General features: G+C 38.8%; 2 protein-coding genes, 1 long non-coding RNA gene, 1 other non-coding gene and 1 pseudogene across 4 annotated transcripts in view; all 5 read right to left on the reverse strand.

Annotated features, from left to right (window-relative positions):
• Positions 1–326, reverse strand: part of LOC149022712 (uncharacterized) — a 1,340-nt gene extending 1,014 nt beyond the window's left edge. Inside the window, exon 1 of the mRNA XM_089147338.1 lies at positions 1–326. This exon is cut by the window's left edge and continues 173 nt beyond it. Within this exon, the coding sequence (XP_089003464.1) occupies positions 1–276 (276 nt within the window). The 5' untranslated portion in view covers positions 277–326.
• Positions 327–3,827: 3,501 nt separating this feature from the next.
• Positions 3,828–34,560, reverse strand: LOC149022713 (glutamyl-tRNA(Gln) amidotransferase subunit B, chloroplastic/mitochondrial-like). The gene is made up of 8 exons (XM_089150677.1): positions 33,825–34,560; positions 33,300–33,509; positions 30,146–30,286; positions 29,854–30,057; positions 29,554–29,751; positions 17,597–17,665; positions 4,635–4,751; positions 3,828–4,505 (listed from the first exon to the last, which is right to left on the reverse strand). The coding sequence occupies exons 1-8, from the start codon at positions 34,446–34,448 to the stop codon at positions 4,425–4,427; spliced, it is 1,644 nt and encodes a 547-aa protein (XP_089006803.1). The 5' UTR covers positions 34,449–34,560; the 3' UTR covers positions 3,828–4,424.
• LOC149022714 (small nucleolar RNA R71) lies at positions 7,662–7,764 on the reverse strand. The gene has a single exon (XR_016172598.1). It is a non-coding gene; the product is annotated as a small nucleolar RNA R71 (small nucleolar RNA).
• An 18,802-nt stretch (positions 34,561–53,362) lies between the features above and the next one.
• On the reverse strand, positions 53,363–55,654 carry LOC149022715 (uncharacterized). The gene is made up of 3 exons (XR_016172037.1): positions 55,349–55,654; positions 54,315–55,246; positions 53,363–54,205 (listed from the first exon to the last, which is right to left on the reverse strand). It is a non-coding gene; the product is annotated as an uncharacterized LOC149022715 (long non-coding RNA).
• Positions 55,655–59,323: 3,669 nt separating this feature from the next.
• Positions 59,324–60,554, reverse strand: LOC149022716 (uncharacterized; annotated as a pseudogene).
• Between the last annotated feature and the right edge of the window lie 3,805 nt (positions 60,555–64,359).

Here is a 64,359-nt window from a genome sequence, read left to right on the forward strand (position 1 = left end):
AAAATCAGAATTATCTCCACCACCACCACCTAATCCTTCCAGTGAAGAAGAAGAAGGAGATAAAGAATTGGAAGTAGGAAAACCCTGAGAGGAAGGTTTTCTAAGAAAGGTAGAGAATGAGTTGCGCCATGAAATGGGTTGATCTACATGTAAGAGAAAGAGCTCATCGTTCTCTACTACTGCATGAGAAAGAGCCCATTGGAGTGCTCCAGCCGACTCTCTTGTTGGGTCAGTAATCACCATCACCTTCTTTGGTGCACCGGTTGACACATCCATCACAAAAGAAAGGTGATCTGAGCCACACCCTGACCCACATCGACGCTACCAGCAACACCACCTCTGCCACTAGAAACATCAACCCCCGCAGCCAAGGGGGGTTGGTTTCTTGGGATTGTGACTGAGGGGGAAAAAAATTTGCACCGAAACATATAAATTTAAGGCAGTTAGTTTCTCCAGTTTCTGATGATCATAAGAATGGAAGATGGCAACAAACAATGAAACAACAAGACAGCTCCCATCTCATCTTGAGATCAAGACTTCCCCCAACTACATGCTAAATGTAGGCACCTGTTTGCGTTTTAGAGTAGATCCCTTCCTTAGGACCCGTTCAAAACCCAATTCCAGCAAGAGAAATAGGAAAGAGGATTCTCCGGAGGATGTTTGGTTCGAAAAAGAGGAATCATCTCCAACTACCTTTTTTGTATTCCCCTAGATTCAAATCCTCTACATCTGGGCAAGGTGTCTCTCAAGGCATCCAGCCAGTAAATGCCCTGCCCGTGATACCTGCATTCGAGCAAAGTGTCCGTCCAAGTGTCCAGAGTTGGATGCCCTACCTGTGGTACAAGAGTTGGTTCCTGAATATCACGGGCCAGGCATTCAATGACTTGACACACGAACAGACTCCTATCCGAATGCGGGGAACTCAATTCTATTCTGCCCTTCTATTTTACATAGTTTTTAACTTTTTTTACCAAAAAAAAAAAATGTAACAATATTTATTAGAATCCCCAAAACATGATTGTGCTTCAACAAGAAATAAATTAAACGTGATTGTTATGCGTGATTTGCATTCATATAGGTAATCAAATTGTCTCTCACACTTTTGTCTCTGTAACACCCGCAACTAAAACATAGGGGTAGTCTTGGCATTTTGTATTGATATTCAAATAATTACCGTTAAAAGCCGAACTAGTATGGGATTAACATAGTTACTAGGATTTATTTGCTAAATTCAATCATAGGTTGTGAATTAGCTAGACGGTTAAAAAGTTCCTTGAATAAAGAAAGAGGTCCCAAGATTTCATGCGTGGAAGTCAAAAACATTGCATAAATAAAAGAATGATTAAATGATAAAGAAAATATTGCATAAATAGGGAGATATGCATAAATAGGGAATAAAAGACAAATCAAATACTGCATGAGAGACAAAATATGTAATCAAATAAAAAGAGGAATCCAATATTGAGGGAATCAAGTATTTAGAGAAACTAAGTATGGGAAAATAAGGAAAACGTGGGAATTCAGGAGGAGATGGTTGATGGAATCGTGGAGGTTAGGAGGAGGGAATATTGAGGAGAGAGAAATGGATGGTAAGAGGAGGGAATATTGAGAGGAGAGAAAAATTGATGGTGAAAGAAACGTGGAGTTTAGGAGGATTTAGGTGTAGTTTAGGAAGAGACAATATTGAGGAATCTTGAGGAATATTGAGGGGAGAGAAGAAAGATGATGAGAACGTGTGGTATATTAAAGAAGAGAATTGAGAGCCTATATTGGTTAAGCAAGAATAGAAAAGAAAGACAAGGGTGCAGAGAAAAGAAGAAGATAATTCCAAGCGTTGAAGGCCCTCTATCGAAGGGTGATATTCTTTTTGTGATTTCTCCACAGTAAGTATAATCTTCACACTTTCAATATGTTATTGTCTTCTTTTTCTATGATCTAATTTATAGTTTTACGTGACTTCTTAGTGATTTATTCTTTTATTGAATTTATAACTTATCTTGATTATTGATACGTTTTATATGATATTTGATTTACATAGTTTATTGGTATATGATTTATTTATTTGATTTAATAATTTGATTTTGAGTATGAATACGTTTTAGATTTTGTCTATCTTGATTTATTAGTATCTTGTCTTTGAGTATATAAATATGTATTCTTTTAGATTATATTTTATGAGATTATTATGATCTATCAATAACTAATCTCTCCCTTTAATTTATTAATCTTTTCTATAAGCATGAATGTATCTTTATATTTGTGTTTTATTGGGTTATTTATTATTGTATTATGCATTGATTTTATAATGGACTATATCCAAAATTCATCATTTTCATATGATCTTGCATTGTTTGCATATGATTCATCAAGACATGTCATGATCATATTAGCATTATGTGTGATGTTGAGTTAGTAGATGTTTTGGATGAGAATGTATGTTAAGGCTGTGTAACGCGCGCAGGCCATGTAACGGCATGGAACATACATTGATTCTAAAACATTTGGTTAAGGTAGATGGATGTTGGGCTGTGTAACACGCGCAGGCCATGTAACGGCATGGGGACATCCGATCTACCTTCGACCATGTATGCATGTGAGATGGTAGTTGTGTTTTTGGATGAGAATGTATGTTAAGGCTGTGTAACGCGCGCAGGCCATGTAACGGCATGGAACATACATTGAGTTTGGAAACATTTGGGTTAGGGTAGATGGATGTTGGGCTGTGTAACGCGCGCAGGCCATGTAACGGCATGAAACATCCTATCGACCCTAGACCAGTGAGGGTGTGATTTATTTCTATCTTTTTGGCATCATTGAGTCTCATTTATATCATGAGCATGTCATGTCTTTATTTTCTCATTTATACATGTTAGTTAATTTTATTTGTATAAGATTCTATTTAATTAAATATTAAAAATTAAAAGAAAGGAAACTGTTGATATGTGTTAGGTTGTACTTGCTAAGTTTCTTCCCGAAACTTACCCCTTACTTCTACAGATGATGGACTTGATCAGAGAGATAATGGATATTCAGAGGATGAAGATCAAGATCATGTCTACTACATCTCTTAGGATAGATAAATATTGAAATTTCCTATTAGTTGTTAATCTTGGATTCTAAACCTTTATTTGGATTTCATTAAAATTATGAGACAATTCATGGAAGCATTTTGATTTATATTTGAATATTTTCCGCAGCGATCATTTGTAGTTTTGGTAGATTTTATTATTCACATTGTCTATGGAAACCCTCTTAGTGTATTTTGGTTCACTACCTAAGTAACGTCGATCCTTGATCAATGACGATTTTCTCCTTACATGGAGATTGGGGCGTTACAGACTCACAATAGGGAATGGGTCCTCTACTTCCAGAAATTTAACTAGGTTGTATCCTGTGCACACGATTATCACATTTAAAGAGGCCTAAGGAAGGCTAATACATGTAATTTTCCCCTGCTTCCAGAGAGAATGTTTTCAGCAATGTAAAGGAATGAAATTTATACAGGACCTCACTATTTATTTCCTGTAATTTTTCCTTCAAGAGTATACAAGACTCATACGTGAACATACAAAACTGAAAATTCAGAAACCATAAGACACAACAGAAAACCATGGCCTGTGCAGAAAGGCAGGAAAAAGATTGTCTACTTTCAGGTGAAATAACCCAATTCGGATATGGACCTTCTTTGTAAGTTATCACCAATGTCTAGTTGAAGGAGTAATATTAAAAACTGCTCTAAGTATGATTAGATAATTTGATCACAGATCCAGGCCAAACCAACAGATTTCTACCTATTCAAGCAAACACCCAAGCCTAAAAGAAAGGGAAAAGTATTTCTACCTTTAATGTTAGAACAATTACATGAGAATTAACCAGAATGATATGCTGCTGATTAAATTCTACAACTACAGCAGTTGAAATGTAGATTAATTTTCAAACACATTACTCTGGGATCATAGGATCACCAAAGTTTAAGGGGGTACACATCAAGCACAGGCTACCAAAACCATGTCTGACCAGCTGGATTTAAATAAAAAATCATTGAATCAATAAATGAAGGTTATAATTAGACATGAAAATAGATAATTTGAAACCGATCTGATACAAAAGACTCACAAGAGATGCTAAGAGCACTTGGGTAATAATAATTCCTGTTGTTCATTTCCTTGCAGCATATGGTAGCAGTTCCAATTCCAATGAACTCTTTCTCTTCATATCCCTAATGCTTTCTTGAAACAGGTGCGACAACAGTAGCTGACACACAAATCCAGCTTTTACTGACTCCCACAAACTGGAAGATAGTTTGCAGCCACCAAATTTTGACCTAAAAGTTTGATATGACTAAAGCCAATATCCCACAACAGCTAGAACCTTGGGGAAAATGGTAGGCAAGATATAGATCATGCAGTAATCCCACACTGCAATCAGCTTGTGCTGTTTAGTTTCTCTGATAGGATCTTGTTTAGAAGCTGTGGATTGGCTTTACCTTTTGATTCCTTCATCACCTGAATGTAATTTGTTTGAATCAGAATCATCCAAAACGAATATGAAACAGTTATAACCAAACTGAATCTGGGTATTATCTGCATATTTAACACCTTACTTTACAGCAGGAAGGGGGAAGAGACTTGTACCTGACCAGCAAAATATCCTTGTAGGTTGGTTTTCCCTCCACGATATTGTTGAAGCTGCTTTGGATTGTCCGCAAGCACTTTATCCACCATTTTTTCGATCTCAGAAGAATCCGATATCTGTTACTTCCATATCCCCATAAAAAACACTCAATGGAAGAAAATATACCTTAAACCATCACAACGGCACATTTGAAGACCCAAGTAACAAAGGGAAAATGAGAAGAAAAAGAAGCAAGGAAGAGAAAATGACCTTGAAGACTTACTGAATAAGATAAGTAGTAAAACCAGGGAGATTGGTAGAGAAAATGGAACAGGTCACTTGACCAATGACCACACTGAGCAGCATCAAATTTCAACTTTCATATTCTGCATCTTCTCTGAAGTCTTACAAGCATGTAAATAAAACAAGGGAAATTTACAAGCAGTTCCCCTGAGTATGGTGTAATTTATTTTTATTTTCACTCATCAACTTCCACTATTTACGTGTATCACCCTTGCTTTCCAAAGTAACTGGTACAAAGATCCAAGCTGTTAACTATCATCGTTAATTGCTAACTGATTGTGTTTTGATGTTTACCAAAATACCCTTAGATCCATCAATTAAGGTTTGATGGGCCTAAATTTGCATATCCACATTTCTTCTTCTTTCCATTTTATTTTTTGTTTTAAATTTATTTGACATTATGTTAATTCTTATACCAAATCTAAAAATTTCTCAACCACTCAAGCCTCAATCTCACAATCCTCAGATTCAAATTTTCAATAGAAAACTACTGGAAACTGTAAATAAAGGCAATGGGTTATATTCCAAAGAAGATGCACTCCAAGACAGTTAATCCATTTCGTAATAGCAGCCTCTTCCTCAATGTATATGGAATTCATTAGACCATCTAGATTTTGTTGAATGTCACAATATCACTTGATAAGTTGATTTCATACATATTATTTTATATGATTAATTTATTATATTTCCATGTATTTACAATTGTTTTATATCAATTTACCCTAATATGATATGAAAATGAATATGTTGCACCATTTCCTTTAATTTCTATAATTTTGGTGATTTTATATATTTCCTAACAAATTTTAATAAAGATTTATTACTTTTACATGTAGGAAATTATCAATCAAATCTGGGTATTATTGCATGAGTCCTATCTCAAGTCAAAAACATAAAGAGAATGAGTCCTTGCATGCTTCTATGTTTTATTTCCTATTTAGGATTTGATCAAAGAAGGGAAAAGAGGAAGAAGAATCCAATTCAAATAAGAAGGATAGAAGAATCCCGATTTTGAGTGTCTCTGTCCAGTTTTGATCAAGATCTTCATCGGATGGTCATATGGTGTCCGATCGAGCTGATTTTTGGAGGAGAGCTTCACGACTTCTTGGTCTTCAAATCCAACGGTGGGATTATGCATTGGAGATCTCTAAGTTAGTCCGATTCATACGTCAAAACACTCCTTGGTTAAGTCAGATAAGAACTCTGAGTTTGATTCAAACTCTGAGTTTAATTAATCTATAAAAGGAGATCAAACTCCAGGAAGAGGGAGGACGTTTTTGGGAGCTTTGGAAGAGCGTGGAGGTTGAAACCAGAAGACGTTGGATGGCTTTGGAGATCTGAAGCTTGGGAATAAGTTTTTCTTCATCTTCTTTCAATGTTCTTGAACTCTTCTGTAATGTTTTTAGTTTCTAGTATGAACTAATTTAGTTTTTCTAGGGATCAGATGTAGCCTATCTTTGAATTCCCACTCTTGACTTCATCAATATAGTTTTGAATATTGTTTCCCTTGATTGAGTTTTTACTTCTATTCTTCATGCTTTTGATTAATTGGCCACTAATCAACTGATTTGTTAATCATAATGAACTGAGAGGGGATTTATGTGTTTAGTTCATTGGAGTAAAAGCCATGAATTACATGTAGGATAGAGATATACTTACATGGTTTGTGTAGTTGTTACATGGGAATCCACAGAATTTAATGATTTCTCAGTTGTTGTAACCCACATAGAAATATAGTGGGTTAGCAATTGAGGGAATTTCTATTAGTACTCGAGAGAGACTAATAGATAGGAAAGGAATCTCGACTATCAATCGGAAAATATTTCTCAAATTATAACGAGGAGAAAAGGTGGGAATGCTTAGTTATGGTGAAATCTGACCCCTAGGTCTTTAGCAATTAATAAGCTCAATTTAACTTTCAATTTGCAATATAGTCTAGAATAATTATCTTCCTTATTATTTGTTCAAATAAAATTGGTATAATTAATTTGGTACTTAATCTATAGTCTTCGAGGGATCGATCTTTTATCATTATATTACTTGTTACGACAGCGTACACTTGCGTTGTACTTTTTCACAAGTTTTTGGCGCCGTTGCTTGTCTATTAGATTAATATCAATATCAATTACTGCTAGTTTTAATTTGAATTCTTTTATTTTTATTTTTATTTGTTTTCTATTATTTTATTTGTAGTTTGTGAATTTGAGTTTTTCAAGTCCTACTGATTTTGCATGAGAAGAAGAGGAAACGATACTTTATTTCCTTTTGATCCCGATATTGAAGCAACTTGTCGAAGGAACTCAAAAGCAAAGAAAGACATAACAAATTCATCTTCCACTTCTAGAACAATGGATCTTGAAGTTGAAGCACAAGGCGCAAGACTTTAGGAGAGTATGTTGCACCAACTGTGAGAGACAATAGGACAGCTATAAGGCGTCCACCTATAGCAGCTAACAATTTTGAAATCAAGCCTGCTATCATTACAATGGTGCAAAATAATCAATTTTCTGGATTGCCTAGCGAAGACCCAAATCTTCACATTGATGGGTTCTTGGACATTTGCGACACATTCAAGAGCAATGGCGTTCCTGATGATGCCATAAGATTGAGATTGTTCCCTTTCTCATTAAGGGACAACGCTAAGAGTTGGTTGCATTCTCTACAACCAGGATCCATCACTACTTGGGATCAAATGGCTCAAAAAATTTTGGTAAAATTCTTTCCACCATCTAAAACGCTAGTTTATTAACGAGATATTTCTATTTTTTTGCAGTATGATTCGGAAACACTATTTGAGGCATGGGAAAGATTTAAGGACTTGCTAAGGAAATGTCCACACCACGGAATAGAACAATGGAGGCAAATTCAGATTTTTTATAATGGTCTATCTAATTCCACAAGAACATTAGTAGATCTGCGGCGGGAGGATCAATCATGAACAAGGATCCAACATAAATTTTTGATCTTTTGGATGTTATGGCCTCAAATGCATATCAAAGGCCAAGGGATAGAGTTGCGCCAAGAAGAGTTTTGCAGAGGAATGAAACGATCCCATGACAGCCATGGCCATCCAACTTGAAGCATTAACAAAGCAAGTAGGGTTGTTAGCAACTCAAGGCACCAAACCTCCAAGTGATATGCAACTATTGTGAGGGAACACATTATAGCAATGAATGTCAAATGGCTAATCCTTTTGAGCAAAATCAGTTAGAGCAAGCAAAATATGTGGGGAACTTTAATCGACGAGCAATCCATATTCCAACACATACAATCCAGGTGGAGAAACCATCCAAATTTTGGATGGAAAAACAATCAAGATCTTGAAAGACAACCTGAAAATCAACAAGCTCAATCATTTCAGAAGAACTCCATGGGAAGATGCTATTGAGAAATGCTACGGTTTCTTCACAATTTATGCAGAATCAAGAGACCACCAATCAGAATCTTTTTGCATCCATTAAAAATTTGGAAGTACAAATGGGGCAAATCGCCCATGGGATGAATCAAAGGCAAAAAGGATCACTACCTAGCAATACTGAGACAAATCCTAGAGAGTATGCAAATGCTATTGAGCTTCAAGTGGAAAAGTATTAGAAGAACCTTTCAAGAAAGCCATAGTAACTGAACCCTCTTCGAGGCGGTTCATGATGACAAAAAGATGCGAGGAATACGTTAAGGAGGAGGAGAAGCCAAAATCCAAATTGTTTCAGACAATCCACCCCTTTAATCCACCCATTCCATATCCTCGGCGGTTCGGAAGCGAGAAACTAGATAAGCAATTTTCTAAATTTCTTGATGTATTTAAAAATTGCATATTAATATTCCTTTTGCAGATGCTTTGGAACAAATGCCGAGTTATGTCAAGTTTATGAGAGACATTCTTGCTAACAAGAGGAAACTTGAAGATTATGAGACGTGGCATTGACAGAGGAATGCGGTGCTATTTTGCAATCAGCTTCCACCTAAGCTAAAAGATCCAGGGAGTTTCACAATACCATGCACTATAGGAAATTTTCATTTTAATAAGGCTTTATGTGATATTGGTGCTAGTATTAATTTAATGCCTCTATCTATTTTCAGGAAACTAGGCCTTGGAGAAGCTAAACCTACCACAGTGTCACTTCAAATGGCGGATAGGTCGATTAAATATCCGAGGGGAATCATTGAAGACGTCTTGGTTAAAGTGGATAAGTTTATATTTCCAGCAAATTTCTTAGTATTGGATATAGAAGAAGATCAAGACATACCCATTATTCTTGGTAGGCCATTCTTGGCGACTGGGAGGACTCTGATTGATCTTCAAACAGGTGAACTTACTATGAGAGTACAAGATGAAAAGATCACATTCAATGTATTCAAGGCCATCAAGTTTCCAAATGAAGCAAATAACTGCTTCAGAATTGACTCTATTGAGAGGTGCACAAAGGAGGTATTTCAAATAAGCTATCCAGTTGATCCAGTTGAGGCTTATTTGGTAGGTGTGACAAATGCAGAAAATAAAGGAATTTCCGAATGTGAGATGCAGTTAGAAGCTTTATCACCTATATCTGTTGACAAATTTCCTACTGAGGACCATGGCTAGTAACTTAATCACTACTTTGGAAGTGGCTTCGACCCCCAGAAGTCACTCTTATCTTTGACCTAAAGTTGGGGGTAGTTCGGCTGCGAACTATGATGCAAGCGCTGTTTGGGAGGCAACCCAAAGTTTTTCCTTACTACTACTTTGATTTTTCAATTGTTAATTTTTTTTAGATTCGATGTTTTTTGTTTCTTTTTCCATAATTTTTTTTTAGGAGGATGCAAAGAAGAGCGCGGATTTGGACTACATCACTCTTAAGGCTATGAATCAAGGGAGTCTCCTTCACCTTACTTCACATCTGATTACTTTTCTTTCCCATTGCAAGCATTTAATATTTTGATTTTTTTTGTTGCATTGAGGACAATGCCCTTTATAAAGTTGGGGGTGGATGTTAAGATTCCGTTCTATGGGTTGAGACTCACTATGCTGAAATTTCTTTTCAAAAGCAAAATTTTTCAATTCATTTCAAAACTTTTTATCAGTGGTTGAAGTTTACTTGTCTAGTTAGTAGAGTAAAATAGAAGAAAGTTATGACATGTAAATCTCTAATCTTATTTAGTATTTCCTATTTTAGTTGTGTTCCTCTATAATTCTTTGAATATGTTGACTTCGCTAAATATCAGATGAGTATGTGAATCACATTAACCTTGATTATGCAACCCACCCTTTGAGCACTAAACCTTGCTATTGAGTTATTGCATTTAGGGATTTTCAAATGAGACTACAATTTTCTTGTTCAGTCAACATATTAGAATCCACCAAGATTTCTTCTTGAGGCAAAATTCATGAGTGCCACTTGTTTAGGGATATGATAGAGGCCATTCTTCTTTCATTAAAATTTTTGAAAATATATATATTCTCTTCTAATCTGTTCCACTTCTACTATACCATGTTTCACTTCGTGGAGATGTATATGGTTTATATGTTAGATCTCATTGGTGACTCTCCCAAGTCGTGTGATCCCTTGAATAGACCGAAGGTGATATGGATTGTTAAAAGCATGGTGAGGGTTAAAAGCATTGTGAGTAGATCTTCTTTGTAGTTGTGGGTCTCCGTAGTTAATACCACTGAGTGAGCCTTTTGGATTCTCACCTGGGTTAACATTGCACAATTGGGGCTTAGGGACAAAGGCCACCGCAACGCTTAGATAGATAGTTATTTGAGAGCCATGTTACGGGTGTAGGATATGTCTTGGACTGCTTCTTGGGAGATGTGTTATCACCTTGAAGAAAGAAAAAAAAACGAGTATGAAATTGCTAATTTTTTGCAAAAGGAAGAAAAGAAAAGAAAATTGGTACTTCAATGTTATCATCTTCATATATGTATTTCAGCTCTAGTCTACATTTCTTCCACCTTCACAAGTCCTCTTGACCTTGGATAAGTGATTGCTCTTCATTAGTGGAGAGAGGGATGATAGGTTGGACATATAAGAATTGACCTTGAAACTAGGGAGTTGTCGGTTGAATTTGGGATCTCAAACATGCATGCACTTGATTGGTTAAGGTATACACACACACGGGTCAAAGTTTTGATTTTGTGATCTATCTACTCATCTCTTATTTAGCTTATTTTATACATTCTTTGAATTATGGTTGAACTTGACTAAGATTGAATATTTAATCAAAATGAGAGTTTGTCTGATCCTGATATTTGCTCGAGGACTAGCAAATGTTAAAGTTGGGGGTAATTTGATAAGTTGATTTCATACATATTATTTTATATGATTAATTTATTATATTTCCATGTATTTACAATTGTTTTATATCAATTTACCCTAATATGATATGAAAATGAATATGTTGCACCCTTTCCTTTAATTTCTATAATTTTGGTGATTTTATATATTTCCTAACAAATTCTAATAAAGATTTATTACTTTTACATGTAGGAAATTATCAATCAAATCTGGGTATTATTGCAAGAGTCCTACCTCAAGTCAAAAACATAAAGAGAATGAGTCCTTGCATGCTTCTACGTTTTATTTCCTATTTAGGATTTGATCAAAGAAGGGAAAAGAGGAAGAAGAATCCAATTCAAATAAGAAGGATAGAAGAATCCCGATTTTGAGTGTCTCTGTCCAGTTTTGATCAAGATCTTCATCGGATGGTCATATGGTGTCCGATCGAGCTGATTTTTGGAGGAGAGCTTCACGACTTCTTGGTCTTCAAATCCAACGGTGGGATTATGCATTGGAGATCTCTAAGTTAGTCCGATTCATACGTCAAAACACTCCTTGGTTAAGTCAGATAAGAACTCCGAGTTTGATTCAAACTCTGAGTTTAATTAATCTATAAAAGGAGATCAAACTCCAGGAAGAGGGAGGACGTTTTTGGGAGCTTTGGAAGAGCGTGGAGGTTGAACCAGAAGACGTTGGATGGCTTTGGAGATCTGAAGCTTGGGAATAAGTTTTTCTTCATCTTCTTTCAATGTTCTTGAACTCTCTGGTAATGTTTTTAGTTTCTAGTATGAACTAATTTAGTTTTTCTAGGGATCAGATGTAGCCTATCTTTGAATTCCCACTCTTGACTTCATCAATATAGTTTTGAATATTGTTTCCCTTGATTGAGTTTTTACTTCTATTCTTCATGCTTTTGATTAATTGGCCACTAATCAACCGATTTGTTAATCATAATGACCGAGAGGGGATTTATGTGTTTAGTTCATTGGAGTAAAAGCCATGAATTACATGTAGGATAGAGATATACTTACATGGTTTGTGTAGTTGTTACATGGGAATCCACAGAATTTAATGATTTCTCAGTTGTTGTAACCCACATAGAAATATAGTGGGTTAGCAATTGAGGGAATTTCTATTAGTACTCGAGAGAGACTAATAGATAGGAAAGGGAATCTCGACTATCAATCAGAAAAATATTTCTCAAATTATAAAGAGGGAGAAAAGGGTGGGAATGCTTAGTTATGGTGAAATCTGACCCCTAGGTCTTTAGCAATTAATAATCTCAATTTAACTTTCAATTTGCAATATAGCCTAGAATAATTATCTTCCTTATTATTTGTTCAAATAAAATTGGTATAATTAATTTGGTACTTAATCTATAGTCTTCGAGGGATCGATCTTTTATCATTATATTACTTGTTACGACAGCGTACACTTGCGTTGTACTTTTTCACAACATCACAGCTCTAAATCCATTTTGTCTGTTGGCTCAACAGAAAGCTTTTCCTCAATAAGAGTATCAACAGACAACAAAATTTTCCACAATGGTTATCATAATTTGCAACTTCTTTATGTCATATCCAACAGGTACAGGCTTGGATGCTCGCATTGTAAGCCTTCAATATCAGCACTTCTAACTTCAAGCCTTTTCTTGTTAGCTTCATCATCCTAGAGTTTTATGCCCAATAGTCACAACCTGCAATTCTTCTTCCCTGCACAAAAGCACTTGTAACATTTGGTAGCTTACCTCTTTTAATGCAACCCATTTGGAGATATACCCTCTTCCACAAACCGTGCAAACCATAAACCCAAAATCTTTGAGCTTTTCAGTGGCCATTAAATTTGGTTCTCATCTAGTGTCTCTGTCAAATGGGTCATCCATGGATCAGCTTTTTTTAATTTATTTATTATTGTTAGTTGTTTAATATATGGTACTGTCCAGGTGGAAACTGAGAAATCAAAGTGGAAGTAGAGGAAAGGTTGAAACACCTATTAAAGGGCAAGATCACTGAAGAAAGCAAGAAGAAAACCAAGCACGGAGGAATTGCATTTAAGCTCTTGAGGGGCATTTTGGACAATAATTGAGCACCCTTAAATTAACTATTTTGGGTTTCAGGACAAATTAGTTCTGCAAAGCAGGGGAGGTACACGTAAATAAACAAACTTGTTGGGTGAAAATAAAATTGCACCTTATGTCAGGGCAGTTACCTGTAAATTTCCGTAGAATGAAGACTCCTCTAGAACTAAAATAGGACTATGACTAGGAAATTAGTAAATCAATGCTCCTACAGTGTCTAGCCCAAACAACATAAACTAAAATAGAAAGTACAAGATTAAGATCAACAACAATAAATCCTTATCAACCCTCTTTACACCTGAGCTGGTTTAGCCTCAATCTGGAACTCTAGAAGGAATGATGCAAATCGAACCATCACAGCGCCACTGCATCTCTTCTTGTGTATATAATAAAAAAGGAAGAGTTTCTGTTGACTGCTTTAAGATCTAACCATAGCTTATGTAGATCCCACTAACAGAAATATCGGAAATAAGACTACCACTAGCATAGCCTACAGTCAAATTCAGCATTCTAGTATCGAGGTAGATGATCAACTGTAACTTGAGCAATTGGGTATTTTACCCAATAACTGAATCAATGCCAAAGTTCAAGCAGGAACAGAGTGATGCATAGCTACATGTGAAAGCCATGCAATATTTCGAGGGTTTAATTTAAATCAACTAATATGAACACAAGGACCCCCCCATCCGAAACCTTAAGTGGGGCCCCCATGAAGGATCTAAGATGCCTCCATGAAGTAGCCGATTTACTCCTGAATTTTATTTCAGAATTTGGTTAAGTCAGTCTGAGTCTAATTTGGATTTGTTTTGAATCTTCTATTGTGAGTCCAGCTTGATGTTAAGTTGGTTGCTTTGGTCTTAAGTTATCTAATTGGCATGCGCTTAAATAGATAACTTAATGTAATGAGATTCCAATATAAGGGCTGAAATCTCGGTATAATTTAATTCTTTTTAAGTTTAGATAAGAGTCCAGTTGAGTTGTAATTGGATCTCATCAGTTAAGGAGATCCCAGTTTAAATCAAAGTCTTCGATGTTAGGCTATAAATAGCCTTTTCCTTGTAAGCTACTTTGAGATTTGATGAACTGAAACTTTGAGCGTTTACTTGCTTTTGTGTGGCAAGGTTCCTAAGAGGGGGACCTTGTGGTTGTCATTGTGAGAGCTCTTAAGCCATGCATTCAAGTTCAAAAGCATCAAACAGCAAGTCCAGCAATCATTTTCAAGTTTCCAAGCCATCCCAAGTAAGTCGCAGCCCTTCCACCTCCCTCTCACCCACACAAGCCTGCCTTCCACCTTCCCTATCTCATGCACCCTTCCCTCACTTGTCAGACCTAGGCCATCACCCCAACCCCATCGCAACTCCTTGTTTTCCCTTCCCCTTCAAGTCCCTGCAACCCCAGTCCCTCCCGCAAACCCTAGAGACCCTCCCTCTTCCCCATGGTTCCCAAACCCCAACCACATTAGGATTCCCCCATTCCCTGATCAGTTTTACACCATTCAACCCCCATTAGAATCGCAGAAGCATATAGAACCTAGTCCTAACTCTATTTTTCCCAAAGCAGGCCCTAAATTCTGGTTTTCAGAATTTCTGCACTTCATCTTCTTCAAGTGGAAAATGCAGAATTTTGAGAAGTCCAGAAAAAACCCTAAACCCTCTTACCAGCAAACCTCTACCTTCTCTAAAACAGTTTCTAAACTGCAGAACAGTAACAACCTTAGTTCTGAACCTCAGGACAGCAGCCATTCCCTAAACCCTAACCCTAGCCAAAACAACCCTAACCCTTACTCTGAGATTGAGACCAAAATTCAAGTCTGAGCTTCATTCTCCAAAAAGTTCAGATCTAAAATTCATCTCCAGCAGGCCTGAATTGTTGAACAAACCCTAGAAAACCCCACTAAGCCATGCTGGAAATTCCTGAGCAGTCACATTTTAGGGAAATAACAACTTTACCCCTAACCCTGGATTTGTGGTTTCATCATTGACATAAAGAGGGATGAATAGGTTGACCCAGTTGAAACTGCCTGGTTAAAAAAAATTAAGTCAAAGTAAAGTCAAAGAAAGCAATAAGCAAAAGACAAAGGCAACACACAAGATCTATAATGGTTCTTCATCCACTCCTCTCTAACCTTACAAAGAATTCCTCTAGTGACCAATAGGTGGCCAAACAACACCTTTTACGATCTTCTCGAGGACACAAGATCTATTACACAACCTTGATTCCGGATAAGAGAATCCAATCTCTCAAAGATGAGAGAGTCCTTGTACCATACGCCAAGTCCAGTCTAGCATTTTAGTGCAATCAACGACTACAAAAGAAAAGAGTGAGAAATGTTACCTATCAAATGGTGTGACACAATACCCTTTTGAGTGATTGGTGATGATGCTCAATGGTGTGAGTTATGTTGCAATGCACCAAAGCTCCATGAGGATGATTGAGGAAGGATGCATTGAGTTCTTCACACCAAGCTCTTCAATTGAGAGCAATTGAACTCAATGGAATTTTGGACTTCTAAAGGAGACAAGCAAGAATAAGAGACTAATTAATGTCTTCCTAATTGTGTTTAAGAGGGTCATTAAGATCTCTAATTATACCCAAAATGAGCAAGTGATTTGAATCACAACAGATACAGACGATTATATTTTTAGCCTAATGGTTGCCTGTACACTGAGTCAATCGACCTACACAACTAGCTATTTGACAAACAGGCTGCCAGAAGCTCAGCAGGCCAGATGGTTGCCTAAGATCACGACCATCAGGCTACTAACTCCAACGGTTAACACAGCCATTTTGCCAAATGATCGACCTGCACATCGACTGTCACTTATTTTAGGTGATATAGTGCATATTTTATAATATGGTTAACTATTCCAAGGTATGACCTAATAGTTGAAAGTACATTCTTATGTAACTACAACATGCCATGTCTCCTAGACTAGATGCATGGTCTTGAAGTCTTGCATAACCTTGAGTGCTACACTCTGGAAGTTCTCTAGTGTAAATGAACCTTTGAATTAATCCTCCCAATTTTTTAAATTAATTGAAGTGCAACCAGATTCCATTCACTGCACGCTCTTAGGATTGGTTTGTCCTCGTACGTTTAAGTGCATCAAAACTTCCTTAACTCTCATATAGGTAGATTATTAGTGCACTCTTATGTGTTTGTTATCATCAAAACTAGTGGAGGGTAAAGGGCCATTCGGCAACAATTAATGATTGATCTAAGGATGGATCTAAGGATGGTAGTACAACTATAAATACATGAGAGATTCTGGCCCATCCCACCCTTCCCCTCCCTCAACTTGTCTCCCTTGCTCCTCCCCCCTCCGCCTAGCCGTCTCCTATCTCCCAGCCTGCTTCTTTAAACCTCCCCCCCCCCTTCTTTGGCCCACTCTCCTCTCCACTCTTCCCCTCCTATTCTCAGCCCCCCCTTGCCCTTCCTCTTCCCTCCCCCCCCGGCTGGACCCTTCCCACCCCCCATTGGTTGTGCTCGAGCCTTCATTGGAGGCCGCAGCTGAACCTGGTCAGGAGCCTGGGGACTCTTCTGGCACTGAAACCCCTCTCCTCCACTTTGGGACCACAGGAGAAGTATTCGTTCCACAAGAGGCCAACATCCCCTTGAAGCAGACTTTGTCGTTGGGCTGCTGGCTTCTAGGAGAAAGAAGAAAAAAATAGGAAAAAAAGTAGTCTTTGGCCTTGTGTTCTGTTTGCTTACTTTAGTGCCCTGTTGGCTTGGTAGGGCTTGGCCCTTTATCCTATTGCCTCTCCCCACTTTCTTTCTCTTCTGGACTAATAAATTCTTTATCCATCTAAAAAACATGGCAAGCATAAAATATGCTCTCTATACCAAGTCTAAATATCATAATCTTTAAGTGACAACATTAACATCCAATGTCCTGAAATACAAAAAATTATTACCCATTACAACAAGAAGAACAAATTCAGCCTTATTCCAACTTAGAGTGTTGGATATATGGATCCAAACGAACAAAGTAGGGAAAACTGCGATACAAAAAGGAGAAAAGCCAATGTGATGAGAAATGAAAAATGAAAAACGGGATAAGAAAAGAGAAAAAAAGAAAGATGAAGATAAATAGAAAAATGAAAGACAGCAGGTCAGGAAAATTTCAGCAAAGAAAATGCAATTAACTCATTAGCTACAAGAACATCCCATATGACCATTTTTTCATAAGCAACATTGATTGCTTATTCCATCTCATGATTGTAAGTCTTTAGAAACAAATAGAAGACATTAAGCCTATGACATGCATGATGCATCAACAATCAGACGTGGCCTTTATCCATCTAACTGAAGTATTTTCAACATTTAACTAAGTGAAAGACAGACCTGAACTAAATCTTTGTCTTCTATCAGTGCCTTGACAGTGCCTCCTTTAGATATTAATTCAAAAAGTATCTGCCAGTATAAATAACAGAGCATTGAATATAAGTATAAAGTTCATCTTTATACATGATATAACCAAGCTATCTAGAGTAGTAGTAGCAGTCAAGTAGATGTAAAACCAAGAAAAAAACTTTCACATTAATAAACCAAAGTAAAATCATGGCACTTGAAGTTAGTATTTAGTGCAACTGTTTGCTGGGATGACCAGTATGCTAGCCATGAGATTTGTGATATAGACAGCAGTAAATGCAATTCATGGATGAGAAATCTCGCAACCCCTTTCTCTAATCACAACCCCCCCCCCTCTTTATCTATTTAATTCTTTAATTGATTATTATTGGGAGAAAAAATTGCTTACAACAAGAACAACCATAACGTTGTCCCAACTCAATGAGGCGGGCTACATGGATTCTTAAGGGTTAAATAAAAGAGACGAGAAGTGACGGTAGTAAAATTTTAAGCATAAACTAGGATAAGTAGGAGATAAAGTCAAAGTAGAATTCTATGAACATCTCTTTACATGGGATCAGCAGCACAGGTCCTCATCCTCCATACAGCTCTATTAGCACTCATAGCATGGGCATCTAGTCCTAAGTCCTAACACATGCATATCCTTTCTTATTATTTCAATAGTCAATTTAGCCTACCCCTAACTCTTTTTGCTCCATCCCGTAGGATCTGATCACTCTTTCTTATAGGTGCTTCTTACTGCCTTTGTTGGAAATAGCCATACTACCTCAAGCAGCACTCTCTTAGCTTATCTAATTTGGAGTAATACCCAAATTGGATCTAATATAATCATTCCTTACTCTATCTCCTAGTACTGCCACACATCTCTGCTACATTTATTTTGTTTATATGGCTCCCCTTGGTTGCCCAACATTCTGCCCCACAGATCCTAGCCAGTCTGATAAATGCCTTACAGAACTTTCTGTTGATCTTAATAGGCATACACCTATCACATAACACACCTGAAACACCTCTCCACTTTAACCATCCTACCTTAATTCTCTATGAAACGCCATCTTCTACATCACCCTTTGTGAAATCCCACCTAACCCTAACATGGACACCCTGTTTGTTTTGGATGAAGAAGTGACTTGAATGATGTTTGACCTTGAAGTTGGACCTTGAGTATAGTGTTGATATCTTTGGAAGGTCCTAGGAAGTTAGGTCAGACTTTTCCCTAAGTTGGTTGAAGGCCTAAGTGTTGGTTTTGACCCTAGAGATCCAAAATTCAGCAAGTTGACAAAGGGAGACCCTTTGGTCGATCCTCCCTTGGTTGATACCATCGACCAAAGGAACTCCAGAAAACAGAATTGGATATTTTTGGAAGTTTTGGATTTTGGATCCCCTATATAATGTAACCTCGGTCTAAATCTAATTGTTTTGCCTCTTAACTGTTGGAGAACGTGGGAAGAACCCTAGACCCTCCTCCTCAAGCCAAGGAAGATCCCCAAGCATTCAACCAAAGTTTTTCTTTCATTTCTCTTCTACAAGGTTGGTATTCTACCTCTTTCTTCTCTGATCTACTCTCTCTACTGTTCTCTCTTGCTGTTTTGATTGTGAGGAAGGTCTTACACTGCTGTAATGATCTAACCTCTGATCTCCTTGTCTTAGAGTGAATCCCCATTCACTCTATGTTCTCCTTGAAGCCATATGGTGATTCTCCATGGATTTGATTTAGTTTTATTGACATGATCTTCTCTTACTGTAGTTTTCAATTCTAATCTGTGTTAGACCTTCTCCTTAGTTTGTTTTCTATGCATGATCTACTGTTCTTATTCCTTTTGAATGAGTCCCCTTTCATTCTAGCCTTTTCGTGATGATCCGCGGTTTTAGCCTAAAAGGGTGTTTTATTAGAATTCTTTTCCATTGACCTTTTTAGATGTTTAAACCTTCATAGATAATCTTAGTATGATGTTTTAGAATTTTCCTGTTAATTAAGGAATGTTCCGATGTGTTTCGGCGAGTTTTCGATAAAAAAATTGGAGATTCTGTCCATACACTGTCTGCTTGGTCGATCATGCTTGGTCGATGCCATAGACCAAAGGAGCATTGACCAAACAAGTTGCTGACAGCAGAATTCCCTGTTTTGACTCCGTTTCGACTCCGATCTTTTGGATTTGTTTCTTATGACCTAGACATGTTTGTTTAAGATTGTTTAGGTGATTTTGGTCTTGTTCTCTGATCTCTCATTTGAAGGTTATAAATTCGGAATTCGAGGTGAGTACTCCACTCACAATATGCATATTTACATGCTTGATGTGTTACAATTCAAATGCATGAGTTAGCTATTGTTGTTTTACTTTCTTAACATTGTATTACTTTTGTAATTACAGTAGCATGTTCATATTGTGATTTACATATTGAAATTGATTATTGAATGATGTGAATGTGATTTGGACTATAATGTAATATGTGCGGAATCATTATATGATGTGAATGTCTAGGTTGTAGTTGTGGAATGGGGAATGCCCTTTTGGCGTTTCAGTCTTTGGACACCAATGGAGGTGGTATGAGACGCTTTCCTATGGTGCCCTTTGGCGCTTTCCCTGACTACTAGTTAACATACCTAGGATTGGTCTAGAAGTGCTTGGCTAGGGAAACCCCTGTCATATCTGACCCTATCGGAAGGGAATTGAGACCGAGTGACCCGTAGCAGCAATGGGGATTTGTGGGCACTCAAGACCAGTAACCAACCCGTGAGAGGACATGAATCATATTGTGGGGGTCATTCATTGGTAGGGTTGCATGTGGTAAACTTGGGCTCATGGGCACTCAAGACCGGTAATCAACCCGTGAGAGGACATGAGAGCTTCCCGTTTACTATTTGGAGATGACCAATAGGGTTAAGAGTCTATGTAGCCAAGAAGGAGACGGTGGCTATAGCAGGACAAGTACTGGAAAGGATCGCGGGAAGCGAGGAATGGACATATCTAACCCTAGTAGATGTGATTCAGTAGAAGACTTGCATTGGGCAAAGATTAACCCTGAACATGCGTCAATACTCAAACCAATGGTGATGTGAGAGTGGTGACCTAAACCCCAGCCATGGAATGTCCAGGAAGGGTGCAGGATCCAATTACCAACGGAGAACCCAAGATACCGGGAAGGTTGAGGGAGAGTGATTTAAGACCTACCTAGAGGAGTATGGTGCTATGACTTAAGCGTGTTTGCCAATAGAGACCAGCATATATAGAGTTAGAAGCATACTTGCATTCATTGTTTCATGACATTGCATTTATATTGCTTTAGATTGTGTGTGAAAATGTTTATTGTGATTGGACTACTTGCTAAGTTCTTTTTGAGCTTACCCTTCGGGGACATGTTTTTAGATGCTTTTGCAGGATCAGAAGAGAACCCGTGCTTCGGTATAGAGGACCCTTCCTTATATGGTTCAACTACGGAAATCATTGAAGAAGGTCATGACCAATGTTGTGACTAGTACACAGGTTTGGACTACATTGACGGCTCCTATTGATGGTAACCGACATCGTCTTACTTGCCGATGGGATCGTGAGCTAGATGCTGACCTGAAGTTATAAGAGCACAATCCTAAGGTGAAGAAGATGAAGACTGAAGAAGAAGAAGAGCCGATGGAAGATGTTGATTAGTTTTCTCTTATTTATTCTAGACTTTTATTTTAATTATAATAGCTTTAGTCTTTGCTTTAGATTTTAGATCTACCTTCCGCATTTGTTGTGGGGTATATTTCCACTATACTCTACAATTATCTTTTGTTTGGTATCTTGTTACTCCGCACTCTGATATTCTTTGTGATCCTTTTGTGATCCTTACTTGATTATTATTCTTCATTCACTTGAATACAACGATTTGTTCTTGCTTTTGATTATGTTATTGTGTTAAGTGGATATGATTGTTCCTAAACTTGATCTTCGAGGGTGTGGATCACACACTCGGGTATTCCAGATAGGGTACCGGCTGGGTGGATGTGACACCCTTATTGTTAATGGTAGAGCCTAAGTACCTAAAGCATTTATTTTATGGAATCTCTTGATCCTCAAGCTCACTACTTCATTGCTTATCACAATTTAATTGAAGTTACACATCATATATTCTGTCTTGGTTCTACTTATCATAAAACCTATTGATTCCAAAGTTGACCTCCATAACCCCAACTTTGCATGAATTCTTTATGTTGTCTCATTGACCACAAAAATATCATCAGCAAATAGTATACACCAAGGTACCTCATCTCATACGTGGCTAGTAAGATCACCAACTACGAGTGCAAACAAATAGGGGCTTAGCTGGTGTAGCTTAATTGTGATTGGAAAACCATTATTTGCCCTTTTGCACTTCTAACATTCGTCACTATATCCTCATACATGTCCTTAACTATATCAGCGTAATTACTTAAGCTCCCTCTCTTCCTTAGAGTCTGCCAATGAGTTCTCTAGGGACTTTATTATATGACCTTTCTAGATCAATAAAGATCCTATGAAGGTCCTTTTCATGGACCCTAAAGATTTCCATAAGCCTCCTTAGCTGGTAAATAGCTACAATCGTTCATTTTCCTGGCATAAATCTGAATTGGCTCCTTGATATAGCTATTTCCCTTATTAGGTGAGCTTCAATGACTTTCTCCCATAATTTCATGGTATGGCTCATAATTTTAATGCCTCTATAGTTACTGCCCCTCTAGATGTCACCTTTATTCCTAAAAATCGGCACTAAGGTACTTCTCCACTCATCTGACATTTTCTTTGTACTCCAAATCTTGTTAAACAACCTTGTTACCCAAGATACATCACATGCAAGAGTCCGGATCAGCAACCCCGACGGAGAGCACTTTGTGCTCCCCAGACACCTCCCTGCTCAACACGTGTCTCTGGGGAAAAAAATTAATTTATGTTTTCAACTTCCGTTTTCCGTTCCGTTTTCTACGATTTTTAAACTTCAAAATTCTTTCTCATTTTGAAACTTATTTTACCATTTACTAATTTGGTTTCCGCTAAAACGTAAACTTTTAGTTTCAGCTTCTTCTTCTCCGTCTCTCCTTCTCTCTTCATCTCTCATGGCTGAAAACCAAACCCAGCAGTGAAGGAACCCATATTTTTGTCTCCATCTACTACTTCTTTGTCTCTCTTCTCATGGCTGAGAACCGAAGCACCAGCGAAAAACCCATCTTCTAGTCTTCGTCTCCAGCTCCTTCTCTCTTCATGACTGAAAATCAAACCATCAGTGACAGAATCGTGTTTTCATCTCCATCTACTTCTTCTCTGTCTTCTATTTTCATGGCTAAGAACCAAAGCAACAGCAAAAAATCCATCTTTCCGTCTCCATCTCCTTCTCTCTTCATGCTTGAAAACCAACATCTCCATCTACTTCTTCTCTGTCTTTTCTTTTCATGGTTGAGAACCGAAACAGCAGTGAAGAACTGGCCAGGAAGGAAATGACCACTCTCTCTTCTGCTGTGCCTTTTCCCTGGGCTGATGCTCAGCTGACCCTCTCTCTATTGGATGAAAATCACCCTATTGCTCATTTGGGAAGGTAAGGTCTCTCTGTTTCAATATAATGAATGTCTTTGCAGAAATAAAAGCTTTGGTTTGGCTAACAAATGAACAGCTCCATGGTCAGGGTAAGACAAAACTTAAAACTGATTTTCTAACCCTGTACAAGTAGAATTAAAGTATGCAAATATAAAGGATTCTATATACTACTATTAACAATGGTTTAACGCAGAAAATAAATAGAAGTAACAGAAACAGGACAGAAGAAGAAGAAAAAAAAAAGAAAATAAACAAATCTTTCTGGGAGAAAATTTCCAGAAATGAAACTAAAATAATGCAGTAGGGAAACTGCGTTTGTTAGTTTCTACTACATTGCTGATTTGGTTTTCAGCCATGAAGAGAGAAGGAGACGGAGATGAAAATATGAGATTTTCACTGCTGGTTTGGCTTTCAACAAAGAGATGAAGAGAGGAGAGACGGAGGAGAAGAAGCTGAAACGAATGTGGGAAACCAAATTAGAAAATGGTAAAATAAGTTTCAAAATAAGTTTCCTTCACTGCTGGGTTTGGTTTTCAGCCAAGAAGAAGAAGCTGAAACTAAAAGTTTACATTTTAGCGGAAACCAAATTAGTAAATGGTAAAATAAGTTTCAAAATGAGAAAGAATTTTGAAGTTTTAAAATTGTAGAAAACAAAACGGAAAACGAAGTTGAAAACATAAATTAATTAATTTTTTCAAAGACACGTGTTGACCAGGGAGGTGTCCGGGGTTGCTGATCCGGATTCCACATGCGATATAGCAGTTTCTCTTATTAGGTGAGCTTCAATGACTTTTTTGCATAATTTAATAGTATGGCTCATAAGTTCAATACCTCTATAATTACTAGCCATCTGGATATCACCTTTATTCTTCAACATCAGCACTGCGGTACTTCTCTGCTCATCTGGCATTTTCTTTGTACGCGAAATCTTGTTAAACAACCTTGTTATCCAAGATACACCACATGCCCCTAGCTCTACCATATTCAATTGGGATCTCATCCAAACGTGGGGTTTTACCTCCCTTCATCAATCACAGGGCCTCCTCGACTTCCATTCGTCACATTGTTATAGGTGTCCATAACAAGTTGATGTAACCCGGCTTCACGATTAGTCTTCGAGATCTTTCTTTACTTAGGACCAGCTAATAAATGGGCTATCTATAAGGATTGGGTTATCTATGGGATGGTCTAGGTATGGTCTTGGGATGATTTTGGAGAAAGATTTAGATAATTGTGATAACAAAGACCCCAAAGTGAGATGGATTTGCTTGAAATTATACCTTGGGTATGGAGAGGGTTAGGGAGGTTTAGGGCTTTAACAAACTTTAAGATGGGCTGATGGATTAAGATAGATTAGGGTTTTAACAAACCCAAATGGGTGAGAACTTTGGAGGGGAAACAATTCAACGTATGGGATCGATTCAAATGGGATGGTATAAGGGTTTAACAATTAGGGAAAGGGGGATAGGCAAGCTTGTGGTTAGGAGGGAAGATTTTTGGGAATACTTTCAAGAATCTTGAGCTTGACTCCTTTCTTTTCTTTGCTTTGCTTTCTTCTTCTCTTTCTTTTCTTTTCTTTTCCTTTCTTTCTCTTCTGGTTTTCTTTCTTCTCTAGTGCTGCCGCAAGATCAAGAAAGGGCAAGAAGAGGGTGGAACAGAGAAGAGGGGCTGGGGAGGGGTTGCCGCAGGGGTTTGGGAAGGGTGGGGGAGGGTTTCTTGTGATGCTGCCAGGTAGGGAGGGGGGCTGTAAGGTCTGCGATAGAAGGGGAGGGCTGAGGGAGTCCTTGCGTGGGCTAGGGAAGAAGAGAGAGGGGCTGGAAGGGGAGGGGAGGAGCTGGGATGTGCTTACTGGTTTACGATGCTGCTCTTTGCACTTTAGTTGAAGAAGGAGATCACCAAGATGAAGAACAATGCTGGAATTTCAGAAAACTTCTCAGCTCAAGTCATCTGGTAGCTTCGCACAACTCCTACCCTTGAATTTTTATTAATCTTCAATTGAACTCTTTACAAGGAGGTAGGGGCTATAAATAGACTTACACTGAAGAAATTAGACATGGACTCAATCTTGAAAACCTAATTGGACTCAACTACTTGTAACCACCAAAAAAAAACATCTTAAAAAACACTTGCAAAACTAATAACCAATTGCCAACTAAGTGACAACTAAGACAACAAGATAACAAAATAAAATAAGAATTTCTAGAATGAATCCTGCAAATAGATTCCAACTATGACTCCCAATAATCTTGACTATCACATACTCAATAAGAGAAAATAAAATAGTTCCGGACTCCTCAAAAAACCTAATTGGACTTAGAAAACACTAAGGGGCATGAAAAATGACCCAAAAACCCCCCTAGGGCATCCAGCCAACCCTGGGCAGGTGCCAATTTAGGCCTACTGACCCTGGTGGCCTAGTTACATTACAAGTATTTTTACCCCACCTTTAAAATCTATCCTATCATCAGGTTTGGTCTATTTTGAAGATTATAAATAGTCTCTCAATCTCTCTAAAATGCCTTCATCTCGGGTTAGTACTCTACCATCCTCGCTCTTGATGCATTTAAAATGATCCGAATCTCAATTCTTCCTTTCTCTTATCCTAGCGATTCTATAGATTGCATTTTCTCCAACTGATAGGTTCATTTTATGAATATTATTTTGAATAATTATTGGCCACATTCCTATGCATTTCATATCCATTTTGTGCCATTTTTACCCTAACAGTGCATGTAAAGGAAATTAGATACTCTCTTTGAATTTCTACCATTGTGGTAGTTCTATAGTTTTTCTAATCCTATTTTGATTTGGACTGATTGTTTATGCTCCTTGATAAGTCAATTATGGAAGAGATGCGAGTCCTACTCCAAATAGGAACTACCTAGAGCATTCAAGACATATGATAAGGCCAAGCCAGGGAGAACCAGCCAAGACGCATAGAGGAGTACCAGGCTAGTTCGTCCAAGCCAGGAGACGTCCCACTAGCCCAATAACCCTGTGCTACTAGGGTTTGATGCCAGTCAAAGACAAGATTGAGTTTGATTTATCTAAGGGAAGATTCTACCAAGCTTCCATGTGCTACAAGGTTTCTTGCTAACCAAGTATTTCCATAGTTGAGTTAGATTAGGAAAGTTTGTAACACCAATTTGTATCCTGTCAGCTAAAGGAATCCTTTCCAATTTAATCTACGAAACCAAGGTAGTCTGTATATAAAGGGGATATATTCCACCAGAGGGGGACGATTTTTAGAGAAAGAATTGGATGACAAATTTTGGAGCTGCTGCTGGATCATGGAGAGGAAGGAAACACAAGCTGCTGGGGAGCTTCTCTTCGTCACCTAATCAAGAGTGATGTTCCCCTATTTGACTTCTCTTCTTCTTCTTCTTCCATTATGTTCTAATTTCTTTTACTAGAGTGTAGATGGATCCATTCATAGTCTGATTTTATTGATCTTCTCCTTTATGCAATTCAAACCTCTATTTTTTTGTTTTCTTCAATTTTGTGCTTAAAGTCTGAATGCTTGATCACCATTCATGAATTTGTGGTATGTTTTCATACATGTATCAATGAAGAATGCATACTAGACTTAGGGATTGAAGAATGGTCAATTACATCTAATGCGTAATAGGTTAAGTGTTTTATTTGATATTATTATTGGATTCCATTAATCGATTTCATGCAACATATTAGATTGATCTTCTATGCATAAAAGGTAGAAGGGATTTGATGTGTTAGGGAGTAGGGACCCTCATGCGTAAATGTTGAGGTGAACTAATTTTGGGAATCCTATCAACAAAGGTAGAGAGTAAATTGACTGTGTGAAGTGGGGAATCAATAATTCATGACATGTTTGGTGAAGTCGAGGCTCTAGTATTTTTCATTAATTAATTTGATTCATGTTTCGTTAGCATAATCAGTAGATTGATTAAACTTAATTTTCAGTAATTTAATTGACTAGATAATTATAAGTGTTAAGGAAGTTAGTACGTAATTGGCTCATGTGATCCTCGTGGGAACAATATCCCTCTTATCATTATATTACTTAGGCGACATCGTGCACTTGCGAGTACAACGCAACAGCAGCCTTAGTGTTAAGTTTTTCAATACAGCTTATTGTATGTTTTTGCTCTTGCTTTTCCCACACACTTTCTTGCTTCGTTTCTAATTATAAAATATCTTCTTTTATCCTCAACATCTCACGTTATTTGCCGTATCCTAAAATGTTCCTTCTTATCCTTAATTATTGCTTGAACATCAATCCACTACCATGTCTCTGGGGAAATACTTATACTTTTTAAGCCCCAAGGACTTCCTTAGCAATCCTGCAATCCTTCTTATGCAAGTTGTTAACTATGTCCAAATTTCATTGAGATCTCCTTCCATATTCCACTTTCAGTGTAGAGCCATCTTATCAATAAAAGATTCTAGAAAAGCTCCTTGTCGTCGCCCCCATCTTATCTTAGGGATAGCCTAATTCACCTTCCTGTTCTTCCTTGTCCCATGGGCATATCCAAGGCTACTACTACTCCATGCTGCTTAGATAAGCTCTCCCCTGGTATAACTTTGCAGTCCTTACATAAAATCTGTGAGACCTTCTAGTTAGGATGAAGTCTATTCAGCTCGCATGCTCCCACTTTTAAATGTAATGAGATGTTCAATCCTCTTTTTAAAGAAAATATTTGCAATGCACAGGTCAAAAGCTACAGCAAATCTAATATCGAGGTCCCCTCTTCAATCCTCTCACTAAATTCCATACCCTCCATGCACCTCCTCAATGCCTGTGTTCTCTGCCCATATGTCCTTAAGGTCACTTCCTACTATACTGAAGCCTTGGGCTAAATCATCCATCCATTCCCAAAAATGTATTTCAATACTCTCCTCCAATCCTGACTGCAGTGCATATGTACTAACAATGTTGATAACCTCAATGCCTAAGACAAGTCTAAAAAGAGATGATCTTATCACCAATCTTTAACATTTACTACTTCACTCTCAAGGCCTTAGTCCACAACTATTCCTACTCCCCTTCTCCCACTTTCATTTCCCAAGTACCAATGTTTTAAGTCATCTAGAGCCTTGGCATTCTGACCCTTCCATCTTGTTTCTTGAATGCAAACAACACTAATCTTTCTTGAGTTTCTTCTACACATAATATCAATCAACTCCATGCCCTTACCATCAAAGATCTGATGTTCCAAGATGCAAATCTAATCTTATGTCTACAAACAAGATCAGTATTAAAAGACATGTAAGAAAAGGTAAATGAAAGTCAAAAAGTTAGAGGGTCTAGCCAAAGGAGATTGGCCGGATATAGTATACTGCCAGCTGCCTACCTGACGCACCACAATAAACCAATTGAGAAGGAAGTTAATTTAACTAATGAGTGGAAACTCCCTTAATTGGTGCTCAGTCTCGAACTGAACAAGGGCTATGCCATTGAGTGCTTTCGTCCCCAGTCATTCATCTCCCTGAGATGAGGTATGGTTTGACTGCTGACGGTACTCCTTTGGGCGGATGTCAGGGAGAAGCTCTTAAATATTCCAAATTAATGCACAGCTCTTCCCCGTCACAAAGGCTCCCTGCTGTCTTATTGTCCCTTGTACGCATGTCACACATGGGGGCATTGGATGCTGGCAAAGATGCCTTAAAAGACCCAGAAATGGTCATATGTTCTGTCTACCTATGGGCCTTCATAGATATATTAGCAGGATACACAACAAGGTGATTAGGACCATAGTTGTCAAGGCGACAAGGTGAGATGAGTCGAGGTGATAGAGGGCAACAAAATAAAGGCAGCACCAAGCAAAGCGACAGGACAACACCAAAACCCCTTTGACCAAAACAAGGGCCAGGACGCCTAGGCGACGCCTTGACAACTTGAATCAGGACAGGGTTCTAAGGTATGGAATCAGTTTGTAACCGAAAGAAAATGGGGATTTGTAATTCAGGTCAATAGGTAAGTTGTTACAGGAAAAATGAGGTTTATGACAACTAGGTCACTGAAGGCATCAGCTAAAAAAAATGTAATAATAGAGCAGCATGGATTTGGTAACGGAGGTAGAGAGATGGCTTAATGGGGTGGGCTTTGTAAGATAATAGAGTTAGTCCATTTGTGGAAGTATAGAGTTAATGCGGGTTAATGGAGAAAGAGAGAGCCGTAGAATGAATGGATGTCATGCAAGGCCAACTAAATCGTGGACTTTTCAGAGTCTATAGCCTATAATGATGTTGTTGATGCATGTTTTCCAAATTTAATAAAATGGGACAAGAAAAAGATTGTCCATAATGGTAGAAGGGTACTGCACACAGAAAAGACCTGAACATAGTCCACAAGTTGGTTTTTAGTTTCAAAATGCAAACTAAGAAACAAAGATAGAGATTCACCTCTTTCCCTATCTTTCCACTTATGGTCCCGCCTTTAATGGAAGATATTAGTTCAGCCAGCTCCTCAGGTGTAAGTTTTATCTCATTTATCGACAACTTTTCATTGTTCAGATAGGCAGCAATGTCGCCCATTATCCAGTTGGCAGCCAGCTTCACATCAGCACCCTTTTCAATAGCTGCATCAAAAAAATCTGCCACCTGAACCATTTCCTTAAAGAAGTTAAAGTAGGAACACATTTTAAATAGAAGTAAATACATCTCCTGCTTTTAATACTTGACACCTTTTAATAAAGGACTTACAAGTTTGTCATTAGCAAGAAAAAGTACATCCTGCATGCTGAGACCCATTTTTTCATATCGTCTGCGCTTCATTTCTGGCAGTTCAGGTAAAGACGCAGAAATTGAGTTGATGTATTCTTCACTGAGAATAACTTCTGGAAGATCCGGCTCAGGAAAATATCGATAATCAGAAAGCCCTTCCTTTTTCCTCATTGAAATTGTTCTCTAAATAAAGCAAAAGTCCATGAACAAAACTATTCACGAAACTAGAAAGATTTATTTGTCCTTTGAATGATCAAATAAGCAATCAAACCTGAGTCCCCTCCTCCCATAGTCGAGTTTCCTGAATAATTTGATCTCCATCTCCTTGACCATGAAGGACTACCTGCCTGGAGATCTCAAAATCAATTGCTCGATTTATTGACGAAAATGAATTTATGTTCTTTATCTCAACCTGCCAGAACCAAAAATATATGTAACAGATCAACTAACTAATAAGAATGCTACAAATTCACAAGAAGGTAAGCACCTATCAGAAAAGATATGGATACCCTCAATTATAATAAATAAAATAAGTTGGAAAGCATTCAAAGCATTCCTTGTCAACCACAAGAACTTAACCCTGCTTTCATCTAGCCCATTTACTAACCAACTTATAATTCTTGTCAGATAAATCAAATAACCAGATTATGTAAAGCTAAGATCAAGGATAACTTGCCCCAGATAACCCACAAATCAGGGAACTAGAAACATAGACGAAAAATAGAAGTTACTGTCTGAACCAAACCAGCCACCAAATTTCTGATCTACCTTGGTTCATATGAAGCTTGTATGGTAAAGAACCACAGCTGCAAGTTTCATTTGATTACACCAGTTGGATTGGAAGATATGGCACAAATAACCAAAACAGAAACCAGTTCATGTTGTAGCACAAGCCAACCAACTGAATGGTTCCAAACTTGTATTGGTTGGAGGTCTATAAGACTATGCTGCAAATTAGATATCGAAGTGATGGTCAGATGCTTATTTGGTGAGCTGATTGAAAAGAGAAAGTAGTGTGTGTTGGTCACATAATTGAAAGATGAAATAGAGAAACAGATAGACTGCAAGTAAGTGGAATGTAGAAGAGGCCCTCAGAACCCAACAGGGTTTCTGCATGGAGAGGAAGAGAAGATGGTTTCAACTAAAACTCAGTTACCAACCTGGTTTGAGTAGAACGAGCAGCAGCAACTCAACACAAGTAGCTTGAAGGTGCAGTGGGTTCAACTTGACAGTCCAGCAACAACAGCAGATCAAGAGCAACTCCAATGAACTTCAGACAAGGGAATAGGAGATATAAAGATAATTAAGCCCTCTCAATAGTCTTAAGACTCTGCAGTTGACAGCAAGGTTATTTAGGTAATATTCTCAACCATCAATGCCTTCAACCAATCCCTAAGTTAAATGGCTATGAGCTTCAATCAAACACCAGCTCTTGGCAGCAACATTCAGCCACACACATAACCCCAATCTTAATGAACTCACTCCAACTCACACATACAGCAACCGAATAGCATACGAAGGTTGAAGATAAAATGTAAAGGACCAATGCATTTAACTCAAAGCAAAACTCCATTACAATGACCTTACCCACACCTGGATATACCCTTCAATATGCCCCAACCAAGGGTCTTTCACCCCCCACAGGCAAGCTTGCCCCAAAAGACATTAATTCAATCCCCCCTTTCCCTTTACCTCCTACTCCCTAATATAGCCCCATGAATCCTAACAAACCCCCTTTCCACATAGGCCAACATGAGAGTGGCTGCTCCCCAATAGGCACTGGCCGCACTGCCACTTGTCCTTGTCCTTTTTGTCCCCCCCCCTGTTATTTTGACACCGTACGGCTCCTGTTCCCTACACCCTCAACGTTAGAATGTTAACAGCCAACAATCAGTGCTACTTCGAATTGTAAAGCACAAATCTAAACAACCCACCAGACAACCTTTTCCCTGTAAAATAAATTGACCATGAGAAAAGAAAGTGATGTATCCTGCCCCCAGGCAGCCCCAAAAGAGCCTAGAAGGGGTCCAAGCCCATCCAAAATAAGGCCCAAACAAAAGGGGGACGAATCTGACCAAGGGGCAAAATGTTCATTTTCTCCCCTAGAATCAAGTCTATTTAGTAGGGTTAGTTCAGAATTAATTCTGATTTTTTATTTTTGTTTTATTTTCTAAATTGGAGTCTTAGTGATTAAGTAAGTGGTGTTTCCTTCTATTAAGAGTCTTTGAGTTGTAAATTAGGAAAGAGTTATTTCCTAATAAGTAGTCCTAATTTATAGGTGCTAGTCTAGTAAGTTTGGGTTGCTTAGCAACCATGTTTCCTTATTAGAGTCCAAGTCATTTGTTTCAGGCTATAAATAGCATTTCTCTGGATTAATGAATTGATTAGAGTTTAAGAATTTGGCTTTGGAAAAGTCGTGGGATTCCCCTTGGAACCCTGCGGCTGGAATAGAGTGCTCTTGTTATCAGTTTTGAGATTCCTTCATCATCATCTTCAAGCTCACCTGCAGAATTCAAGCAAGCTTACCTCAATTCAAGTAAGTTAAGACACCACACACCATACCCTATAGTTGCAGCCATTCCCCAACCCAAACCCTAACCACAGTAGTTCTTTTCCTCCCTTTTCTTCTTCCCACGTTTTCAGTCCTAACCCCACCAGGATTCCCTCAACCCCAGCCCCAAAACCACCCATTATACCCTTGTTAGGAATCTTAGGATCGCCTAAGCCTATAGAACCTAGTCCTAATCTATCTCCCCCAATTCAGCCTTATTCCTAAAGTTTAACAAAAACCTGCATTTCATCATCTTCCTTGAACTGCAGAATTTTTAGAAGCTCCATTAAACCCTAAGTCAAACCCTCCAAACCCCCATTAACCTTTCCAAAACCCTTAGTCCTAAATCTGAAACATAAAACCAGCAATGTCAGAGCCCACTGGCCGAAAATTCCTAAGCCCTAACCCAATACCAACTGCATTAGGATTCCAATTTTGAACCTAAACCTCAAACATCACTTTGTTTCAGGTCTGTAACTCAATCACAGCAGGTTTGAACAGAAATCCTAGGCCCATCCTAGACCCTAACTGAAACCCATTCCCAAAACCCTAACCCTAACTGAGTCCCAATTGGCCAAGGACTGGAATTTCCAAATCTAAGTTGAATTCCTATTTAATTTCAGACCTGAAATCACAATCCTAGCAGCCTTATAACCCCTAAAACCCATAGCCGAAGCCTCCATAAACCCTAGTGAGTGCTGGTTCTTATCAAAGAGGGTCCTGGTTAACAAACCCTAAACTTGGGTTTACATCAGAAAGAAGGTAGGAATGAAATTGGGATCCCAGTTCCACAAGAATATAGTTCACATATCCCGGTTTAACTCTTGCTTAGAAAACAAAAATTAAATCTAGAAACTAAGTTTAGTAATGTTACCTTAGTCCCAAACTCTGACTGCCCAATGGGCCGGACAGAGACATTTACGTCACAGCGCAGTGAACCTTCTGCCATATTTCCATTGCTCACTCCCAAATACCGAACCAACCTCTGTATCTCTGCTGCATATTCCGCAGCCTCAATACCACTTCTGATATCAGGCTCAGACACAATCTCAAGCAAAGGCACCCCCGCTCTGTTCAGGTCAACCTATAGAATGTTCAACAAGCCCATAAATCAAACACTATCCAACTGAAAAGAAAAAATAATTTGATCAATCAGATTTTTCCTGTTTCAAATATGTAAAAAGCCAAATTATAAGCCAGACATTTCATAATAAGCAAGGTTAAGAAAATCTATTCCCTAATCTGGGGTTACAAGTAAACCAGACAAACCATAATCCCCCTAGCAAAACATAAAAAAGGGGAAGATAAACAGAAACAATAACAAGGAAAGACAGTAAATCACGTCACCCTGCCAAAGTAAATAATACTGATGAAGACCAAGGAAGTAATGCAACATTACCTGGGAGTGGCTATCAGTTCCTGAATGAAGCAACTTCCCTGCATCTTCTTCAATATGAACCCTGGTAATCCCAAACCTCCTGTGCCCTCCACCATACTCGGTGGGAAGATCCAACTCAATGAAACCACCCATAGCAATTGGAACATCAAACTGAGATATCTGGTAGCCCTTAGGAAGATCTGGGTAGAAGTATTGTTTCCTATCAAATTTTGAGTTCATCGAAAGTCTACTGTTGAGCGCAAGAACCACTTTTACAGCTAACTCAATGACTTCTAAGTTCAAAACTGGCAAAGCACCAGGGAGGCCCATGCAAATAGGGCAAACATGGGTGTTTGGTTTGGACCCAAAAAAATAAGGACACCTACAAAAGGCCTTAGTAAGACTGGAGAGCTGTACATGGGTTTCTATACCAATGACTGATTCATAATCCTTTGAGATTTTCTCAGTTTTGGTTTGGGTATGGCGAGATAATGCCTTCACAGATTGCTGGATTTTACGTGTAGTTGTTGTGGCTTCCACACCATCCATGGTGCAAAAGAAGGCAGCATTTTTTCTAACACGAATCCCAGACGGATGAAGGAAGAAAGTGTGTGGGCTAATCACTCTAAAACAAGCAGAAGCCATCTAATTTGCCAGAATTCAGAACTAGCAGACAGATGCGTCCACCAAGCTTCAATGACTGCAAATGTCAATGAAAAATAAATGTATCATTAAATTTTAAACATGAGTACCCATACAACCAGTGAATGAAGTTTCGGTAAATAGCGAATCGGGTGAACTGGCGAAATATCTCGGCGATATTTCGCCCCCCATATAGAAATTTTCGCCCCCTATTTTTTTTTTTGAGTATTTTCATTCAATAATTTTGGTAAATTTGATACCTATCCTCTGATGCAAATATGTAGTAAAGTTGAATTATTTCCTAAAAATTATTCCATTTAAATTCTCTTACCTAATCACATTTAATATGTTACCTTATGAAGCCTACATCATTAGGACATAATTGGAACGATTATCAAATCACTCTGAAGATTCTTTTATAAGATTCATTAATAATTTAAATTGTTTTCATAAATTATTTCATGTATACACTCTTCCCTAATCACATTTGACATGTTGACTTTGATAATTTAAATTATTTCTTAATAAATATTTCCATTTAAATCTCCTACCTAGCCACATTTAACGTGTTACCTTCTAAGGCCTAAATCATTCGAACATAGTTGGAATGATTAATCGACGATTCTATTACAAAATCTCTTCATAATTTAAATTGTTTCCATAAATTATTTTATGTATATACTCTTCCCTAACCACATTTGGCATATTGACTTTTGAGGACTAGATCACTAGAATATTGTTGGTAAGATTGTTCATTAATCTTGAAGATTGTGCTATAAAAAGTTTTCCTATTTATAAGTTATTCTATATAGATTATCCTCCCAATTACATTTAGCACATTAACTTTTGAGTCTTGAATCATTGTGATAAAATTGGTAAGATTGTGATAGAATCGCGAGAGAAATCGCCTAAAAAGTGCAAGAAATAGTATAAAAATCACACAAAAAAAATTTTAAAAAATGAATTTTTCCAAAATATCGCCAAATATCGCGATATTTAGCGATATATCGCCAGAAATTTCTCGGCGATATCTGGTAAATATCGTTTCGCCCCCTGGTTTCGTTTCGCCAGGTGGCGAAACTGGAGAAATTTCTTTCCTTGCATACAACCACAAGATTTCTGCTTTCTGATTTCGTAGCTAAATCCCAAGATTTCTGGTCACAGTATCGGTCAGGCCGTCACAAGGATCGATCCTCTTCTGTGAAGTCTCTAGAATTACCAGCAGACCCAACAAGGTGAAGGCAAGCTAAGGTTGTAGACTTGTAGTGCCAGGAAACGCTGAGTGCAAGTGCAACTACGACATCATCTTCAATTGGCAGCCGGAAAACATTGATGAGATGTCAGTAGCAATAGCAGGCTAGCAGCGATTGCCCTCGAGTGGACAAGAGCGCGGCCCTGTTCCGAAAACAATTGTAAAAGAAAGAAATTTGCCACATTCAAACCGTAATTCGCAACGTCGCAACTCATATTCGCGACTTGGTTCAGAGTCCAGCAATATAAGAATAAAAAATACCAAAGTAGTGCACCAAAAGAAAAGAAGGTAATTTTCATATGGACCCTGAGGTTTGGTCTATGTCATTTTAAGTCCAAAAAAATTGAGACTTTGCATATGCCTCCCTTTGCTATAGAAAAAGTCAATTTAAGGACAAATTATCGTTTATATGACCAATTTGCCTTTTTTTTTTTTTTTTGGACAACTTTCATTTGGACCCTCTGAGGTTTGGTTTATGTCATTTTTAGTCAAAAAAAATTAAAATTTTGCATTTGCCTCCCCTATACTATAGAAAATGTCAATTTAAAAACAAATTATCACTTTTATGACCAATTTGCCTTTATTCTTTTCCTTTTTTTTTTAATTTAAATTTTTTACATATACATCCTACCTGCCATTAAACTCGTGACTCCCTCTTAATCCAAAAATTATAGAAATATCTTAAAATTTAAATAAATTTTAAAATATGACTAAAATACATATGTTAAAATCACTCAAGTATCTCTTAGCTTAAACCCTATTTTTGTACTAAAAGGGGAGTCACGAGTTTCATGGCAGGTAGGATGTATATGTAAAAAATTTGAATTAAAAAAAGAATAAGGGCAAATTGGTCATAAAAGTGATAATTTGTCCTTAAATTGACCTTTTCTATAGTACGGGGAAGGCAAATGCAAAGTTTCATATTTTTTGGACTAAAAATGACATAAACCAAACCTCAAGGGGTCCAAATGAAATTTGCACAAAAAAAAAAAGAATAACAATAAATTGGTCATAGAAATGATAATTTGTCCTTAAATTGACTTTTTCAATAACACAGGGGAGGCATATGCAAAGTTTCTATTTTTTTGGACTAAAAATGACATAGACCAAACCTCAGGGGGTCCATATGAAAATTACCAAAAAAAAAAAATATTTAAGCCGCGCTCATGAGTGAAGACTGGATTTCAATGGAATTTTTTTTGTTTTCCCCTAGGTGGTAACAATTGAATTCAAATTGCAGGATGTATAAGTAAATATTGTTTTTTAACATTTAATGAGGGTTTCATATTTTTACTCTTCAAATTATAGCCCTTGCCAAGGTTTAATTTTAGGATTAGGCTTTGGGGTGTCAATTCAGGTATTGTGAAATCCCCCAAAATCTTAACTTGAAAAGCCATATTGTAGGTCTAAAAACCCGAAGTGCAGGAAAAAGGCAATTGTGGCCATTTAGGTAAAGACCATTGGATTCAATTCCGAACCAATGGAATTAGATAGAGATGATGCTGAGTTGGAGTTCTGTTGGAATTTGGAAGGAAATCTAACTTGGACATTGACGGACTTGGTAGATGAATCAAGTATACTATGATGACATGTATAGAAGGTCTCGAAAAATCAGGTAGGACTCTTCTATAGTTTGGAATAAGAACTAAGGCAGAGCTTGAGTATTCAAGGCCTTGGCTTTGCTTCTGGAACAAAAGTTCTAAGGGCTGATTGCCTGCCAGGCGACCAACCTGGTTCTGGGAGGAAATGGCAATTTTGAAAATTTAGATTTTTGAAGCCCTATTTCATGTGTCTTCATTCTAAAATGTGTCATTATGATCTAAAGCCGTCAAAGCTCATCAGAGAACACTCCTCAAGGTGAAAAACAGTGTGGAGAGCATTTGTCAAGGTTTCCGAATGGCGATTTGCTTTCTTCAAGGTTAGTATTCATCATCTTCGTTCTAGTTCTCTTCTATGATTGATTCCTCCTACTGCCAAGACCTGGGTGAAGGCTTCTAATTGTTGTATCAACCTACTTCTTCTACCCTCTTTACTCTAGAGTGAATCCCCATTCACTCTGGCTCATCCTTGAATCTTTCAGATCAATTTCAGAGAATACCTAACATAGGATTTGTTAAGTTTTTATTCCTTTTGCTTTGTTTGATGTCTAAACTATGATAGATCATGTTCTAGTATGACTCAGAATTTTCTAAGTATTTTCAGAGTAGTTTAAAATCCAATTGGAAAGCTTTTTGACGATTTAAGCCAAATTTGTCCATACACAAAAGTTGGTTGAATGGCTTGGTAGCCCCAGGCGACCAGCCCATGCTTTGGTTGATTGCCCTGGTAGCCCCAAGCAACTAGCCCGACCAACCACACCCTGCAATGTTGATTGTTTGTTTCTCTTTTCAATGTCATACCTTTAGGGTTATTTTTAACTTTAAACCAACATGTTAATATGACTTTTTGGGAAGTGTGAACATACTCTTTGACCTATTTTGCAAGTTTACAATTCAATAAAAAGATGAGGAGATTCACTTGCACATAACCATTGTTACTTTGTTGATTGTTATGAAACTTGCTTATATGTAACATACTGTTGTTTCAAGGTTTAGGAATGATTATTATGACTCTGAAATTTCAGTATATAAGTGATTAATGATACTTTTGATACATGGATCAACATGTGACTTTATGCTATGTAGATATAAGTTGTGATTGTGAATTGGGGAATATCTATTTGGGTGTTTCTGTCTTGGGACATCAATGGAAGTGGTATGGGATACAATCCTACGATGCCCCTTGGCGCTTTTCACGATTACTGGATGTTATGACTAGGCAGTCTAGTGGAGTTTGGTTAGAAACTCCATCATACCACACCCTATCGGCATGGGTACTGATGTCTAGTGACCCATGGTAGTAGTGTAGGGTGATGGGAGCTCAAGACCGGTAACCAACCCGTGGAGGACACAACCACATTGTGGGGGCATTCATTGGTAGGGTTGCATATAATAGACTTGGGCTCATGGGCGCTCAAGACTGGTAGCCAACCTGTGAGAGGACATGAGAGCTTCCTGTCCATTATATGTGGATGACCAATAGGGTTAAGAGAATGCATAGTCTGAGTTGGTGGTGCCATAGAATACGTTGGCTCTAGTAAAGGAGGATACTGAACCAAGAGTGTGAGATGCATGAGGGGATGTATCTGAACATAGATTGATGTGATTGAGTAGTTGACTTGCATTGGGCTAGGTATAATCCTGACACGTGCCATTACTCATACCAATGGTGTGGTGAGAGAGGGGTGACCTAAATCCCAGCCATTGTGGTAGTTCGAGAGGGATCCCTTGACCCCTTACCTAGGATCTCAAGACCGGTAACCAACCCGTGAGAGATTAGAGTGACGAGACCCACCATAGGAGGTTGGTGTTCTATCTTAATGTGTATCTACCATTAGAGACTAGCATTCATTAGAGTATGGTTGCATTCTTGCATTCTGCCTCGTGTCATTTTGCATTATGTGATGTATTGATTTGGACTGTGATATTGGTTATTTGTTTGTGAACTACTCGCTGAGTTCTTTTGAGCTCACTCTTCGGGGAAATAGTTGTTTTAGATGAATATACAGGTGAAGAAGAGATCTTGAGCTCCAGTTCGGAAATACTTCCCATATATTATACAACTGAGAAAGCAATGGGAGCTGATAGTAGCTCGTGGTACGATCCCAGTACCGGTATGGAATATTATTATGGCTTCGATCAACAATGATACGAGACATCTCATTCGCTTGTGGGGCTACATGTGAAACCCAGCCCTAACCTTGACCCGGAAACCCTGTTGTTGTAGGTCCAGATACCTGAAGTAAGGCAAGAAGTCAGCTTTGGGCCATTTCAGTAGAAGACTTGATGGCTGGGTTGAAATCCTTGAGTGTTGATGTCAGTGTTCCATTTATGGAAACTGCACCCTGTTGAAGATTGGATTAGTTTATGGACTTGGAGTGCTCTCTGTCATGGTTCGAAGGCATTTCTACCTACTAGGTAAGTCACTTGGTGTGTGTGCAAAACCCCTTGATGTTTGGACTTGATCTGAGTCTTCAATTCCCTGTTTTGAAGTTGCTGTTCTTGTCACATCCTCCCAGCCGGTACCCTATCTGGCATACCCGAGAGTGTGATCCACAGCCCGAAGATCAGGTATCGAGTAATCAACCTCCCACATAAACAATAACATAATCATGAACAATAAATAATAAAAGTGCGGAAGATAAACCATAGATCCAAATAAGGAAAGAATGAATCATATATAAATCAGAGTACTAGATATAATTAGAGTGTCTAAAACAGATAAGTAAAGTGAGTCAAAATCCCACTCTACAACCAGCGGAAAAGTAGTTCTAAAAGAGAATAAGCAAGACAAAATCTAATCCCAGTAGCAAGTACAATGGGTAACTAAATTGTTCTCCACTTTATAGACAACATCCCTATAAGTATAAATCTCATAAACAGCACAAGGGCGCTTCCACTCAATGGTCGGACTAAGCATCGTACGGAGCATAACTACTCGCGGGATCTTCAGTGTAATTGTTGTAACCGCAATCACCTTCCCGGAGATATGCCTCTTCTCCTTGCGCTTCTTCATAGGGGCCGTCATAATATTCGAAGACTGCAGAATAGTCTAACAAACATTGTACAATAAAGGAATGAGTTTCAAAGAAACTCGGTAAAGCGATTAAATCCATAATAACATAAATGGCGGGATTTGAGAACAAACATAAATGCAATATGGTATGAGACAAGCAATGAATGAATGAATCTAACTCTATATATGTGGTCTCTATTGGCGGACATGCTTTAAGTCATAGCACCGTACTTCTTTAGGAAGGTCTCAATCACTCATCATCAGTTGGTAATGGGTCCGGCATCCCTCGGGACATTCCATGGCTGGGGGTATAGGTCACCACTCTCTCACATCACCATTGGTCTAAGTACCGGCGCATGTCAGGGTAAAGCCTAGCCAAATGCAAGTCTTCTACTTAGTTACATCAAGTCAGATCCAGATACGTCCATTCCTCGTCCCTGACGATCCTTTCCGGTATCCTTCACACTAGAGTCCTCATAGTCCCTAACTACGGACTCATCAACCCTATTGATCATCCACATATGGTAAACGGGAAGCTCTCACGTCCTCTCACGGGTTGGTTACCGGTCTTGAGCGCCCGTGAGCCCAAGTCTAACCATATGCAACCCTACCAATAAATGGCCCCCACAATGTGATTCCTGTCCTCTCACGGGTTGGTTACCGGTCTTGAGCGCCCATGAATCCCCATTGCTACCACGGGTCGTTCGGTCTCAATACCCCTCCGATTAGGGTCTGACATAACAGGACATCCTAGCCAAACACTACTAGACAATCCTAGATATGTCATCCAACAGTTTAGGAAGGTGTCCAGAGGGCATCTCCGAAAACATCCTATAATATTCCCGTAGTAGTCCAAGGACAAAAGTGTCAAAAGGACACCTCTCCTTTCCAAACCATACTTAAGCATACACATGCATCAATTCATATCATCACATATATGGTAACTTCATATATGGAAAGAAATCAATAATCACAATCACTTTGTATATAACTGGTAAGTAAATCATACATGAGTCAATTCAATATAAATAAGTAATGCTACTGATATCAAGACAGTACTACAATAGTATAACATTATAAGAATCTAATTAAAGAAATAACTTAACAAGATTCAAATATAGAAACTAGGATATGCAATTTATGTTGTTAAAGAAGTAACCATCCTTACCTTTTATAACTCGCAAAGGAATCCTAAGAAATCAAGTAAGATCTTGGCAAACTTGAGAAGAAGGTCCTAAACAAGTGTATACAACATATTAGGAAAAATCCCTAACAGAAAAGATACCAAAACATCCAACACAGACCAATTCTGGAGTTGCTGTACTCATTGGTCGAGTGGATTGGTCGACTGGTCCAGTCGACCAATGCAGACAGTAGCCTAAAAAAACAGAGTTTTAAGATATAAAATCCGAATTTGGTGGTTCAAAAGGGTACTAATCAAGGGGTAAACTACATCAGTAGTATCCTAACATATAGGGGACCTCAAAACACTAATCGAATCAAGCCATCAAGATCCAAATTAGGAAACAAAAAGTTACCATAATTAGATCAACCATGGATCTTGAAGAATTCAAGATAGAAATCAAAGACAAGAACAATAGGAGAATGGATCATTGCTTCAGGTAAAGGTATCATGAAAAGCATACTTAGATCTTCAAGGAAATAGGCTTAAAAGCATAAATCTAAATAAGGAAACAAAACCTACCATATATGTAACCATCATGATTCATGAAGAAAACATGGTATGGTAGAAGAGAAACAACTAGAGATTGATAGATCATGGATCATGAAAAGAAAACACAGCAATTGACTACTAACATGATCAATATAGAAGATCCAAGGAGATCGAATTCAAATCGAAGTTAAACAAAGACTAGATCATGGTTTGATCATGATTCCTTCAAAAGCTTGCAATGATCATGGTTAAGATCATTGTTTTAGCCATTAATCCTTAGGATGATCATGAGAGACAAGTCCAGAGATGTTTGCAACAGAGAATGCAGCATCTCCTCTACTGTCTCAACTCAAAAAGGAAAGAAAAACAGAGATGGAGGAGAAGAAGAGAGTGTAGACATACCTTTGATGCAAAAAGGAAGAGTTTTGACGAAGATCCGTCAAGAAAATCACCAAGGATGCAAGGGAGATGACTTGCAGAGGTCTTTAGTTCGTTCCAAAGAGTCTGGAGGCAGCAAATACGAAGTAGACTCGAGATTGGACTTAAATAGAGCAAGCAAGACCTAATTGCCAAAGACAGCACCCATTGGTTGAGTGGATTGGTCGACTGGTCCAGTCGACCAATGCGACCACAAATCCAAAACAGGGAATTGAAGGCCTAGATCAAATCCAATCCTAAAGGGGTTTTGCACACATATCAAGTGACTTACCTAATAGGTAGAAATGCCTTCAAACCAAGATAGAGAGCACTCCAAGTCCATCAACTAATCCGATCTTCATCAAGATTCAGTTTCCATAAATAGAACTTCATCATCAACTCTCATGGATTCAAAGCCAGACACCAAGTCCTCCACTGGGATGGCCCAAAGCTGACTTCTTACTTTACTTTGGGTCACTGGACCTACAAATAACAAGGTTTCCGAGTCAAGGTTAGGGCTGGGTTTTACATTCTCCCCCCCTTAAAGAAATTTCGTCCTCGAAATTGAAAGCGTACCTGTGCTTCCAAAGAGGTAAGGAAACTTCTCCTTCATGTCTTCTTCCTTCTCCCAAGAAGCTTCTTCAGGGGTATGGTTCTTCCACTGAATCTTCACCAAAGGGATGGTGCGATTCCGCAGCTGCTTGTCCTTCCTATCCAAGATTTCGGCCGGTTCTTCATCGTAGGTCAAATCAGCACTAAGTCCTTCAGGTGCTTGCTGCAAAATGTGTTCCGGATTCTCTATGTATTTTCGGAGCATCGAAATATGAAACACATTGTGAACACCAGCAAGAGGCGGAGGTAATGCTAATTGATACGCAATAGGTCCAACCTTTTCCAAAATCTCGAAAGGTCCAATGAAACGAGGGCTAAGCTTTCCCTTAACATTGAATCTCATCACACCCTTCATTGGTGAAACCTTCGTAAAGACTTTCTCTCCAACTTGAAATTCCAAATCGGTCCTTCTCTTATCAAGCATAAGATTTTTGTCTTGACCATGCGGACTTAATCCTTTCTCTTATCATATCTACCATAGCACTCGTAGCTTCAATCATCTCAGGACCTAAGACTTTTCTTTCACTTGTCTCGATCCAGTACAAAAAGGTGTCCTACAAGTACCGCCATACAAAGCCTTGAATGGAGCCATGCCTATTGTTGCTTGATAACCGTTGTTATAGGCAAACTCAACCAAAGCTAGGTGTTCATCCCAATTACCACCCATATCCACCACACAAGATCCGAGCATGTCTTCCAATGTCCGAATTGTCCGCTCGGATTTTCCATCGATTGTGGATGATGAGCTGTACTCAAGTTCAATTGGGTTCCCAAGGCCTTCTGCAAACTATTCCAAAACCTTGAGGTGAACCTAGGATCACGATCCGAAACAATACTCAATGGCACACCATGCAGACGAACCACATTATCCACATAAAGCCTTGCTAGCTTATCCAGAGTATGAGTGATCTTCATAGGAATGAAGTGGGCTGATTTGGTCAACCTATCAACAATCACCCACACAGTGTCATTGCCTTTACTTGTCCGAAGCAAGCTAGTCACAAAGTCCATAGAGATATCCTCCCACTTCCAACTAGGAATAGGAAGAGGTTGAAGTAATCCAGATGGGGCTTGTCGAACGGCTTTCACACGTTGGCAAGTCTCACACTTGGCAACAAAATCATCAACATCAGCCTTCAGACCAATCCACCAAAAATGTTCCTTCAAGTCCTTGTACATCTTGGTGCTTCCCGGGTGTATAGTAAAGACTGACTGGGGTGCTTCCTTCAATATTTCTTTCTTAATTTCTTCGTTTGCAGGCACGCACAGTCTTCCTCTAAACAATAAAGCACCATCCATGGATATACCAAAGTCGGGGTCCGACTCAGGATTCGAAGAAATCTTCTCAACTTTGATCAAAAGCTCTTGATCGGAACTCTGCAGAGCAACAATCTTATCTCTAAGACCAGATCTTGCCGTCATGGCAGAAAGAATAAAATCAGAATTCTCAGGGACAATTTCCAAATCAAAACTCTCAATAGAAGACCACAATGGTAAACTCAAAGCATTCAAATCCAACGTCTTCTTCTGGTTCTTCCTACTAAGAGCATCAGCAACAACGTTTGCCTTCCCAGGGTGATACTGAATATCACAATCATAATCGGAGACTAGTTCCAACCATCTCCTTTGTCTCATGTTCAACTCCTTTTGGGTAAAGAAGTACTTCAAACTCTTATGATCCGTGAAAATGGCAATCTTCTCACCGTAGAGGTAATGTCTCCAAATCTTCAAAGCAAAGACAACAGCGGCAAGTTCTAGATCGTGAGTGGGGTAATTCCGCTCATAATCTTTCAATTGCCGAGAAGCATAGGCTACGACCTTGCCATGTTGCATCGATACGCAACCCAATCCAATCTTTGACGCATTGGTATAAACTGTCATACCACCGGAACTATTAGGTATAGTCAAAACCGGGGCACTTGTCAATCTATCTTTCAACTCTTGGAAATTCTTCTCACAGGCGTCAGACCAAAAAAACTTTTCTTCTTTCCTGGTCAACTTAGTCATAGGAGCAGCCAACCGAGAAAAATTCTCAATAAACCTTTTGTAGTAACCCGCCAATCCAAGAAAACTTCTTATTTCCGTTACCGACTTCGGTCTTTCCCAATCAGCCACAGCTTGAACCTTTTCAGGATCGACACGAATACCTTCGGCTGAAACCACATGGCCAAGGAATACTACTCTCTTAAGCCAGAAATCACACTTGCTAAACTTAGCGTACAACTTCTTTTCTCGCAACCTTTGCAAAGTGAAACTTAGATGACTCGCATGCTCTTCTTCGCTCTTCGAATAGATCAAGATGTCATCAATGAAAACAATCACAAATTTATCAAGCACATCGTGAAATACTCGGTTCATGAGGTCCATGAACACCGCAGGAGCATTGGTCAATCCAAAGGGCATGACTCTAAACTCGTAGTGACCATACCGTGTTCGGAAAGCTGTCTTGAAGATATCACTAGACTTCACTTTCAATTGGTGATATCCGGACCTTAAGTCAATCTTTGAGAACACAACTGCACCCTTCAACTGATCGAAGAGATCATCTATTCTGGGCAGCGGGTATCTATTCTTGATAGTCAACTTATTCAACTCACGGTAGTCGATGCACAAGCGCATACTACCGTCTTTCTTCTTGACAAACAAGACCGGAGCTCCCCAAGGTGATACACTAGGCTGTACGAAACCTCTATCAATAAGCTCATTCAACTGATTTTGCAACTCTTTCAACTCAGTAGGAGCCATCCTATACGGAGCTTTAGATACCGGAGCGGCACCAGGGACGAGATCAATAGAAAACTCGACATCCCTGTCTGGAGGCACTCCCGATAGATCATCAGGGAAGACATCAACAAAGTCGCAGACAACCCTGACTTCATCGACTCTTTTCTCCACTTTACCCTTGCCTTCAATTGAAGCATCATCCACTAGGGCATAGACTTGCATCAGTGCAGACAGCACCTTCTTACAAACCCTTCTCTTTTCACCATGAAATTCTAAGACCGGACTTCCACAAATATGGAACTGAATCTTCTTTGAGGAACAAAGAAACACATCTTTGTGGGCTGTTAACCAATCAATCCCCAAAATAACATCGAAGTCCTTCATATCAAGAATTACAAAATTGGCTTCCAAGTTCTTCTCACCAATCAACACAGGACATTTAGATAACCCCTTATCTAGTTTCACAACAGGACCGGTAGGTGTACTAATCAATAAACAACTAGACAACTTCTCGGGGATTAGGTTAGTCTTCTTGATGAATGCGAGATGACATGAACGAATGAGATGCACCCGTATCAAATAAGACAAATGCGAAATAGAAGCAACTAACAATGTACCCGTAATCACTTCATGGCTTGGATCCTCGCCAAAGACTGGAAATACCGAAAACTCTACCGGAGGAGAGGAGCAGGAGCACTCTTCACCACCGGAGCAGGCTGTTGGGCAGGCCGCTTCGGACAGGCACGAGCGAAATGACCAGCTTGCTTGCAGTAGAAGCAAACAGGATTGCTGGGTCCAACAGGGGTGGCTGCAACAGAGGGCTTCTGAACAAAAGGCCTAGCACTTGCACTTGCTGGTGGTCGGTTTCCGCCATACCTTGTCTAAAACCGGGCCGGGCTGCTGAAAACCCGAGTTCTGACCTACACTCTTAGGCTGAAAGGTAGGAGTGGGGTAGGGTGTAGGTCTCACAAAACGCCGATCATTACGATCCACCAAACCAGGGTTCCTTGGCTGCCAGGGCTTTTGCACACGTGCACTTTCCTTCTCTGTTTCTTCCAATTTCTTCGAGTTCTGTACCACTTGAGCATAGCTCACTATAGGCTGGACTGTGAGGTAAGCTTTAATGGCAGGGCGCAGTCCTTTGAAGAACTTCTTCGCTTTGGCGAGGTCAACCTTCAGAGAATATGGAGCAAAGAAATGAAGCTCCTCGAACTTCGTTGGTACTCCAACACGACAGAGATCCTTGTGTAAGAACCATGAACTCAGCTTCCTTCGCATCTTTCACCGCCTCGGGAAGTAATTCATACAAAAAGCCTCTTTGAACAACTCCCAAGTTACAACTCCCGCATGCAAACCTTCCAAAACAGCCGAGTGGAGATCCACCATGCATCGGCTTCTTGTTGTAACTTTTGTTCAGCAAACAGAATCTTCTGAGCTTCCGAGCATTGCAGATGTCGGAAAGCTTTCTCCAACTCACGAAGCCACTTGTTAGGAAACAAGGGGTCCTTGGTAACTCCAGTGAAAGTGGGTACTTGCATCTTCGGAAAACTCTCCATCGGGTGAGTATGAGGAGTTCCAACTAAACCTCCCGCATTCGGGATCTGCGGCATTAGGATTCACATTAGCACCAGCTCGAGTCTCATTATGCGAGTCATGAAACCCACCAACATCCGGTTGAACCGAGCCGCTTGTCTGCTGCATCATATTGCCCATAATATTGGCAATATCTCGGAAACTTCCAACATTCGGGGCACCGGGTATCTCATGGGTACCCTGATCGACATTAGGTATCTCACCACCTCCATGAGGTATTTCACCACCTCCTTGAGGTATTTCACTACCTCCTTGACCACTGGATTCACCACGCTCACTTCTCAGAGTAACCATTCTGCAAAACTGAGAACATCAAAATACCGAATTTCGAAGTTTCAACATAAACCACAAGTCCAAATGATTTGAAAACTTAAATCATGCTCAAATATATCCATATAGTCATCAAACAATAATCCATAAGGCAAAAATCACATTTTTCAAAAATTCAACAGCAAAAGAGGTCTCTGTGACCATTGGTCGAGTGAATGGTCGACTGACCCAGTCGACCATTCACTCGACCAATGCAGACAAAATGCGAAAATTCGCATTATAAGCCTCATTTCCACATTCCAACTTCATTTTATCTTCTTTCAAAGGTGAGAGAGCTCTAGGGAAAGTCTCCAAAGGTCCTCACAAGTGTTCTTGAGGTTCATATAAATTTCACCCAAAAGGTTTCCCTCTCATGGGGAATTGCCAAAGGTTCTCCAGATGACCACACAAGGTTAGGGTTGCGAGGGTTAGGGTTTCCAGGATTTAACTGGCAAGGGTTGAGATCATGATGATGATCATGGATCTCAAGGAACATGATGAGATCATGGAATAGATGGTTGCAAGAATGCAGCATCATCTTCCTGATCTCAATCAAGAACAGATTTAAGAAAAGAAAATCAGAGATAGAGAGGAAAGAGATCATACACATACCTTTGATGCAAGAGGATGAAGATTGCTTGAGTTCTTGCAAGATATCAACCAAGGATGCAAGGGAATCGATTAGAATAGGGTTCTAACTCGTTCCAGAGGCTTAGGAGGCAGATGAGGCGGAGTATTCCCAAGATTAGACTTAAATAGAGTAGCCATGATTTAAATTTCAAAAACAGAATCAATTAGTCGATTGATTGGTCGACTGGTCCAGTCGACCAATGAGTCGACCAATCAGAACAACAACTTCAAAACAGGGAATTGAAGGCTCAGATCAAGTCCAAACATCAAGGGGTTTTGCACACACCTAAAGTGACAATTAATGAGATAGAAACTTGTGTGAATTGCATCTGACCAATATGTCTTAGGCATATTACCAGCAAAAATAAGAGCACGAGTCACCATGAGAAAATGATGATTCTTACGTCCAGCTCCATCGTGTTGGGGAGTGACAACACAAGATGTAGGGGTTTGCTTCAGCCCTGCGCATTAAATGCGCAGCACTGAGCTGCAAACGGACCAGATGCAGCCACGAAGTCTAATTGCATAATAACCGTTGATTTTTGACATGTGAGGTTTTAATTGTTTTAAGTGAAATAACCGGTAGACTGAACCGGTTTTAAAGGACCGAACCAGTTTTAAAGGACCGAACCGAGGCAACTGAAAATTTTAAAACGAGTAAAACCCCCGCTTCTTCTTCATTCTCTAAACTGCGTTTGAACGAGAGAAAGAGAGAGAGCTCCGAAAAGTTCTCTCGACGACGAGAGATTCCGACGACAATCGGAGTTCTTGCTTCAGAAGACGACAAGGGTTCTTGCTTCAGACGATGACGAAGGTTCTTGTTTCCAGCTGAAACCTGAAATCGTGCGAACTGCGAAGGAGGAGAGAAAGAGAGAGGTTAGGGACAAATAACCGAATGAGAGAGAGCTGCCTGCAACGGTAAGGACGAAAACAGAGGTCTTTATCTCATCAAAGTTTGAGGGTTTTGATCTCCTACTGAGTTGTTTAACCATTTGGTTCCATATTTTTTCTTTTTTTTTAGGGAAAGAAGAAGAAGAAGAAGAAAGCTTGGGGCTTCCCGCATTTTGCTTCCTTGTCATAAAAACAGCTGCTGCTCTGATCTTAAATCCTTCAGACTCGTCTCTATTCTGTTCTTAGTTTTTCGGATAAAACCGTGCTGATCCATTGCTTTGAAACTGCAGGTATTCTTGGATTCCTTAATTTCCTTGTGATGCCACTGTTGTTTCGTTTGGTTGGTACAAAACCCAGGTCTGTTTTGATTATTGATTCCTCTCCATGGTCTACATTTTAATGATAATAATAATAATAATAATAATGTCAAATCCGGTGTCTTCATATTCTACCGATAGATTATTTTTATCCTTTCAACTTGGAAACATACCATGGTAGCTGTAACGATGTTTTCGTATGCATTTGTTAGGGCTTGTTGCACAGCTATGTGGCTTCATGCTGGGATGTATAAGTATTTGAATTTATTTCTTATACCATGAATCAATCAATTGCCACAAGAGTGTCCCTTTTCTTTCGTTTTGCTTTGATTTGTGTACACACAAATGGCTTTTCTTCCCCCCCGAAATAGTTAGTCTCTGATCTGGAATGGCAATATTATTGATAAATTTGGAATTGGTTGATTTACAATCAATATTATTAAATACTTTTTTCCTCTAAAATGGCTGATAATCCGAGAAATAATGAATTAACTCATATCAGTCCTGCTGGGACAATGTATATATGTTCTGTTCTGATGCTTTGCTGGCTTAAGGATTGTCTTTCCCCCACCCTATAGTGCTGGATTTGTTTTGATGGTTCTAAAATCCCTCGTCCTTTCAAATTGATTTGTGAAGGGTTCTTTTTCTTTTTCTTTTTTCTTTTCTTATGGGGGGGGGGGTGTTGTGTTCCAGTAGGCCTTCATCCTTCTTCGTGCTTTCTTGAGCTGTGTGGATTGAATTCCTGCAGATAGGAGTTTGGTCATTTCCTTCCATGATGGTAATGCTGGGCCTGTACGCTTTGTCATCTAAATTATTTTTTGAGGAATTGCATTATTTGTTTACTTAATGGGTATTGGGGAGGGATGTTTGCCTCTTCCTGTTGGTGTTTACCATAGTTGGGTCACTTAAGATGAGAAGAGAATCTGTGTCTCTTCTAGTGTAGTCACCACCATGAGTCTCATAATTAGCTTTCATCCTCTTTGAATGTGGCCTAAAACATCCCTACTTAATTCCTTGTAAAGGTTGTAATTGCTGAATGTTGGTCTCAGTGTTGGTCGACTGACATCTGCCACTTTCAATATGGTTTACAGAATCTGGCACTATCTGAACAGAGAATGCTTACCTTGATTTTATTTTCCAGTGAATTTTCTGAAGCTATTGATTTTTTTTATGTGCAAGGTATATGAAAAACAATAGAGATGGCAGCAAAGAGTCAAGTATGAGATGATTGCTCGGATGATCTACTGGGTTTCACTAATCATTAGATGAACTTGTTCTACAATTATTCTTCCCTTTGTTATGTATTAGTCCGTGTTAACCGTTATGCACTAAGCACACATAATTGAGTCGCTTGACAAATGGTGGAATTGCAATTCAGAGATTTTTCTGTATGCCTGGATAGTAGGCCTGGGGGTAACTCTGTATTTGGAACAGTTCTCGTAACTCCTTGCATCAATGATAATTACCCTCCTAAGTTGGTTTCATTAATTTTTTGTACAGTTGTATTATCATAATTCTCTCAGCCCCCTCGCTGTCCCACACCCCACTTCTCTGATTATGGTTAGAAGCAGAGGCATGTATATGTAAGGATTTGAACCATTGAGCATTTAGAGAAACTAAGAGATTATCCATATCTAGATTATCAAGATTAGATTTCCATCTAGTAAGACTGGTATATCATATATATCTATATTATCAAGATTAGGTTTTGATTATAGCAAATGATGCTTGCAATGCAGGAAACGATACTATTTTTCGAACCAACAATTTGCTAAGAAGATATGTGATTCATCCATGGCAAAGGAGGGGAATTTTTGAAGAAAAAATGAAAAGCACAAATTTAATTTGTTTCACCATTTAAATGATGCGCTTATGTAAACCCTTTAGAATTTGAAACAGTATGGTGCACTCAAATCCGATGGCATATTTTTAAACCAACGCATAACAGAGGAGCGAAATTTTTTTCCCAAATTGAAACAGCATGGTGCCATTTCACTGTCCTGCAAGACGGTACCATGCCTTTTAAAATTTTAAAGGTAGGTACAGTTCATTTAATGAAAGGCCATGGTTACATCTCACAGTTGCACAGAACGGCACCATTGCGTTTGCAGGACCGTGAAACAGCACCACGCCGTTTCAAATTTTAAACCGCAAGTCGTTTGATAGCTTTCTCCATGGAGCCAGCACAAGTAGAACACGTCATTCCAACAACATAAAAGAGAACCTTAGCTTCAGAGCCTTCGATGCTTTCCTAAACAGCAAAACCCTTGGGATACTTTGGCATCGAAGGTAATGTGCTCGAGACAAATCTCTATTTTAAAAGGGCATGGTGTCGTTTCCAGCACCTACTTTAGAGCCTTCAATGCTTTCTTGAATAGCGAAACCCTTGGGATACTTTGGCATCGAAGGTAATGTGCTCGAGGAGACAAATCTCTATTTTAAAAGGACATGGTGCCGTTTCATACCCCTGGGAAATGGCACCATGTTGTTTTGTCACTATGATCATGCCGTTTCAAACACCTGCAAAAACGGCGTGGTGCTGTTTCCCAGGGGCATGAAATGGCACCATTCTTTTTAAAGAATTAGGCATGAAACCTTTAAATTTTAAAAGGGCATGGTGCCGTTTCCAACACCTGCAAAACGGCACCATGCCTTTTCATCACAGTGACGAAATGGCACCATGCCGTTTTGCAGGGTGTGAAACGGCACCATGCCCTTTTAAAAATTATGCATGGAACCCTTTAAATTTTAAAAGGGCATGTTGCCGTTTCCAACACCTGCAAAACGGCACCATGCCTTTTCATCACAGTGACAAAACGGCGTGGTGCCGTTTCGTAGGGGTGTGAAACGGCACCATGCCCTTTTAAAAATTAGGCATGGAACCCTTTAAATTTTAAAAGGGCATGGTGCCGTTTCCAACACCTGCAAAACGGCACCATGCCTTTTCATCACAGTGACGAAACGGCACCATGCCCTTTTAAAAATTAGGCATGGAACCCTTTAAATTTTAAAAGGGCATGGTGCCGTTTCCAACACCTGCAAAATGGCACCATGCCTTTTCATCACAGTGACGAAACGGCATGGTGCCGTTTCGCAGGGGTTTGAAACGGCACCATGCCCTTTTAAAAACTAGGCATGGAAACTCTTTAAAATTTAAAAGGGAATGGTGCCGTTTCCAACACCTGCAAAACGGCACCATGCCTTTTCATCACATTGACGAAACGGCATGGTGCCGTTTCATAGGGGTGTGAAACGGTACCATGCCATTTTTAAAAATTAAGTATGAAACCCTTTAAATTTTTATAAGGGCATGGCGCCATTTCCAACACCTACAAAACGGCACCATGCCTTTTCATAACTGTGATCACAGTGACGAAATTCATAACTGTGATCACAGTGACGAAATGGCGTGGTGCCGTTTGGCAGAGGTGTGAAACGGCGCTATGCTGTTTCAAAAAACCCTTTATAATTTAAAATGTGAAGGCAAATTAAATTTGTTCTTTTCAATTTTTCTTCAAAAATTTTGCCCTCCGTTACCATGGATGAATCACATATCTTCTTAGCAAATTGTTGGTTCGAAAAATAGTAGGTCATTGAAAAAACCATTTTGTTTCACAGTCCTCGGAAATGGCACCATGAGCACCATGTCTTTTTGCTGGATTGTGAAATGGCACCATGCTATTTTAATTTGAAAATTATTTTCATTCCTCTACTATGTGTTGGTTAAAAAAATGGCATCGAATTCATGTGCGCCAAGGTACTTGCTTCCAATTCATGTAAATTGAAAGTGTATTTCAAGCGCAGCTAAACCATTTACTAAGTGCATAAACCACATAAACTAAGTGCATAAAGACCCTGCTTGAATTTGGCAAATAATCTCTTTATCAAATACGATATGAATTTTTAATTTACTTGTAGGAAAATGATCTAATCTCATGTATTATGTACAAATATATTACAAAAGGGATGGAGGGATAGTTGAAATTTATTTTAGGGGAAAATTACAAATGAATGGACTGAGACAACAACAAATCCTCCAAATTTATAATTCCTGAGCTACTTGTAACAATTACAAAGAATATATATTTACAGGTTCAAAGTAACAGTATAAGTAATTAGATCTTGTGATGAAGCTTGTCTCTTAGGAGTCTTGCTTTATAGCTTCTACTGTAGTTCAGACTGAACTCTATCGCACCATATGGGAGTACTCAGGATCTTCATATTGCCCTTCTTTTCTTATCCATTGAAGAATCTCATCATATAGGGGAAAGAATTGTCTCCGAACAGCACAGAATGTGAAATAAGGAAAGAGACTAGAGATGGCTACAAAAAGTGAGAAGCCAATAGGTGGGAGCAGTAGCACAGGCTTCAAAGAAGACTTTATAAGCAGTGGTGGATGTACCAGGTGAAATGTTTCCATAAACCAAAAGGAAAAGATACCAGACAAGGATTGAACCCCCGATGAGAACACCTTGGTTACGGTTAAGGTAACTTACAGAAATAACCATCTGGCAATTCACAACCCAGATTAGACAAGTGAACATGGTTGCCCCATGATCTCTAGCCCAACAACCTCACCTCCCACACGGAAGGCCTGGAGTTCCAAAGCTTTTTTGTAGAAGAAGAAGATGATTTCAGCACTTGAAAATGCATTCTAAATCCAACCCAATATTTGAAGCCAGCTGAAGAGGACATTCTGCACACCTTCTTGGTACAATAGAGTGAACTGCACATCATATTAAAGGGAGGTCAGTTTTAGGGTTGAGTGCAACTAACTAAATTGACCATAAGTGAATTTGAAATAACAAATCAATATTCAAATCTAGGAACTTTACCCAACATTAGTTGCAGTCTCCATCTTATCTACAGTCAAAGACCCGTATTTTAATTCCAGCCTGAGCAAGCTTGTCAATGCACTCAGGAGCCTTTACAGGAGAGACAAGTGATAAAATCTCGATCAAATCTCTAAACAAAATTCTTCTTGTGTGGCTTTTCACAGATAAGAATTCGTTTTCCCATAAATTTATAGAATTTTTTTTTTTGGAGATCATTAACCAACTCACCCAATGTGTAATTTGTCCTCAACAGCAGTTAGCACCAAGAAGAATTAAATCCTTCTCGATCTTCTCTGCCACTTGATCAATCCTTGCATCCCTATCTGCAGTGACCAAATTCCTGGCCTTTGTGAACTCCTCTTTGAACTCTTATTCTTCTTCACTGAGCTCGCAAAAAGCAAGCACCAATGTTCTGAATCCTGCATCAGCATACTCGTATTCATATGCTCCTGAGTTTGCTCTTGAAACTCCCTAGAATACTCTGCACCAGCCTTTACATTATCTTCACTAATATTTTCTGATAGAATACATAAATCCTTAAATACTGCACCATTTTCTGGTTCTCCGGGAACTTTTTGCAAGTTTGCATTCATCTAGAGCAGGTAAACATACATCAGCACAAAGTGCACATATACAAGCTAATTTCCCAAAACGCCAAAGCGTCCAACAATACCAAGCCAAATGTTAGGTGTAAAGACAATGAGATCGAAGGTAAATTACATCCCCGATGAATTACAAAAGTTGACCAAATTATAAAACCAAACTAATTTAGCTTCAACAAGGATATGCAAAAATAATAGGATTATTATACAAAACAGAAATTCTGAAATTTGAGGTAAAATTAAGGGATGAGACAACTTGTTCGATGGGAGGCTTATCAAGAAGCGAAATGCAGGAAGCCCTAAGCTTTCATCTTCTTCTTCTATTTTCCCCTTAAAAACAGAAAAAATATGGAACCAAATTGTTAAAACAACTCAGTGGGAGATCAAAATCGATGAGATAAAACCTTCGTTAACCTCTGTGTTCATCCTTACCGTTACAAGAAATTCTTCTCTTCTATTTCACGCAGCTCTCTCTTTAATTTGCAGATTTGAGAATGAAATCACTGCAGCTCTCTCTCGTTCGGGTATTTGAGAATGAAGAAGCAGATTTGAGAAATGAACCCTAATGAAGGTATTTCTCTCGTTCGCAAGCTGGAATGAAGACGAAGACCCTAAGTGCAGGCTCTCTCTCTCTCTTTCTCTCGTTGGCAAGCTGGAATGAAGAAGAAGAAACGAACCCTCAGTGCAGTGTGCAGGCGCTCTCTCTCTTTCTCTCGTTCGCAAGCTGGAATGAAGAAGATGAACGAAGAAAAGCCCTATTTTTCCCTCGATTTTGCTCCCATTTTGAAAGGCCTCGGTTCGGTTCGTAAGTCAGTCCAAAAATGGTTTGTTTTTCCTTCGTTGAACCGTTCGGTTCAACTATTATTTCACTTAAAACAACCAAAAGATCACATGGGTTTAATCAAGGGTCAGCATTCTTTTGGAGGACGTGGCTTCATCCGAGCTGTTGGCAGCTCAGTGCTGCGCATTAAATGCGCGGCACTGAAGCAAACCCCCAAGATGTATGATGGAGGATGCCCAAGCTATGAAGAAATGACTGAAATGGGTGATTGGTGTATTCGGTGCCATTGACAGTAAGCAATATTTTGATACATGTATTGAACTGATTTTGCACCATAAAACAGAAATCACGAAACACATCGAACCTCATTTTTAGATTTCAATAAATAAAGCCAAGTTGATCGAGACTTGGCATCAGTAAAGGTTATAAAGTACTTGTACCCATATCGAGAGTCAACTAGTGCACTTCCCCACACATTTGAATGAACAAATCAAACAAATTATTAGAAATACAGGAGCTAATAGAAAAGTGAAGTCTATATTGCTTGGCAAAGTGACAAGGTTCACAAATTTTTGAATCATACAATAAAAAAGCATCAATGGTATGATGTACACAGTTGGATGGATGACCCATTCGTAAATGCCACAAGTGAGAGAGCTTAGTGGAATTCTTCTTTGCAACCAAAGCTTCAGGAGAAGTTTCTAAAATATATAATCCGTTGTGAAGCTTTTCTTCACCAATCATCTCTTGGTGATGCAGTCTTGAAAAAACACCTTTCGAGGAGAAAAAATGACTTTGCAATTATATTCTTGAATGTATTTGCTAACAGATAATAAATTAGTGGATAAATCAGAAACAAATAATGCTTTAGATGTGTTTGAAAAGATATAAAATTGACCACTTCCTTTAGTAGGCACTTGAACCCCATTGACCACAGTTATTGGGAAATGAAATCTTGAATCAAATGAAGATAGCAAATGAGAGCATAGAGAAGGCATGAAGATTATGTTTTTGCCAAGTTGCCAGATTCGGTTGGAGGTGTGGCAATAGAGGTAGAACTATGATTCTAAATTAAATGTTGAACCTGTTGTGCTAAGTTTCAAGAGCTAACTTGAAATCTTGGGAATTTATTTGAGCAACCACCTTGGTTTCCTATGGCTTACATTTGCTTGGATGGAGATGATGGTGTAAGACCCAACATTTTTCCTTGGAATGACTATCGCGAGAGCAATGATCACAGTGAAAAGGAGGGCGAGACCATGCACCTTTCTCCTTTCCTTTCCCACCACGACTACCATTATCACCTTGTTGTATAGAAGAGTTGGTAATCATGTAGGCAAAATTTTCAAAAATATTATTACTTGCAGAATCAATTTTCATTAGTTGGCAATGAGTTTCCTCTCGTTGAATAGTAGCACATATAGTAGCAAATGAAGATAAAGTTGCATTCATCAGAACTTATCCTTTGCTATCCTCAAACTCAAGTTTTATACTTGCCAATAGCTGGAATATTTTATCTTGTTCTTCCCTTTTGATGTAGTCAATCACAGATTGGGTTGTAGGCCTATATTGTTGTAGTTCATCCCACCTCTTTTTGAGGTTTTCAAGATGTTCAGTGAAGGATTGGTTATGTCCTTGTTTAGACTGAACAATTTCTCGTTGCAGTTCAAAGATGTGAGATGCATTATCTACTTGACCATACATCTCGCTCAATGCATTCCACAGGTCCAAAGCAAATTTAGAATATGCAAAAATTCCGTCCACATGGGGTTCCATGGAATTTAATATCCATGTCATAACAAACTAATCATTGGCTTGCCACTCATCAAATTTAGATCAGTAGGCTCTGGAGGTTTTGGTTGACCAATGATGTGGTTAAATTCTGATCGACCTCCAAGAGCAACAGTCACAACATGAGACCATGACAAATAATTTCTTTCATTTAGCAAAAGAGAAGCGAGACTTTGATTATTCATTTCATGTGACATAGATTTAGCCTTATTGATGGGCTGATCAGAGGATTCTTCTTGATCAGTTTTAGCTATACTAATAAGTCATTAAGACAAATGATAAAGTGAAGAATTTAGCTCGATCAATGCAACAAAACAACGGAGATTAAAGCAACAAAAATAGCTACATAAACTTGAATAGAAGAAGAGGATCTTTGGCTGAATGAGACCTACAAACACCACAAATCTCCATAACCTAGAGCTCTATTGCCATGTAGAAAATTGACAAAACACAAAATGTAGAAAATTAACAAAACACAAAGGAATTTACGAGGTTCAGTCTTCCGTAGAAGCCTATTCCTTGATTAACCGACCAAAATTTTCTTATTCTAAGAGAGGATATATTGCATTGAATTTATAGTAGAGCATACAACCATGTTGTTGTACTTAGATAGCAATTAGAAAGGAATACAATAAATCATAACATTCCACAATATTGCTTGTGTCATGTTCACAAAAGAATGGGAGTTCTCCACTTTCACTCTGATTTCAGCATGTAGTACTCCAAATCTCCGACAAGCCATGATGCTCTGCCTCAAGGGTCTTCTTCGACCAATGGTGAACCTGTATCTTAAGTACTGAGCCCTTTTACAAATTGGGTTCCCTGTATAAGTATCCCCAGTCACAGTTCACCAATCTTAGTTGCAAGTTGGAATCCGAACTCCATGTTGAAAAGATCATTTAGAATGTCACAGAATTGGAAACAGAAGTCTAAATGGGTAAAGCTCCACTGTTGGTCATCTCTCCATAGCTCCAACAGCAATGAGGTTTCCATATAATGACCAACGTGACTCCTCTATCACATTGAACATGTGTCCTGTGGATGTTTGAATTGAAACATGTATTTATCTCGTTGCATTGGCACAATTTCTATTGCTTTCACTGTGTTCCAGACTGTAGGGAGGCTCTCAAAAATTGTTTGTTTACGATATGGTTTGCCTGCTAGCACCAATCCAACCAATGTATTAGCTCTGTTAATGCCTGCTTGATTCTCTACCTCATCATCAACATCAAATCCCTCGTCGTCTGAGAGTACTACATCAAAGTTACTTGAGTAGCCCATTCATCTCCCCTGTGGTTGATACTTACTGGATTTAACATTCACTGAAACTGAAGAAGCTTTAACATGATTTGTACTGCAAAAAAAATGGCTTAAGTGCATTTTTGGTATTACTTATGTTTCTTATTACGCGCATTTCTCTATTCTGGTGGACAGAAGAACATAATCTAATACCAGAAACAAATGTCAATCTGATCCAGTAGTTGCTATATGAATCTTGGTAACAAGCTTAGATTTACTGGTATTTCACTTTTGTAGAATGAGGTTCCAAAGTTTGTGGAGCTCAGTCTTAAGCCTCTTCATGGTTTTGAGAACTGGACTAATGTTCAAAATACACATCAGTTAGCTTTTGTTGTGAACACATTCATTCACTATGACACTCTGCAAATAGCTATCTGATTTAGCGAACAACATAAAAACAAATTTCAGATATTGGCCTCGGCAAACTCCAACACGCGACAAAAGTGGCGTGCACTGAGAACTCCTAGGCTGAACTCAAACCATAGTAGAAACCCAAGGTGACAGGAAGGTCTATGGAATTTGGCATTCTGTTCAACCTATGCAAGAAGCCAGAAATTTCTGTATTTTTTGCTGTTAAGAAGATAGCCTGCGTTTTGTCCCTTCTTCTGAACTCCAATGCATGTGCACTTACTGTTCTCGATCAAATGCTCAGCTGTATCTAGCACTCTTGTCCCTCTTGCATTCCCCCCATTCAGCCTACGTCTGTACTTCATATAAGAGTCAGATAAGAACAACTTTGGTTAGAAGGAAAAAAAAAAACACTTTTGAAATTAACACTTATCTATGATATAAATTGAGATATGAAAACAACAAATGCCTTCTTGTGTTGTCGTGTTCATACAGATCATAGGCATCTCTGATTCTCTTCCAGAGCTGTAACACCCTTACAATAGGGTTTGCCTTTCTGGTTTTGCTGTGCATTTAGGCTATTGTTCTCTCTAGTTTTTTCTTACCCTTTGTGATAAACACAGATTATTTGAAATCAAGGGAGGTCTATTTTCTATAGAACAAAGATGAATAGGGGGAGGCGCACAGGAAATCACTGGCATCAAGAAGCTTAGAACCACACATCTTAACTATTAATGGCTCAATTCCAGATCAGCTCCGTCACGGGAGAACAATGTGTTCATTGATGCTTTTGAACCGCACAGTAGAGGGAGGAGTCCACTAAGAATTCTACCTTTGATTTTATTTATTTATTTTATAGGTAAGCCCACCACTATAGCGTGGTGGAGAAGCAAGAGCACGTTGTTTTTCGCCATTGACCGGGAGGTGATCCATACTCAGGAAAACTCACCCTATAGCATTGGAAAGACTACGACGTTGGCCTATAACAAGGACCTCAATTGAAAGCATTCTACATTTAGAGAGAATGGTAGAGGCCTTGTCCTTTCCATCCGTTTCCACCTTTTCTATGTGCACCACCACCTTAGGCTGAGTAACTTCACATGCACTCTTCATTACATCTAGAAAATCAGAATTATCTCCACCACCACCACCTAATCCTTCCAGTGAAGAAGAAGGAGAAGAAGGAGAAGAAGAAGAAGGAGACAAAGAATTGGAAGTAGGAAAACCCTAAGAGGAAGGTTTTCTAAGAAAGGTAGAGAATGAGTTGTGCCATGAAATGGGTTGGTCTACATGTAAGAGAAAGAGCTCATCGTTCTCTACTACTGCATGAGAAAGAGCCCATTGGAGTGCTCCAGCCGACTCCCTTGTTGGGTCAGCAATCACCATCACCTTCTTTGGTGCACCGGTTGACACATCCATCACAAAAGAAAGGTGATCTGAGCCACACCCAGACCCACATCGACACTACCAGCAGCACCACCTCTGCCACCAGAAACATCAACCCCCGCAGCCAAGGGGGGTTGGTTTCTTGGGATTGTGACAGAGGGGGAAATTTTTTTGCACCGAAACATATAAATTTAAGGCAGTTAGTTTCTCCAGTTTCTGATGATCATAAGAATGGAAGATGGCAACAAACAATGAAACAACAAGACAGCTCCCATCTCATCTTGAGATCAAGACTTCCCCCAACTACATGCTAAATGTAGGCACCTGTTTGCGTTTTAGAGTAGATCCCTTAGGACCCGTTCAAGACCCAATTCCAGCAAGAGAAATAGGAAAGAGGATTCTCCAGAGGATGTTTGGTTCGAAAAAGAGGAATCATCTCCAACTACCTTTTTTGTATTCCCCTAGATTCAAATCCTCTACATCCAGGCAAGGTGTCTCTCAAGGCATCCAGCCACTAAATGCCCTGCCCGTGATACCTGCATTCGAGCAAAGTGTCCGTCCAAGTGTCCAGAGTTGGATGCCCTACCTGTGGTACCAGAGTTGGTTCCTGGATATCACGGGCCAGGCATTCAACGACTTGAATGTTATGCGTGATTTGCATTCATATAGGTAATCAAATTGTCTCTCACACTTTTGTCTCACAATAGGAATGGATCCTCAACTTCCAGAAATTTAAGTAGGTTGTATCATGTGCACAAGATTATCGCATTTAAAGAGGCCTAAGGAAGGCTAATACATGTAAATTTCCCCTGCTTCCAGAGGGAATGTTTTCAGCAATGTAAAGGAATGAAATTTATTCAGGACCTCACTACTTTTTCCTGTAACTTTTCCTTCAAGAGTATACAAGACTCATACGTGAACATACAAAACAGAAAATTCAGAAACCATAAGACACAACAGGAAACCATGGCCTGTGGAGAAAGGGAGGAAAAAGATTGTCTACTTTCAGGTGAAATAACCCACATCGGATATGGACCTTCTTTGTAAGTTATCACCAATGTCTAGTTGGAGGAGTAATATTAAAAACTGCTCTAAGTATGATTAGATAATTTGATCACATATCCAGGCCAAACCAACAGATTTCTACCTATTCAAGCAACCACCCAAGCCTAAAAGAAGGGGGAAATTATTTCTACCTTTAATGTTAGAACAATTACATGAGAATTAACCAGAACAATATGTGGCCGATTAATATGTGGCCGATTAAGTTCTACAACTACAGCAGTTGAAATGTAGATTAATTTTCAAACACATTACTCTGGGATCATAGGATCACCAAAGTTTAAGGGTACGCATCAAGCACAGGCTACCAAAACCATGTCTGACCAGCTGGATTTAAATAAAAATTCATTGAATCAATAAATGAAGGTTATAATTAGACATGAAAATAGATAATTTGAAACTGATCTGATACAAAAGACTCGCAAGAGATGCTAAGAGCACTTGGGTAATAATCATTACTGTTGTTCATTTCCTTGCAGCATATGGTAGCAGTTCCAATTCCAATGAACTCTTTCTCTTCATATCCCTAATGCTTTCTTGAAACAGGCGCGACAACAGTAGCTGACCCACAAATCCAGCTTTTACTGACTCCTACAAACTGGAAGATAGTTTGCAGCCACCAAATTTTGACCTAAAAGTTTGATATGACTAAAGCCAATGTCCCAGAACCTTGGGGAAAATGGTTGGCAAGATATAGGTCAGGCATTGATCCCACACTGAAATCAGCTTGTGCTGTTTAGTTTCTCTGATAGGATCTTGTTTAGAAGCTGTGGATTGGCTTTACCTTTTGATTCCTTCATCACCTGAATGTAATTTGTTTGAATCAAAATCCAAAACGAATACGAAACAGTTATAACCAAACTGAATCTGGGTATTATCTGCATATTTAACACCTTATTTTACAGCAGGAAGGGGGAAGAGACTTGTACCTGACCAGCAAAATATCCTTGTAGCTTGGTTTTCCCTCCACGATATTGTTGAAGCTGCTTTGGATTGTCTGCAAGCACTTTATCCACCATTTTTTCGATCTCCGAAGGATCCGATATCTGTTACTTCCATATCCCCATAAAAAAAAATCAATGGAAGAAAATATACCTTAAACCATCACAACGGCACATTTGAAAACCCAAGTAACAAAGAAAAAATGAGAAGAAAAAGAAGCAAGGAAGAGAAAATGACCTTGAAGACTTAATAAGTAGTAAAACCAGGGAGATTGGAAGAGAAAATGGAACAGGTAACTTGACCAATAACCAAACTGAGCAGCATCAAATTTCAACTTTCATATTCTGCATCTTCTCTGAAGTCTTACAAGCATGTAAATAAAACAAGGGAAATTTACAAGCAGTTCCCCTGAGTATGGTGTAATTTATTTTTATTTTCACTCATCAACTTCCACTATTTACATGTATCACCCTTGCTTTCCAAAGTAACTGGTACAAAGATCCAAGCTGTTAACTATCATCGTTAATTGCTAACTGATTGTGTTTTGATGTTTACCAAAATACCCTTAGATCCATCAATTAAGTTTTGATGGGCCTAAATTTGCATATCCACATTTCTTCTTCTTTCCATTTAATTTTTCGTTTTAAATTTATTTGACATTATGCTAAGTCTTATACCAAATCTAAAAATTTCTCAACCACTCAAGCCTCATAATCTCATAATCCTCGGTTAAAAATTTTCAATAGAAAACTACTGGAAACTGTAAATAAAGGCAATGGGTTATATTCCAAAGAAGATGCACTCCAAGACAGTTAATCCACTTCGTAATAGCAGTTTCTTCCTCAATGTATATCGAATTTATTAGACCATCTAGATTTTGTTGAATGTCACCATATCACAGCTCAGAATCTATTTGTCTGGTGGCTCAACAGCGGCCTTTCCTCAATAAGAGTATCAACAGACACCAAGTTTTTCCACAATGATTATCATAATTTGCAACTTCTTTATACCATATCCAACAGGTACAGGCTTGGATGCTCCCATTGTAATCCTTCAATATCAGCACTTCTAACTTCAAGCCTTTTCTTGTTAGCTTCATCATCCTAGAGTTTTATGCTCAATAGGCACAACCTGCGATTCTTCTTCCCCGCACAAAAGCACCTGTAACATTTGGTAGCTTACCTCTTTTAATGCAACCCATTTGAAGATATACCCTCTTCCACAAACTGTGCAAACCATAAACCCAAAATCTTCGAGCTTTTCAGTGGCCATTAAATTTGGTTCTCATCTAGTGTCTCCGTCAAATGGGTCATCCCTGGATCAGCTTTTTTAATTTATTTATTATTGTTAGTTGTTTAATATATGGTACTGTCCAGGTGGAAACTGAGAAATCAAAGTGGAAGTAGAGGAAAGGTTGGAAGCACCTATTAAAGGGCAAGATAATTGAAGAAAGCAAGAAGAAAATCAAGCATGGAGGAATTGCATTTAAGCTCTTGAGGGGCATTTTGGACAATAATTGAGCACCCTTAAATCAACTTATTTGGGTTTCAGGGCGAATTAATTCTGGAAAGCAGGGGAGGTACACATAAATAGAGAAACTTGTTGGGTGAAAATAAAATTGCACCTTATGTCAGGGCAGTTACCTGAAAACTTCCGTAGAATGGAGACTCCTCTAGAACTAAAATAGGACTATGACTAGGAAATTAGTAAATCAATGCTACTACAGTGTCTAGCCCAAACAACATAAACTAAAATAGAAAGTACAAGATTAAGATCAATAACGATAAATCCTTATCAACCCTCATTACACCTGAGCTGGTCTAGCCTCAATCTG

This window comes from Hakea prostrata, chromosome 3, assembly GCF_041222555.1.
Source record: "Hakea prostrata isolate BN-2017 chromosome 3, UWA_Hpros_2, whole genome shotgun sequence".
Taxonomy (NCBI): Eukaryota; Viridiplantae; Streptophyta; class Magnoliopsida; order Proteales; family Proteaceae; genus Hakea; species Hakea prostrata.

What these genes read in the sequence shown, in the direction of transcription:
- LOC149022713 (XM_089150677.1), bottom strand. Translation starts at nt 34,448, where the DNA reads ATGGCTTCTGCTTGTTTTAGAGTGATTAGCCCACACACTTTCTTCCTT. An exon ending in TATGGGAGGAGGGGACTCAG is followed by an intron (nt 30,058 to 30,145) that starts GTTTGATTGCTT and finishes TGCTTTATTTAG; the next exon opens with AGAACAATTTCAATGAGGAA. An exon ending in GTGGAAAGATAGGGAAAGAG is followed by an intron (nt 17,666 to 29,553) that starts GTGAATCTCTAT and finishes TTATACTGGCAG; the next exon opens with ATACTTTTTGAATTAATATC.